Source organism: Rhopalosiphum maidis, chromosome 1 (assembly GCF_003676215.2).
Source record: "Rhopalosiphum maidis isolate BTI-1 chromosome 1, ASM367621v3, whole genome shotgun sequence".
Lineage (NCBI taxonomy): Eukaryota > Metazoa > Arthropoda > Insecta > Hemiptera > Aphididae > Rhopalosiphum > Rhopalosiphum maidis.
Window position 1 is genome coordinate 82,386,360 of NC_040877.1, and position 72,089 is coordinate 82,458,448.

The 72,089-nt window shown below is 29.7% G+C and overlaps 4 protein-coding genes across 5 annotated transcripts; 2 read left to right on the forward strand and 2 right to left on the reverse strand.

The window, feature by feature from the left end:
- Nucleotides 1–843: 843 nt before the first annotated feature.
- LOC113555605 (solute carrier organic anion transporter family member 3A1) lies at nucleotides 844–38,666 on the forward strand. Of its 2 annotated transcripts, XM_026960059.2 has the most exons (9): nucleotides 844–1,489; nucleotides 29,138–30,563; nucleotides 31,695–31,820; nucleotides 31,886–31,952; nucleotides 32,498–32,657; nucleotides 33,336–33,561; nucleotides 34,580–34,708; nucleotides 35,394–35,559; nucleotides 37,874–38,666. In XM_026960059.2, the coding sequence occupies exons 2-8, from the start codon at nucleotides 29,255–29,257 to the stop codon at nucleotides 35,552–35,554; spliced, it is 2,178 nt and encodes a 725-aa protein (XP_026815860.1). In that variant the 5' UTR covers nucleotides 844–1,489; nucleotides 29,138–29,254; the 3' UTR covers nucleotides 35,555–35,559; nucleotides 37,874–38,666. The 2 variants fall into 2 exon arrangements, with proteins under 2 accessions (XP_026815860.1, XP_026815861.1); XM_026960060.2 differs by lacking the exon at nucleotides 844–1,489 and having other exon boundaries at nucleotides 28,899–30,563.
- A 6,731-nt stretch (nucleotides 38,667–45,397) lies between these two features.
- Nucleotides 45,398–46,423, reverse strand: LOC113557485. Its single transcript, XM_026963032.2, has 2 exons — nucleotides 45,989–46,423; nucleotides 45,398–45,781 (listed from the first exon to the last, which is right to left on the reverse strand). The coding sequence occupies exons 1-2, from the start codon at nucleotides 46,182–46,184 to the stop codon at nucleotides 45,627–45,629; spliced, it is 351 nt and encodes a 116-aa protein (XP_026818833.1). The 5' UTR covers nucleotides 46,185–46,423; the 3' UTR covers nucleotides 45,398–45,626.
- A 10,027-nt stretch (nucleotides 46,424–56,450) lies between these two features.
- On the forward strand, nucleotides 56,451–60,876 carry LOC113556709 (RNA-binding protein FUS-like). The gene is made up of 3 exons (XM_026961819.1): nucleotides 56,451–56,691; nucleotides 57,171–57,593; nucleotides 60,268–60,876. The coding sequence occupies exons 1-3, from the start codon at nucleotides 56,598–56,600 to the stop codon at nucleotides 60,561–60,563; spliced, it is 813 nt and encodes a 270-aa protein (XP_026817620.1). The 5' UTR covers nucleotides 56,451–56,597; the 3' UTR covers nucleotides 60,564–60,876.
- Nucleotides 60,877–66,658: 5,782 nt separating this feature from the next.
- LOC113556652 (soluble calcium-activated nucleotidase 1-like) lies at nucleotides 66,659–71,869 on the reverse strand. The gene is made up of 4 exons (XM_026961737.1): nucleotides 71,742–71,869; nucleotides 69,176–69,683; nucleotides 68,342–68,706; nucleotides 66,659–66,939 (listed from the first exon to the last, which is right to left on the reverse strand). The coding sequence occupies exons 1-4, from the start codon at nucleotides 71,742–71,744 to the stop codon at nucleotides 66,727–66,729; spliced, it is 1,089 nt and encodes a 362-aa protein (XP_026817538.1). The 5' UTR covers nucleotides 71,745–71,869; the 3' UTR covers nucleotides 66,659–66,726.
- Nucleotides 71,870–72,089: the final 220 nt, after the last annotated feature.

A 72,089-nucleotide genomic window follows, 5' to 3' on the forward strand; every position in this document is an offset into this window, starting at 1 on the left:
ATAATAATTGCGATTCGGTGGATATAGAAAGTCACCATCGACCACGACACGTATACACATTATACACACACACACACACACACACACACACCGGTCAATTATTATATTATGTAGGTATGCAGTTCCTACGCGCCGTGCAGCGAGACTGCAGCGTATATGATATTATTATTATTATTATTATTATAACGATCGGTTGTTCTTCGGAGTGGAAAGTGTGTATACGAAGAAAAGTGCAGTGGGCAGCAGAAGGTAAGGCATGAAAACAAAAACAATTGTAATCTTGAAAACTTTGAAACGTGACGTCACGCTGCGGTAACGACGGTACAGAGAAAGACACTGACGGAGAGAGAGAGAGAGAGAGACACACACACAGCGAGAGAGAGAGTGATTGAGAGAGAGAGAGAGAGAGAGAGCGAGTGAAAGAGAAGAGAGAAAACACCAAAGTCGCGAGACGACGTATGCCTTGGACATAAGCCCACACGAGCTACCAGTGAGAGTGGAAAATTACAATAATATTATATACCATTACGGCGGCGGCGGGGCGGGTGGCGGTGTAGAGAGGGGTATGAGGAGGCGACGGAGCGCCGGTCACAGTAAACTATAGCGGACAGGATGTGAAAAAAGCGGCGGCGGTGGAGGCAACTTGGGCGGCGACGGCGGCCGAGGATATTTTGTATCTCGTCACGTGGCAACGCCGCGGTCGTCGCCGAGCGGCGCACCAACACCATCTGGATCGAAGCCGGCCAAGCACGAAGGTCGTCTGTGGGTCGCGCGGCGGCGGCGGCGGCGGTGGCGGCGGCTCGGCTTCGCCGGCAAACCGACACTGTACCGAGCGAGCGCGGCGCCGCCGATCGCAGTAGCAGTGCTCCGGTCGTCCAGACCTCCCGACACACGCGCGCGCATGCTCTTCCAATCCACCGCCGCCGCCGTCCGGTGCGAATGATAATAATAATAATAATAATAATAATACAAAAAATCACAACAACAACATTTACACACATAATACACGTCGCGCCGAGAGCACATTTCACGCTTTCATTCATTCTCCCGGCCAGCTCACCGGTAGTAATAATATAATATAACAGGATATATACCCGAAAGTTAGGTATAGTCATTATTGTATTGTATCCACTTATAATATCTAACACGGCCATAAGAAAAACCTCTCGAGCCGCGATTTCGCCGGTCCGACGGTTTGTCGCGAGTGCAGAAGTTTGTGCTAATCGCGGCGCGACATCAAACTATAAAACACATATCATATCGGATAAACAAATAATCACATCGATAAGCGCAGGCCGCAGACGCGCGCGCGGTCGGCTCGGGGGAGAACGTCGCGAGAGGGATCGGTCGTGAACCGCGACGAGGAGCGGAACAGTAGCAGCAGCACCAGCACCACCAGCACCAGCACCAGCAGCACCAGCATCAGCCAAAGTTCTAACCGCGTGCTGCCGACGCCGTGGACGGTCAGCGGACCCCACTATGACCACAGGTTAGTCAAAATCAGCGGTCCTTATATTATTCGCGGGCGTCCTTTAATCGGCACGTTTTGTTGTAACGGACGTCCTTATAGTTTATGTGTAGATCGCTCCATTAGTCTGAAATCCGGTATTTTACATTGTTGCGGGTTGCGAGCGATGTACGCGCAGACCGCGTCTGGGCAATGTTGTTGCATAAACAAACGCATTATAATACGAAACAGAGCCGTGTTGACGACCACCCCTAAAGGTGCTGCAAGTCGAAGTCGGCAATAATGTTATAAATTGTTAACAAATATTGTACTTTTAAACGTAAAAAAACTGGAATAGAATAAAAAATAAAAATAATATAGCCGGCGTATTATTCCACGTGGGAGACGCTATACATATATATATATATATATTTACATATAAATGTATACGTATACGCATCGGCTCTGTGTACGTTTTTTCAAGGTTTTCGAAGTGCGCGCGCGCCGGCCACCGTATCGCCGGCGTTAACAGTCGCACGCCGGCGTCACATTATTTTGTATACCCGGTGTGCGGTAACCCTTGGCAACGCGGTCGTAAACGTTGCGTCGCGTTCTGCCATCCTACGACGGCACGCATCAACACTAAAAAAAAAGAAAAGAAAATAATAATATTATAAAGTACACGGGGACATCACGAACGCCATGTCGACGTATTATGATGATAGCAATACGGTTTTATAGCGCCAAAAAACAGTATTAAACCTCGATACCATATTTGCATAATGATCGTGCTCTGAGCGATGGGAGGGAGGGGAAATAAAACGAAAACACGGCGTGTTATCGCCGCCACGACGCACGCGCGTTTTTCCCGCGTGCCCTCGCCAAAAGCCTGCGGGAGTAATAACCCCGCGCGGTGGCGAGACCACCGTTGGTGCGCGCGTGTAGGACTACCCTGGTCGGTAACGGATTTATTGTCATTATTTGTATAGGTACACGGTCAACGCGAAGGGTTAAACCTGTACATGCGTCACTCCGGACAGACCTCGCATAATGTACGTGCGGTAAACGTTGTTTTTTTGTTTTTGTATGCAAATTTTGATAGGAAATACTTATTATGGACATGGTAAACACCTTTTGCGTGGCACCTTTTACTATATTTTTAACGGAAACCTAGTGATATTATTTATGCGTATTACAGCATTGGGGGCGGGGATTAAGTTAAAACGATTTTTTATGATTTGCTTGTTTTTGACCTCGATGAAATTTTGAGAACTGCTCGACATTTTTGACTCTAGTGACACTTGGATTATTTATTTGTGATAAAATAAACAATTTGAAATAAATAGTGTGTTAAACCTGATGGAAAATATTTAATGTTACCGCACTATATACGCTATAAAATGTATAGACCTTTAGTTATGATATACGTAAGCAAATGCGATATGCGTAACATTTATGATCAAGTTTTTTCATTATTTATATAACATTGTTTTTCATCTCTATTAATTAGTGGAATTATTTGTTGACTCTCGTTTAAAAATATTTTTTGAAACATAATTAAACATTATTATGTGTTACATAAACCAATATCTGGTAAAACGTTTTTGTTATGTTATTTAATTTGTAAAAAATAAAATCATATCAAACTTTAACAATAATTATTGTTAGTTACATCATCCACCAAATGTTTTATATTAATTATCTAAAAATATTACGTTACGTTTTGTGCACATGTGTTATTTGACACTCACACCATTATTATAATTTATATTTTATAGTGTAAATAAGTAATCGTAAAAATAATTGTATATTAATAATTATATTATATTAATTATAATATATTATAAAATATAAGTACCTTATAATATTTTATTTACATCAAGGATTAATATTTAAAAATATTTGATTCTGCTCACTTAAGTCAACTGTACTTATTGACTGAATGATTTTTTTAAACTAATTGTATAAATTAAATTATGCAATTTTTTACTTTTTTTTTTTTTAATTTCGTTTACAATGTTAAAAAAATGTGTGTTGTGTTTTTAAATTTTTATTTATTTTTCTATAAAATCGTCTAAGTTATTTATCACATAACAAATATAATATAAAATTATTTTGTTTACATTTATATGATATATAATGGTTTTATACAGAAAATTAACTATTCATTTATGAATCGTTAACTCGGACTCATCTGTTTTATTATAAACACTAATATACGTATTAAGTGTAAAATTAAGCTATACTAATAAATAATAAAAAAAATCAAACTATTGTGATTATAAGACTACATGTCGATAAAAAAATAATCATTAATACATATTTTTAATCTAGTAAATATAGACCATAATTAATTCATTATTATTATTTTTTTAATATTAATAATACATAATATTCGCGTAATAACAATTTAAAACAATTGTATTTTGAATTATTTTCACTATGAAACTATATTTAAATACTTGATTGTTTTTTTAAGTTCAAATTGATTTATAGAGACAGTAACACGAACAAATTTAAATAATTGTTTATATTATTAAAAAAAAAAAAAGTTGAATGAAAGACAATAAAAAAAAATGTGAATTTGGTTTATTTTAAGATGTTTAACATTTAATACAATGACTTTAAGGTCAGACAAAAGTGATAAAAGTTGTCTTGAGAAGAAATAAAATATTCTTTTATTGTTTTCAAGACACATATATGCTTTAAATCACATATTAAAAAACTATGCTAACAACATTCTAAGTTATATATATTTTTTTTATATTATTGTCCAGATTGTCCTTGAAAAGAGAAAAACCATCAATTCAATCTACAATATTTTTTATCCATAATCTATAAAGCATAATATATGAATAGTGTATAAGTTTTCCGTGTATAGTTTAGATAAGGAAATAAAAATTATCAAGTTTAAATATGCACAGGTGAAGAGAACATTGCATTCATGTGGAACATAGAAACAATATAAAATACAATTTAAACAATTTTGTTAAATAATTGACTATAGTTAAAAAAAATGTAATATGCTTAAAATATCTAAAATGATTAAACATAGTAAATTATTTCATGCTATAATAATTATAGGTTTTGATCATTCTTCCAAAAACTTGATCTATATAGCTTTAACTGTATGTGTTAAATAATTAACTAAATTATTTTTCTTAAATATATTCTGCTAATATCAAAATTCACGGTATAAGTTGTAAGTTCAAAGTGTTTTATTGTTTATTTACGTTTAATATTCCCTCGTGTCAGCGAAGAATAAATCTGATAGAATAGATGTATTAAACAGGTACTTTTTTTTTAGATAAGATAACTTTCTTGAATAAATTATTATTGGGTGTCATTAAGAAGATTGGTTGAAAATCCAAGGGTATAAAATATAAGACAATAAACTATGCATACAAAAGTGTTAAAATACACAATATTATGTAGAGAGAAAAAATAATAATTACAAATTCAATTTATCATTTAACTATAAAAAACACTTATTATATTAAAATACTCTTATATTATACATACTTATAAAATATGTAGACCATTTATTATTTAACAAGTGAAAATAAATTAAAGTTAAAGTGTGCACCTATTTTGAACATTATAGATTCTAAAACAAGTAGTTCTAGAGTCCATAAATATTATTTATTATAACAATGGTAGGTGTAACTTAACTTATCATTAATAATAATTAGGTTGGTTTTTCGATGTAAAAGGTAATCGAGTAGTTGTTTTGTGATGATGCGTTTACATTTAGTTACAAATAATAAAATTAAGATAATAGGCACATATTACATAACGTGTTAATGTATTCTGAATTGAGTACGTTATTGTTTAATCTATTTAATCAATTACATTTATTATACCGTTTAAATTTTGTGATTAAAAATATAAGATATCGTATGTAGTGTCTAAAGTAATTAAAATTTATTCATTTATTAAAACTTAAAAATCATTATGATTAAAATAATAAAAACAAAATTTTCTTTGAAAATATAATGTGCCGTTACAACTGACAAATAATAATTCACATTGAAGACATTTTTTATGATACTAAATAGTTTAAATATTGATTGTATATTCTGTAAATGAACTAAATTTCTTGATTTAAATAAGTAATAGGTTACTCTAGAATTGAAATTAAATTCGAATTTTCATTATGAAAATAAGCGGTTTATTAAAGAAAAGTAATTTTAAATTTAATGATTCTTGCTTAAGCAGTAAGTCAATTTCTCAGAATGTGCCATAGGCTGATACTATATATAACTCTATAAGTGTAATTATACTGTTCCAGATTTTTTTCTCCTGGAAGTCGTTTTCAATAAAATTAGTTAGCGTTAACACTGGTTCATATAATTTTCTAAACAATTCTAAAAACAGTTTGTGTCACTATAAATGATTTTACTATTAGAGGCTAAATTCGTTTCAAGAGAATCATTTCGAAGATCTGTTAACGATTGACAGAAACGATATAAACCTAAAATTATAGATTCCTCATGTCATTATTTGTACTCCTAAAATTATTTGGTTTTAGTATAGCAACAATCTTTGTTTCTCGTAATGAATACTGAATAATTTTGAAACATAAGACTAGACGGAGTTTGTCCATTGAAATAATTTTAATAAATATAAATGTTTGGCATACACAACGTTAAATATGTATTTTCATATATCAGAATTAATTCTAACTTATACTAAGTCAGTTTCATGTGTTAGTTACTTAGTACATAAACATAAAAACTACATTAAATAAATGTTAAATAACATTAAATAACACATTAAAAAAAACCACTCTAAAGAAAAATTTCTAAAATATTTTAAATTAATACAAAATGTAACAATTTTTAAAAAAAGTTTGTAATACAAGTCTTTTCCTTTTAATGTTTAATCTAATTTGATAAAGATAAAATAAGATAAATTAACTAAATATATATATTTATTTTATATATATGAATCAAAACTGTGTTTTAATTATGTATATTATATCGTACATGTACATTTTAAAATATAAGTTAATTATTCACTTTGTTCTATAATATTGTAAATCTGTTTTCTCTATTATTTGCTGTGATAAATAAATAATTCTGATATTTTAATATACATAATATATTATGTATTATATTTTCATAGTGTGTATACTATGGTTGAAAATGCACAATTAAGTTAACTAGTCGTCTGATTTTTACAAATTGAAACTTTAATTTAACCGTAGTTTTGTGATCGTCAGTTTAAAAGAGAATTTCAAAATAAATCTCTATTTTTCCAAGAATATAAAACATTTTTTTGATAAAATAAAACAACGTTATATTCCTGATATTTTATTTAAACCATCTTAAATGTTTATTCTGTGGAGCAGTTACATAATTGTATTCTGTATATACACAAATCGATCAAACTTCAATGTTTTTAATGTTATATGAATTATGAAAAAATATTTAATTATCTTTATAATACTAAGAATAAACTTAATAATTTACCACTTACAATTATAGCTCTAAAAATTAAATACATATAAATATTAGGTAATATTAAAATATAATATACACATAAACTAGATTTGTGTGTTGTTGTAAACATTGTTCTTATTTCTATGTATATATTATATCTTTGTAATAATTGACTAGTTTGATTTAATAATGTAACAAAATCGTATTAAATTCACTGCTGTAAAATTAATAACCATTAAAAACTAGATTTTTATTTCAGAATATTTTCTATTCATAAATAGGAATTGTAAATTTTTTCATTGATTATTTAATATTTATAAATTGAGGATTGGATGTAATTGATGTACATATTCAAGTGACCTTGTCATAAAATATGATTTTTCTTAAGTATATTATAATTTATAATTAACAAAAAAGTAATACGCAAATCAATTCAATCGGTTTATTATTTTAATTAAAGAATACTCAATTTTCAATTGTATTTAAAAAGCGTTCTTAAAAAAATGAAATTGTTGTAATGTAATACAGTCTATAATATATTCATAAATTATTTTTTTTTAGTTTTAGTGTTGAATAACATGTTTACAACTTATTTATTTGCCATAACACAAAAAAAGTTTGATTTTAATATTTAATTACGTCAAATCGAATGTAAGTATGCAACATAAAAATGCATACAAGACATGGGTTTCGATATAATATCTCTTACATTATTAAATTTCACGAGCAGAATAATAAAGTCAGATTAACAAAATAGGTGCATAAATATTGTGCTGAGCATGATTGAGAATATAATTATTAAATCTCTTCAAACAATTCTCACGTTATAGTTTACACTCTAAGACACCGTTTATTTTAATTTAATTTTAATGAGTTCTCGTAAGATAAAACATGTAAGTGGACATTACAACGATTGTTATTTGTAAGTACGTATGTATACTGAAATACATTAGGTACATAATAAAAATTATTTGAATTTGAGTTCGCAAACGTTAATTCAAAGCAAAAAACTTATGGGCACATTTTTATATTGTTCACATATTTTAAATAAGCGTTTTTCACCTCATCATCAATGGTTGTAACGTTTTTTATTTTATATCATACACTAATTTATTCAAAAAATATTTATGCAATATATAAAATATATGTGTAGTTATTAATAGTCACCCTCCGCACTCCACTTACCGCATGGTCATAGGTAGGCCCTTGTTTTTGATTTTAGATATATTAATTGCTATTAATTATTATTGTTTGAAGTGCTTAAAGCTTAATAGGCTCGTGTTGTACTAAATAAATTATAAATATAAATATAATAATCACGGGCACATACATGGCAAACATAAAGAATTATAATACTATTAATATAGTAATATTATGCGAATGTAACTATTTGTAAACGAATAAAAAATTCAAATTTATACATTAGTTTTAAGTGTTTTAACAATGATTACACGCATAGAGTTTGTTGGTTACACGGGATCTGCATTTTTAGACAACGGACGCGACGTACGAAAACGCCGAAATAGAAATCGGATAAAAGTGGCCGAGAACAAACCAATACAACGATCGTGACAAACGAGAACGTAATAATAATAATAATAATATCTACATGAATAAAATATTATTGAAACGCATATTATAGTTGTACATTGTAAGTTATAACATCTCGCGTATAATGTGCATTAATCAAGTTATCAACAGCAGCAGCTGCTGGTTTGACTATAACCCGAGTGCGTTTGCATTTGAATACACAAATGTGCGTATAATATTGTAAGTAGGTACCTCTCTATATTACCTTCCGACTTGCTTGCTCTCTAAAACAGCTATAATATGATATTTATTGTATTATTTCGTATGAATAAATCAAATCAAAATTTTGAACTGAAATGTATGTCGAGATGAAATGTCTTATGAAATGTTGTACGTGAGAGCGACAGTTCACAAATACTTATAATAGTAAAGTTAATGACCACCGGTGACTGACTCTAATTGAGCGCGTACGCCTATTTAAAGCTGCATCGTATAAATAATATTATTTAATCACCATTCATAAATCAGTACAATTAACACACTTGTTTATTATTATTATTATTATTATTACCAGATAATCAATTAGATGAAACATTTTTGTAAACCAATATTTTGGAAAATATTCAAACTTAACTATCATTTCTATTCAGAAATACGAAAAATAATATGGGAAATATTTTACTATTTTAACTAAACACACAACAAAAAAAAAAAAAAAAAAGAAAAAGAAAATATGTATCCAAATATGTATATTAAAATCAGAAAGTATTTCCTGAATGTAATTAGCTGTAAAGTTTTGATCTCAAGTTATGAAAATGCTCTTTGTCCATGATTTATGATCGTATCAACACACTTGTTTTATAATGTAACCAACCGTATACTGTAGTTTTTCTGATATAAGAGGCCTTTATACTGCACCTACTCAATCTGTGTAAAATGAAAAGTACAGTGTGGGGAATAACTTGAACAATAATAGTAATATAAAACAGGAAGACCGTTAAACACAGACCGTTAAAGTCCAAATATAGATACGCATCAAAAACGAAAAAAACACACACATTACACATGCTCATATTCTACATAGTTTTATACAACGTTTAATGACCTGCGAAATTCTCTTCCTGAGACGATGACATAGTCCTTGTGCTCGTGTCTACTATATGCATAAACATTATATATATTTATTATTTATATGTATTTATGCAGTTAATACCGAGTGATTCGTCGCCGCCACTGTCAAACCAATTTATTATTGTTACGAATGCGAGTTATAAGGCACGATGGGTCTATTAAAAACACATCAATTTTGGTAAAACGAAATCGCCACTCTCGTCATAAACGGGGAACAGCTCACTCACAGTATATATACATGAATATTATACAGCACGACGTACTAAAATAATATATTGTTCATGTGTTATGAATTACGGCAATAGTGATGAACGACACGCGTTAAACACTTTGCCCGCGCAAAAATGTCTTGTAATTTGTATTTGTCTTAATTCACAGAGATGCGAGATAATTTCGTCAGTTGTATTATTAAACAATAAAAGCTTCTTAGCGGCGAATGAAGCACGCTGTGTGTGAATTGGTGTGGGAAGTGGTAATGGGGTAGTAATGCTACGTTTTTAGATGCATCACAACCTCTTCGGTCAACAATTTGATAGGACATTTTGCACCGTAGATTATAGACGGTTTAGATTTTTTATGAATTTGATTTATTACGTTCATTTTCACTTAAGTGTATAGATGATTTCTTTTGTTTAATGTCCATCAGCTATCAATCATATTATTACCGTCGCAGGAATACTCTGAAATCGGGTACCGATCGAACGGAAAATGGTCATCATTCATCGATTATTGAGAACAAGAATACTTTGACATCTTTATAGATTTATCTATGTCAGATATTACTCTGGTAAAAACATGTAATATTTTCTAAAATTATTTGTGTAGCTCTAATTTGGGAAATGCTTATGCTTACCTATTACTAACCTAACCTATGGGAAATCGAACAAATTTACATTATAGTCTTCCGCATTCGTGTACACTTTTCATAATATAAACCGCCGTAACTATTAATTATTAACCAGCACAATAAAGTGAAAATGAATATAAAAATAAAACGGCTTTTTTTAAACGGACATTATTATACGCAGTCATATGTCATGTAATATAAGTGCCATTCTGTACCTGGGGGCTGGCAGCACCGAGTTTCACGTTATGGCAGTTGCTACCATTATTATAGCCACCTGCTGAATTATGTATATTAGTATAAATGCGCGAATAATATTACAGTCGAGGCTTTTCTTTACCATCGTCCGAATAATCACGTGCGTAATGTTACGTAACAGTCGCTAATCGTGCTGACGACTGAGACCGCAGTGCGCATTGTTTCCATTTTTTTTAGCTACGCCGAACACTTTAACCTATTACAACCGTACGATATTATCCATTATGTTCAATCGTTTTGCGTATATTATCGTGCTATAAGTACTATGTATTTAGGGTAAATTCGTATAGATTGTCACAAAGAATATAATTTCAGTTTAAAAAAAAAAAAAAAAAGAACAATATGATGGTTGGATGCGGTGTTTGCGCGTACCACCTTATAATTTAATACAATATTATGCCTTACCTAAAAATAATAAAATATTACACGCGCAGACGAAAAACCGTTATCGATTTCGTATAAATTATTACTACAATACTGTAATGATAAATATACGCGCAGCAGTATTTGTACCACGTATATATTGAGCGCGGCATTCTGATTCCTGGCATCCTGTTGTCGCATATCAGCGCAGACGAGAACGTGTAATTGAAAATTTCAAAAAAAGAAAAGAAAAATACATAAGTTACGTGAGAGAAATACAATTCTCTGAGACGATAACGCAGTGTGTAGACCCTTTTTTTCATTACATAATTATATCGTATACGACTATAATGTGGTGCTGTCCAGGGTGATGGAACGAGGAGGGGGAAGGGGCAGGCGGTAATAGAGAGAAAAAAAGGTCAACCACACATTCTATTCCAGTGCGTTTTTACTACGCAGTGCTATGTAATTTTTTAATACCATCGTCCTCGCCGTCGTCGTCGTTGACTTGTTGCCAATTATCGTCAGTCGTGCGTGCGTGCGTGGGTATCCATACTATTATACCGGAAGTGTGTATTGGAGTTAGAAATGTCTCGAAAAGAAATTGCACATGTTATTGTGAATACGTAACATTGAGCTGGCGGCGACATTATGCATTATTAACGGATGATGTGTATTGTGATTAGTTTATCTGATCTGGATATATATATATATGTATGTGTGTGTGTGTGCGTGTGTATACCTATACTGCAGCCCAAGTTCCCCCAGTTAGGTTATGCATATATATATAGTAAATGCCAGGCCAGACAATGACGTTCGTCCGATTCGTAAAAAAAAAAAAAAAAAATTAAAAACGTATGGTGGTGAAGTCTTTTTTACACGTTGCCGTATGGTATATATATATATATATATTAGACACACACACACAAACACACACACACATATGCGATAATGACATATTATAAATCGCATCAGTATTCACTACTACTTTTGAACGCGATGTGTTGTGCGCGTATTATATACATGTATTGTATACATTTGTACACTGCAGTGTGCAGTGTACATAATGTACGCGTGTGTATAATAGACACGCATAATATATGACTAAGTGACGGGCACGTCGGCAAACAACGGGCGTCGGAGTATATAAAAATGATTGCTCGATAAAGTTCATTGCTACAAGACGCGTGTATATTCGTCGCAACACAATATACTGCTAAGGCCTACGTCGAGTATAATATTATTATGAAAAAAAAAAAACTGTACATGCAATATATGCATATGGGTGCACTGGAAACGTTTATCCAGAGTTGAGGATAATAATTTTACATTTTTTCGACGTTGGTATAAACTGCTACGGTGTTTTGGAAGATTTCCACCTACACACAGGTAGGTAGGCACTTCCTTGAATTCGTAATAAGCAGGTAACGTTCCCATATATTATTATTGTTTGTGAACAGAAATGGAAAAGTAAAAATCCAATCGAATAAGTTCTGAAACCGTAATTGTCTAAGTTTTTAATGGTGGACAAATTATAATTGCCATTTACGTATTATAATATTCATGAGTTTGAATAGCTGCGTAAATGTTGGCGTCAGCTCTTTGACGCATCACGTATGGCTATAATTATTTGTTTACTAATGTCTTGCAAATTTAAGTATCAAATATGTAATAATACGACGAAAATTGCAATTGAAAGTTAAAACGTCCATAGACAGGTCAAAAAACAAAATGAAAATAAACTCGTGCGTAATGTGTTATGTTCACAGATACTTAATATACATATATATATATATATATATATATACAATACACGTTAGCGAATAGCGTAAAATTATTGCCGAGTTAAGTTCATTAGTGCCACAAAACGAATATTGATCATATAGTTCCAAAAAAATTGATAACACGTATAACACTTATAGTGATAACACTTATACTCGTTGTTGTTAACTGTATTCTGGACAAAATCATAATGATTCAAATTCAAAGAAATTTTTAATTTTGTATGATGATAATAGGTTTTTCTTAACAATCGGTGATTTATTTAATTAAGACTTTAATAGCAAAACTATATAGTGCAAATATTTAGATTTCGGTTTATATTTTACATCGACTATTGATTGACCGATTTCAAAATGAAACATTTTTAGAGAGATGTCGAACTTAACATAACAAAACACTCGGTTGTGACGTAAATCTTTTGTTAAGAATTCCAATAATTAGGATGAGAAAAGTTACACGAAAGTGGCCCTTGTAATGTGCGTTTGCACTCTACAATATTATGTACATTGGGTCACGATTCATTAGTAGCTTTATTTTTTATCTTAAAAATCAAACGTTTAATAATAATTTGTTATGCACTCAAACGTATTATACCTTCAGACCCAATAACATTAATGTCTAAATCGTATTACATAATATTTTACAAGAGTTATTACAGTGTATTGTTCCCACACTCCCACTCAAACACGCACATTGTATTTATACTATTGTCGGTCAGACTTAAAAAATCTTCATTGATGGGTACACTGTACGCAAGCACGAATACTCGTAAACTGCTCTTGACCTTCACCGCACGAGTGTATTAGACTGTTAAGTGTTTAAAAATCATTAAGTTATTGTAAAATTTTCTGAGTATGGACTGAATAGAGCGTTTAAAAAGCGTACCAAAGAATATTTTATTAATATTAATGTGTATACATTAATTCTAGTTAAAAATTAGTAATTATGTGGTACTTTAATGCATTAATGTATACTATTATAATAAGAACGTAGTATAATTCGCCTTGAGAATAAACACAATTTTTGAATAACTGGATGTACAAAATAATTAATATTTTCACGCTTTCATTCGGATATGCGCCAATTCGATTTGATTATAATATTATAACTCAAACCAATCAAATAAATGGAGTAATTGATAATTATTACTAATTCAATACAACGTTTTTAAAAATATTCATTCAATTATTACTATTGTGAAATAGCGAATTATTTAAATAATGAAATTCATAGATTTTTTTGAGATTTATGCAATAGTATCTATCAATGATTATTTAACAGATAATTTTAATAAAAGTAAGAAATAAGAAAATGAACATGTCCAAACTATTAACTACAGGGTTAATTAAGAAAAATATAAATTGTCATACTTGATATAACACCATCAGGGTGATTTTCAACATCTTATGACATTATAATAAAGCTAGTACCTAAAATATATACCTATTTATTGAGTAATATATTGTCGTATACTCATTATGTGGTGGTTTGTTTATGTACGTTTATAAACACTGGTATTATTCCATTGAAATTTATTATCTAATGTTTATAGATAATTAGACTTATTATGCTTAACTTTTACGGGTATTTCATAGGCTTTATATTCGTTTTGTTAATGTGTTGATGATAATATTCTTGTGAAAACATGTAATTTTTGACAATAAATTAATCAAAAAAGAGATGCACAGTTTTATATATATAAAACTTGTAAATAATTTTAGTTTTAATAAAATAACTAAGTCAAATTTAAGTCATCGACGCAAAGAAATAACTAAGTTATTTTTTAACATTTCGTTTGCTTGACTGATTAAGTTAAAAGTTATCAAAATAATTAATTTATAACTAAACTTTTATCCTTTTTACTTGTTCCTTATCAGATTTGTGCATACTATAGAGTTTATAAAAGCTATGTTAATATCTGAGAATTTTTTTTCAAAGCATTGTTCTATGAGATTATTTATTTAAATACGAAACAAATAATTTAGAATATTATATAATATATATTACAGTGTATTTATAGATAACTGTAATAATATATGGTTTTTAATATTTTGTTTATTATTTATAAATTATTTTTTTCTTAAATATTCTTGAAATAAATAGATTTATATAGATAAAAAACATAATAAAAAAATATTTAACTATTAATGTATAATACTGACATAAACAATTATAATGTGCATTAAAGTGTATTAAATAAAAACATGTACCTATGTCCTAAATATCTATTATTTTCTGATAAAAAGTTATCGTGAAGTTATCGCTGTTTTAAATGTTTGATAAATTACGAATTACGTATGTTGTGCAATTTTTCAGAAAATGTTCAGTAAAATTCCTTTCTATTACATATTATTACACTGCCTATATGAAATTATTGTTATACCGGCAATTGTATAAAAAATACATTAATGACATGTGACACAAATCAGAACTTTTCAAACCTCGTTATTACCATTAAGGACATATAGAATAATGGAACGCAGCCAACCGGATAATTAAAACATAATACTTTGTATCACGTGAAATTCCTAAACTCGCATAAAATTATAAAAAAATAAAAAATATATAAGCAGAGACTATAGACAGGATGTTGAGCACTTGTCTCGTTTCGCTCACACCTATTACCTTTTTCGTATATTATTAGTAAAGGTTAAAGTGTTAAAGTTATATATATTAAAAAAATAGGAGCTTAATTTCGTTTAGGTTATTAGAATGGTAAAGTGTACTTCATAGGCGATTTTTAATGCGAGAATATCTAGTAAATATTTTTTATGTGCCTACTGTTAGCGTTTTACTATTTTTCCTATGAAAATATCAAGGAAGGAGGACTAAACAGATCTTCGTTCAGAGTCTTGTCTAGTTAAGGTTTTTGATCTTTGATGAATATCGACATTTAGCGATAAGACATGATACGTTGTGTAATTAATTACGTTGTACCTATACCATTAAATTGTCAAATTAAATTTTTTTTTTTTATTACTTCCAATATATAATATACAACTACTAACAAATAAAATACGTTATGATGTACAAACAATGTATGTATAACACCGAATAAAGTGCAGCATGTATATTTATATGGTAGAAGCGATGTATATTGATACTACTATAAAATATTAACTTTATAGGCTAATTTTATTAAAATTTATTTCCAAACATAACAATAGATATTATGTAGTCAATGAATTATAACTCAACGAGGATGGTTGTCAAGAATAACATCTGAAGTAGTTACTTTAAAAATCAATAAAGTCTAAGGACTCTGAATTTCAATATTTGATTTGATTCATATTTTGTTTTTAAGTTTTCTTCAAAGCCATACTGGAAAATTAAAAAAAATATATGTCGCACACACGTCACAGTAAAATCAATAATTTCCTTAGTAGAAATTGTTTATGTTATCTTAAAACGTTAATAAATGTTTTATTTTCTGGTCAGTACCACACATTATACACGAACAAATCGATTAAAATATGGTTCGGTCAACTACTATAATATTATATCGTTACTATTTATTCTTTAATAACCAATGTCAAGGGGGCCGGGAACGTTAGTTAACATATGTGATAATAAATTAAACGGACGACAGTAAAAAATCTTTACGAGCATAGTTTTACAGAGCTTGTATAAGCTATAAATGTTATTATAATTTAACAAAATCTCAATATTATAATGAATATTAAATAATGCTATTATAATTATTTAAATAATTTAACTCTAATGGTAATATTGGAATCATTTTTATCACCAGTTGCAGTGTTGCATATTTTATAATTTATTGTATAATACTACTACAGTGGTAGGTACCGACGCACGGTGGAGACAATATACTAATAAATAACATTAAATTATTCGATTGTTTTATACACTAAGAAGTTGGCATTTATTTTGTTTTTTAAAAAATCGTTTCAAACAGAATTTTTTGCGATCATTATTATTATTTTTTTTCCCTTTCATTTCGAGTTGTCCAGACATGACCGAAATAATCGCCGTTCCATCTTGTCGGGCGCCTGCTGGTGCAATAAAAATGCAGTTGAGCATTATTGCTGCAAAGAAACAATAATATTATTATATACAAGAAGAAAGAAAACAAAAAACCACTTGTGCATTAAAACTTTTTTTTTCTTTTTTTTCTCTTAAAAAACCAATCCGAGACAACACGTCATTAGTCAATCTATTATTAATGCACATCGAAACTCGTTCCCAGAGAGAGCCTTTTGCTTATAACCGAGCCGAGACACCGGCGTATTCACACGCACACACAGTATGCACGTTCAGCTTACGACTTCCATGGAGTGTGCGCACGTGATCCCGATATAGGAATTCTTTCTCCCTCTTGGGTTGAAGGTGCATACTTGACGTTTGTGTGTACGAGAGTCTATTGCCTGTGGTCTGAGGGGGACAAAATATAATCTATTTCGAGCGACGGTCATTAGAAAATAAAAAACAAAACAATTACAAATTACAAACAGACAAACAAAAAACAGTCGTACAACACCGTATTCCGTCTACTGTGGCGCCGGATACTACCTTTATAAATATAATAATATTATATTATACATATATTACCCAAAACTAAATGCGTGTTCAAAATGACTCACTCCTAAGCAATTACCGCGGTACATGTATAATATACACGACATTATGTAGAGTAGAGAGTAGATACAGAAAACAACGACTATCGTTCGATATAATGAACGATGTGCAGTGAATATTATTATATTATTTATATTACATTTCACGAGGATAAAAAATAAAAATTTTAAGAGACATAGTTGTATGTAATAGAATATATTGTCGAATTCTGATGTACCTATATAAGTGAGATTGACGCAATGAGATTGGTAAATAAATAATATTACAACCGTCGTTAGTTTCAGTCACAAAGAGTGACAAAAAGAAATTTGGGTTGAATAGCTGGATAGCTGACTAAGCTGCAGTGATGGTTTATATAATAATATACATTGTTATTAAACAGAGCCATTCACCAAGAATGTTCACCCCTATATTTTCATTTAATAATGAATTTATTTAAATTCTGATTTTAAGAATTTTCAATTGTACAATACATTTTTAAATACGTAGTTATATCTATGAAGTTTCCTGTAGTGACAGCATTTATTTTTTTTAAATGAGAACCGCCATTTTTAATGTATGCAAATTATTAAATATAAAACTGTTTTAAAAATGTTGACTTTTAATCAAAAATCAAACGAGTAGCTTTTTAGTTATTTAAATTTATTTTTAAACAAGTTCATGATAATAAGTTAGGAATATATTGGGGATGATCATTTTAAAATTGATAGTTAATATTACCTTATTTATTAACATTTAATAACTATAAAGCATTGATTTGAAAAGAATTTTTTACTAAAGAAAATACTGGTGAGAATAATTGGTAAATCACACTATATAATCATAGAACTGAATTCAATTAATGTATGTATATTGTATAGTACAGTATGTCAAAAACGTGACGTGAACACACAATTTACCACTGTGGCTCCGAAGTTTTTTTTACGTTATTTCCTTAGTTTACGACCAGATTTGAATAAAGTTTATTGCGATTCCAGATTTGATACAAGTGAACGCTGTTTAAACCAGAAAATATTGCACCTGGTCACCATAACTATTAGGCAAACTATACTAGAATGCTTGAAAAATGACTTTCTTAAAATATCCTGTACAAGCCAAGTTTGAAGAGGGGATGTTGCAACATTTTGAAATTACCCTTGTTTACCATAAAAGTGTTCAAAGGAATAATCGTAATTTGAAACAGATGTCCGTGTAATTGTTGTAAGACCAGTACATTTATCATCTGGATCAAAATTTAATTGTATATTGAACAATGTTATTTAGAAGAAAACAAAAAGGATATCACTAGCTACTATGCATATAGTAATTATCATTAAACCGCGTTATTTTATCGTTACGGCTATATGTTATGAATAATTATAAAAACATATTTTGATAACAACTATTGACATTAATTAAAATCCGTCGACCCATCCACAGTACTAGAAAAAAACAATATATTATGTACTTAATATTATGTTTGTTGTATAATAATATATTTTATCATTAATTATTGTTTCAATGAGGTAAGCGTACATACAGTTTATAATGAAAAAATACACTTTACTATTATATGCATATATATATATATATATATATTTATTTATGTATATAGCACAAATAGGTATAAATGTTATTGTATTTATTTTATGTTGTGGTATATTGTACGTACACATAAATTGTTATTTTTTACCATACAGATATCGTTCAAATGCAAGTATAGTCGCTTATATTACGTACTATCGATATAATTATACTATGTATTAAATGAATCTTCAATGAGAAAACAATTGAGTTAACTAATAAAAATAAAAAATAAAATCGTTTATCGAACAATTACAACAACTGCATAATATTATAAGAAAACGTATGTAAATCTTCAATTAATATTTTACTTGCACATCTCGATAACTTGAGTATTCAGTTTAAATGTTACGTTCTTAGTGTCAGTTATTTTGTTATTGATCTGTTTGTTAACAAATGAACATTCGTATGCAACTATGCATATAACTACATGATAATAACAGCTAGCTTGATTAGTAGTTAAATAGACGGCGGCATTCCTCTAAACTGCATTATGCATTTCTGTAATAATTAAACACACTTGTCAGTATAATAATAGTAATTGCACCGCCAATTAATATAATTGTTATTTTTTATGAATCATTTTAATTTGATTAAAATGCATTAAAGTGTATTTTTGTTGTTTACATTTAAATTAGACCGTCTAGACTGCATCGTCATATAATTTGTCTCTCCAGCATTCATCAATAATGATTAGTATAAGTCTAATATATAATATTAACAATTGAAACTATATAATAACTCTACACTGTTCAATTTAGAGCAGATAAAACAGACATATTAGTGATTCTTCGATAAAATGTATTGGAGTAATATTTTGTTTTCTTTTCATCGCTAGCATTAATTTTACGACCGTTAGACCGTTGGACACTGAATCCAATACAATGTACAATGACTAATTTCTTTTAAATTATCATTCATATATTTTTTTTAATAATCGTTAAGCATTTGTGCGGTGGTAGTCCATACGTATTTTTAAAATAATTAATGGAAGAAAAACAACAACAAATCCCGAACCAACCTGTCACTAACAGTATAGAGTAATTATTTACGTAATGCGATGTTGACGATGGCGTACTATAATACATCATGATAGGTACCCATAAATTAGTAATTAAACATTATACATACGCCACGTAAATATGTGGGTTTTTTGTCAATAACAAGTAAAACAACGACGCAAAAATGATATAGCATAATATTATAATAGGAAACCGAATTTCACAGTACCTACAAAACGTATTATTACAATTATATTATATTGTTCATAAGTCATGATGAGGTTAAAAATTAATATTATGGCTCTGCAGTTATCAACAGCTAAGAAAATAATTATAAAAAACATTTGGGTATTTGAAACAAATATGTAGTGTAAATTATATAGTGTTGCGAGTTCGTGACCAGTGAATATTAATAAACACAAAAACTGGACACGTAAAATACGCAATAATATCGGTTTCCAGTTAATACCTAATTTGATCAATTTGGAGAAAAATATTTATTACATATTATTGTTGGGGTATCGTGTGATGATGATTGTTTTTGTAAGGATTTTACATTGTATTTTATGATTTTTGAAACATTTATCGATCATATAAAATATTTACGTACAAAATACATCCACATTGAATTGATGAAAATCATAATAGCCGTACTCTAACAGCGTAATCAATAAAATATAATAACATTATTATAAAATAAATTCATTTGTTGGGTATGTCATACCTGAAATCTTAAACATATAATTGAAATAAATATTCAATGTCCTTCGTATTTATTGTACAACTGACGATAGATGCGTTTAAATGTTGACTTCTCATCCCTTTATTTCAATGACTGTAGTAATTTAAATGTTGGTTTATTAATTATTTATTTTTAGAAACAGAGTGAAATATAAAACTCCCCACCATAATAATAAAAACCTCAAAAATCGAATTAAAAGTTGTACCATTTAATATTTATTTCAATCAATTAATTTCAATTTGGGTTTTTTAAATATAAAAGTAAGGTGTCGGTTACAGTTTTGGTAAATACAGCTTTATTAACCTGTTATTCCAACTTAATTTTTCTATAACTTGGGAACAAAATAGATACATAAAATTAGTATAATATTTAAATATTACTCTACGCTAACGTTCAGTCCTTTTCTAAAGTTAATACTTAATCTCAACATCTTTCTATACATTGTACATTTATTTTGGTCGTAAAAATAAAATGTATTTTATTATCAGTTAATTAGATTAAAACGATGTAAATTGTCGTTTAATGTTAATTTCATAACAAGAAGTGACCGTAGTAAAATTAATTTATTTTAAAATATGAGATAGATAATTTAAAAATTAAAATAATTTAATAAAATTAAAAAAAAAAATCGAAATCATGTCTGATTTAAAAAAGAAACGAAGTTTTCAGCTTCCCATATGGCGTATACTAATATTGGTTTTGGTTTTTTTCTGTTCTATTCCAATCCTCATTTATTGTAGTTCATATTATATAATTATGTAAATGTATGTTCTTTTAAAGCAAAATCAACCAACTTTGACAAGTGTAAAATTAGTTTTAAACGATTCACAAGAAAATGAGCTTATTTTTACTTAAAATATTTTGTCATATATAATATATTTTTGGATTAAATCAATATTTTCCATTGTATTTTAAATTTGGATTATTAAATTTTTACAAATGTTCATCTTAAATTTTTAAGACTGTGTTGTGAAGTGTTTTGCGGCCAATCATGGTTAAGTTTAGTAAAATATTATTGTAAAAACTTTCAAATAATAAAAGAAGTTATGTTAACACGACGTTTGGTTTTACTTCAATAGTTCTTAAAAATCGAAAAAGTATTAAGTAAAGATGATTCAATATTTATGTACCTTAAGATTTTTTAAGTACAAAATAAAACAAATAAAAATACGAAAATTTGCCTAGGTTTAAAGTTTAGAATGTTTAGATATTATAGAAGAAGTCTTAGAATGTTAAATATTGAAATTTTCATTTTAATATTACAATTATATGATGGATAATTGTAATTTTAAAAAGAAAATTAAGGTAACATTAAGTGTTATAGTAATATATAATATTATGTTATCTTATTTCCATTAATTAAATATTTAGTAATTTAATTTACATTTGTGAATTTATGTGTTTTGTTTATTTCAATTGATGCATATAAAATTATAAACCAAAGCATTAACTTTAACCGCGGGTAGGTATATTATTTTATGCTTGCACGTTGTGTTGGCATAGAACGCAATTTAGATTGATAAATAATTGAAGGTTTATCTATTTCAAACGGACAAACACGTGTGAATTTGTACGCACACATAAATATCTAGGACACGAGGCCCGATACCTATACAATAAGATATATTATTAGGGGGCCCGAATGGAGAATATATAATAATATCGAACGGCGGTAGTTATTGCTCCGCGTTCATTATAACAACGTTTCGTCGTCGTGGAAATAAAACTTAATAATGGCGTATAGTGCACGTATTATTATTATATAATACTATTATACCATATGTGATGCCGTGAAAACTCAAAAAACACGACGTCGGGCTGCGATAATACCTATAATTATACTGTGCGATTGTTATATTCAAATCGCAAAAACTACAAATTGTTTAATTATTCGATTGTTATTATTATTATTATTATAGCGGTGAGGGATGATAAATATTTTTTAAAAACACTATAATGATGCTGTCGGCGCGTATTGCGTGTGGTGTTAGGATTCATAGACACACCAATAATCCACTATATAATATTGTTTTCCTTATATATACTTAAAACGTGCGTATGTGTACACGTTGCCGTATCGCGTATAGTGTATGACTTGTTCTTTGACAAAAATCAATAAAATGTTCACATAACATAATATATTAGGTATAGCGTGTAGGTACATTTTATGTAAATCTTCCGCGTGACAGCCAAAATGTTGTTTGAAATCGCGAGTAAGTGAAATTGACCGTAAAAACTCGTTTTGTACGATGTACTATAATATTATTTGATGCGCTACGCACAAATATCACAAACACAAACGAATGACCAGGATATACGCGAGTGTGTGCGTGTTGTACAAATTTAATTTTTGTTAATGGATGACGCGCAGGACGTAGGTACATGTGAAACTGTATATACCAATACAATTTAGCATATCTCCGTGTATAATATATATATAAAAAAAAAAGCAAAAAACAATATTTTAAAAATATCTTGAAAGTACTTCGTGTTTACAAATGCATATATATTTGAAATGTATTTGTGAATTCTCGTGTCGCTTTTGAATATATTAAAGACGATTATCAATAAAGATATTATTATACACAGCAGCCGGGTGCGTGTATTATTCGTAACCCGCAGTGCACTCTTCTTGATTCGCTTAACTCCACATGCCGGCATAGCGTGGCGTTTTCGGTCATTTGGTGGCGTCGAAGTGGAAGGGTAGATGGGTTCGACGAGAGCGATTTTAGAATAAAACGAAAATAATAATAATAATAATAAAAAAAAAAAACATAGAATTTTAATATGTATGAGTATCGCTTCTATATTTACCGTACGCTCGGCGTAATCGATATACGAGATTAAAAAAATTATAATAATATTATACATAATACAATGTTTATTTTATCATATTATCATTGAAATACGCGTGTAATCGTGTCTAAATAATACGAGAATATGGGACATCGATCGGGACGGTAATCAATTATACATAACGAACTCGGGTTTCGGGCGTAAACAATAAATCAATCGTTAAAAACGCGGGACAGATATTTTACATATATTATAATGTTATTATGCTATTAGCGTGATGCATATAACATAGAATGTTAATAATAAGATACGACTGTCCTGATTTTGAAGCACAACACAAAATATTTTTAACTCACGAGTCCACACGGTTGCAGTAGTCAAACATGATAATACGTTGTACATCATACATTATTATACTACAAATAAGATTAGAGTTTTCCAGAGAACAAAAAAATAGGAGTGCCTTTCCGATTGACTAGTCAAACAATAAAATTTGATGCGAGGAAACCATAGTGTTGTGTATAATGTATATGTTTATCTATATTATACTATGATTTATGTGCGTTAACATAGAATAAGGTACATATTTTTATCTCGCTCGTCTTTCAAAAATAAAATTCCGATTAATTGTAAAATTTACATACCGACATGTTGTATTTATCTTTTTATTCTTTCGTGTTTCGATGAAAACCACGCCAAACACGGCAATAACATGATAAGATAACCTATAATCTGATATAGTTATTTTTAGATTCCTCATGAGTTGTGACCATCAGATCTTAAAGTGAAATACGGTCTTTGTTATAAATCAAGCACTGGGATTCAATGTGTACTTCGATTAAAGTTCTGAAATGTATTTTTGATTCAACACAACGGGATGCGAACGAGCATATTTTAATTTAATTTTTGATTGTATTAGAACATAGTGTTTAAAAAAATTGAAAATTTTAATAATTTATACATGTAGGTATTTATAAAATAAAAAGCGTGTAATAATAATTTTTAAAATTGTTTCAATATTCTAAAAATTCAAAGTTTTCCTAAGTGTTTATTAGCCATTATATAGAGCTGTATGTTATTGGAATTAGCAATGGTCGAATTGGAGAAGGTTCGTTGAGCTCTTCTACTATTTTTATGTTTTTTTTGCGTACCCCAACCATATTTTTTCACTGGACGGGGATGGAACAAACTTATGTACAAACAATCTTTAATAAAATGTGAATTAAAATTTATGTCAATAATATAATACATTTTATCGATTTTTAATATAAAAACAATAATTATTAATTTTTTATCTATTATTTAGTATATAGAATAAATTATGTATGTTGATTATTATTATTATTTTTATTTTGTACTTAACATGTTAGTATTACTATTAAAATATATTATACTAGGAATTTCAATGTCTGTGTAGTTGAAAAGTGGTATTCAAAATGTAAGTATGGTTGGTCAGCGGGGTGTGTGAGGTAAAAGCCCCCCACGGGGCTGTGTTGAGTAATTGTACACTTGGAACACAATTTCAAAATCGTTGGATTGAGCTCCTCTAACCTAACTCTTCTTAATTTTTCCCAATTCGAGTACTGGGAATTAGAAACATTCTTTGTAGTTTAAAATTTGATTAAAATTATACGTTTCAGTCGTTTCACAGCATTATTCTTGAATTATATTATACTATATTTTCACTTATCTTTCAATCATGTACATATTCAGTCATGGTTACTGAAAACACATAAATTATTGAAAAATATAACCTATAAAAGGATAAAAAAAAAAAATAATGTTTGTTTAAGAAATGGGTATGAAACTTTTTCTAAACTTGAACTTACACACAAAATACAGGTGCTCGGTTTTATTTATTTATCGCATAAAGCATACACGGGCTCGATGAGATTAATTATTTAAAAATCAATTTATAAAATGTCCATCGTTTTTAAGATCTAGAAAGATTTCCTCGTTATATTTAGCAGTAAAAATATTTTATTTGATATTGCAACAACAGTTTTCCTGAATTTTCGTACGTGTATACCAATATTATCGGAGACAAATGTAAATAAAATAAGTTATAACGTACGCAGTTGTACGTAATACGAGTGCACGCGTTTAAAATCCCGACGGTGGCTTTGTACTCTGCTAACTGTATACCAGAAATTCGTGCGTATATTTTAATACCGCGTCTAAAGAATTATGTTCAACGTTCGTTAATACAATAATAATATGATAACCCACACGTATAATTTATCTATACATTTGTATAATAATGTATACATATGCTGCGGCAACGGCCGGACGGCTTTTGAAATTGCGTTCCACGTGTAAACGAGACGGATCTCGGTCATCCGATTGTTACAGAAAACCCGTTATAAGTTATAACAGTGTCGTTACTCCAAGTGACTCGACTTAATATTCTGTATCTTATTGTTGTCATCACACATGGTTAAGTTTGTCAATTACATTGAATAGAGCGATTTGATATTGTTATACGTAAGGTGACGTGACCGACGCGATGTACAATAAATGATTGATAAATGTGCACGCGCATTGCATAACATTATCGTTATAATTTATAAGTCTTAAAAATTGCCTCGGTAAAGCGGAATTGATAAATTAATAAACTAAAATAAGTCCTAATAGCCATTCATATATTATTGTATTGAAAATAATAAAATCAATAGATTTGTGAAATTATTGATGTTTCTTAAAATTAATATATAGGTGAACCAAGTCATAAACTTAAGAACCCTCTAAAAATGGTTAAAATAATATGGCACATTATAGCTTATAATATTATACCATTTTTTATTTCATATTGGACGAGGATAAATAGACAATAAAATAATTCGATTTCATTTATATGGTGCTTAATGGCTAATAATTTTGATGCTGTTTGTCGTAACAGCTAAACAAAGATTAAAAGTTTAAAAAAAAAAAAAAAAAAACGCTGAAAAATTGTAATCTGTTTAAACACTTTAAACCAATAGTTTTATTAATAAAGCGATTTTTTGTTTCTTATAAAATACACTTGTTAGCTATTATTCTTATTTCATAGGTATAACCTTGTTAGCGAATATTATTCATAAAAATTAAAATGGAAAATTGTCCATATTATTAATAAATAATATTATATTAGAACAAAATACTTAAAGTATCACGTTTATATTTTAAAAACAATTTCCTCAATTTATTCTACACTCTTCTGTTTATTCTTATTCGTGTATTTCTCACTACAGTACTATACACTGTATCACTTTCATAGATGTATTACACACTTCTTTTTGAAATTTGTTCTATTTTAGTCAGTAGATTACCTTAAAAGTTTATGTCACTCCTTCACATCTATGTTTCATATTTACTATGAAAATATAATTAAGTATTAAGTAAGACACATCCCTCTGTTCCCTGCAGCTGTAGGGGTGGTTCGTCGTATTTCATTGGCTATTAAATTATCTTCAACAATTCTTCACGCAATTTTCGCTTTACAGTTTAGCATACAGTTGTGACTAGTATAACATGCTGCAGTACGCTAAAGGTAACTCTTAATACGAATAACTATAATAATGTAGCCAATGTATAATATAATCGTAGACAATTTTAACTTTACTCGTAAGTTCTTTTCTTAAAGTCGAGCATTAATGTGTATTGTATTCGTATACGTACATTTTTTTATTGTTTTATACATGGAAACGAACGAAAAAATTACCCGTCGAAATTCGGTCGATCGATCGTGTAGCAAATGCGGTTTTTTATTTTTTTTTACAAACTCGTACGCAGACCTCGCCGAGATGCACGGGCGATAGGTACACGTAACGTATTGTACATATATAAATGCAGCTGCTATGTTATAAATATTTTAATAATAATGAACGACCGTGATATTGTTGCAACGTCGTATTATAATATATAATATGGGCAATATATAATATTATTATGTCGACGAGTGTAGTTCGTCAGAGCATTTGACGAGCACAAAAGAATAACGCTCGTACATCATAATATTATACACCGAGATGGCACGTTGGGGTGTGGGGAAAATCGATAATCAAAATCTTTTTTCCTCTGTTTCTTTTTCTAAAAGAATAATAATACGATTAAAACACATTCGTCTCGACGGCGCGCTTCTATATTATATATTATTATAATACAACGTAACGCGCGCATTCAATATAGATCTCGCCTATTATGCATAGTGATGGGTAAATTCGATACTTTCTCAGTTTTAATTACAAGAGGATCCTCTAAAATATTACTTGGGCGGGCAACACGGTATTATTGTATAGCCGATAAAAATATATCGTATTATACAACACGAAGTATTTTGTATCGCCATTATGTAAGTATGAACAGCGTGTGTACTAAATCACTCGACGTCATGATTTCGCAAAGTGTAAAAAGGATAACAATAAATCATATTATAAACACTTTGAACTTTAATACGAAACAACGGGTAAATGAACGATAAACGTGCTATGTTGTGGTCGTCGTGCTGACGAAGAACGGCTTTGAATAAATCAAACTGCTATAATATTGTTGTATGTCGTGAATACGGCAGATTTACAAGTTTGCATATTTCCGGCCAAGTATTCGTGTGGTATGACATCGCGTTTAACGACAACGACAAAAAAAACAACAACTATATATTAAGAGTATTCACGTAGAACATTTCTGTCGGGTAAACGCCCGAAACGTTTAACCGACCGACCGACCGGGTTTTCACCCTCCACACACATTGCGATGTGACCGTTGTAGTACGGCGAGACTGTCGCCGATCACCGTACCCAACGCGTCCGCAATCGCATCGTCGTGTACAATATTATCGTGATTGTAAACGCGGCGGCGGCGGCGCTCGTTTGCGAATCGTTCGTCGTCGATCTCGACCTGTTGCTGTCTCGCGCGCGCCCAGTCCGTCACCCTCTTTTTTTTTGTCCGCGCGCACGCCAAGGTCGAGCTCGCGTCACACGCGCGTATTTGTCGTCTCTCTCTCTCTCTCGCGCGCGCGTGTGTTACGCGAGCTCGCGCACGCTTAACCGACACGATAATAATAATAATAATAATAATAATAGAAATAATATAATTTCTCGGGAGATAATGTTATATTGTAGCGCGCATCATCATTGTGTGTCGCTTTCGGCAGCGCGCGCGCGTTCACTTTTGGCCGCGTCCGCCGTGACGTTTAATTGCCATCGACCTTGCCCCGCACAGGCCATCACAATATCGCGGCGCGCGCGTGCGCGTCAGTGTGTGCGGCGAACCTTGGGGCGTAATAATAATAATAATAATAATAATAATACGTTGCGCGCACAATAAACCTACCTACGACGTCCGAAAGGGAGAGTCGTCGTCGTCCGTCGCCTGTTCGTCCGTTCGTCCGCGCACCGGTGCGAACGAGCGTGGACCATACGCGCAGCACGCGCACGCACATACACGCGCGTCGCCCGGCGAATACGACCGCTGTCGTCGCATACGATATGCGCACTGCGGCGACGTGTGAATCGCGTTCGCCGACCCGCGGCGAATAACATGTCCTCACAACGACGATGACCGTTTCTCCCGCTGTACTATAACACCGCTGTTACCGCGGTATTGTGCTCGGTAACCGGGATCCGACCGGAAGATTTATATTGTTTTCTTCGTTTTCCGCAGACACGACCGGCCGGAGCAGCAGTGCGCAGTGAGCGGTACGAGTCGACCACGACGACCACTACGACGGTGCAGTAGTCGCGGTTCAGAACAGTGACGCGCGCGCAGACGGTACCCGAGATGGCCGCGTTCAAGGGCCGGACCGGGACGGCGGCCGACGAAAAGGAGGCGGCGGACGCCATGCTGGCCACCACGGCCGTGATCGGAGACGGCTATCGCAACGTCGGCGGTGCCGCTGCCGCCGCCGCCGCCGCCGCCGGAGACGACGACGACGACGACGAAGACGTGCAGTGCGGCATCGGGCCGTGTCGGTCCAAGTGGATGCAGGTGTTCGCGTCCAAGCAAGTGTTCTTGGCCACGTTCTGTTTCAGCTGGGTGTTGCAGGGCATGTTCTCCACGTATTTCGTGAGCGTGATCACCACGCTGGAGAAGCTGTTCCAGTTGCAGAGCAAGACCATGGGATTGGTGCTCAGCGCCACCGAAATCGGGCAGATCGGCTCGTCGCTGTTGCTCACGTATTACGGTGGCCAGGGACACCGGCCCAGGTGGATAGCGTCCAGCATGGTGCTGTTCGGGGTGGCCACGTTCGCGTGCTCGTCGCCGCACTTCCTGTTCGGCCACCACCAGTACTCGCCGGCGTCGGCGGCGATGGCCGGCAGCGGGTTCGCCGGGCCGGCGGGTAACGCGACCACCGCGGCCGACTATTACCCGTCCAACGTGTGCGTGCCGCCGGACGTCACCGCCGGACAGACCAGTCCTCAGCCGCAGGTGCAGCACGAGATGTGCGAACAGAACGAACTGTCCGAACAGCTGGAACAGTCCAGGAACACGCAAATCGTAGTGGCCATATTCTTCACCAGCCTGCTGGGCGTGGGCATCGGTCAGACGGCCGTCTACACGCTGGGCATACCGTTCATTGACGACAACGTGGCCAGCCGCGAGTCGCCGCTGTACTTCTCCATCACCATCGGCGTCCGCATACTCGGCCCGTCCTTTGGCTTCCTGTTGGGCGCGCTGTGCACCAGCCTTTACGCGGACCTCAGCAACGAGCCCAACATGGACACCAACAACCCGCGGTGGGTGGGCGCGTGGTGGCTGGGCTTGGTGGGCATTTCGGCCACGCTGCTGTTGACGTCCATCCCCATGTTCGCGTTCCCCAAGCGGTTGCCCAGCCCGTCGTCGGCCTGCAACGGCGCCTTGAAAAAGCAGCATCCGCCCCCGTACGACGGCCTGCCGGCCGTGCCCAAAGCGCCCAAGCTCAAAGACTTTCCTACTGCCGTCAAGAGGCTGCTGAAGAACGACATGCTCATGTACAGGACCGCGAGCAGCGTGTTCCACCTGTTGCCGCTGGCCGGCATCTACACGTTCCTACCGAAATACTTCGAATCACAGTTCCACTTCCCCACGCACACCGCCAACATGGTCACAGGTATGAAAACACAAACAAGCCGTTTATAATACACGATGTAGTCCTATGGGCGTGTTTAACGCAGTAGATGGGTAAACACTAATAATAATATTACAATATTATTGCAGTCTTATTTGGATAGAAATACAGATGCCTAAAGTCGTGTTGCTAACTGCCTAATACTATATACCTTAAGTCCGAAATCGGTATCGCACGCGTGCACCTCGGTGTTTCAAAGACCATTAGATAAATATTTACGCACGCGTGTGACTGAGTTTCAATTGAGTTTATTCGCGGTGAACGAGGCGGGATACAAATTAAACCACGCATGACCTGATCCCGCATCGCTTCAATTTTCGTACAAGACAATCTTATTTAGACGAATAAAAAAATATACGTCATAATATAAGTTTTGATTTTTTTGTTTTCGGTTTCGAATTGACATTTTTTTCTTCTATAAAAACGATACGTTGTGCTAATGTTTAATTATAAACAATATTATTATTCCATCTGCAATCGCTTTTGAAACGAGGAAGTGGTATGTACCACATTTTTAATAGGTATGAAACTTTATTTTATTTTTTAAAGAAAACAACTTATACCAGTAAATGTCTATTACAGTTTTAATAATAATTCCATTAGTCATTAACGTCATTAGATACCATCGTCCGCATCTATAAATTAAGCGTAGGTAAATAATTATAACGATGGTTCAATGACTAATGGCCGAACAAATAACGACATTTTTTTACTTAACTTTTATAGGTTATTCAAAATACAAAATTATAAATCAATACATATGTTTACGACCATATTCAATTGAGCCAATTTTCATTACACAAATAAATAAAAAATATAAATAATATTGGAGTAAAAAAGAAAAAAGAAAAATTTTCCTATTAACAAATGGCGGTGTCCATTTTCATTTAGGTTTCAAAGGAAATTGAAAAAGGGCTTAGACTCTTTAGGGTAATGTTTTGGATCCAATATCTTCTAAAGGTTCAGTTTCGAATACCAGTATTTTTAATTTTGGTTTTAAACCCTGCAGGTATACACGGGTATTTTATCGTGTACATTACGGTAATCAGACACAGGATTATCGTGATAAAAGATTTCACAGTTCTTTTTGCTAATCTTTTTTTTTTGTTTTAGGCATTTACGGAATCATGGTTATGGGCATTGGAATCATAATATCGGGTATATTCATACTGAAGAAAAATCCCAATGCTAGAGCAGTTGCCGCGTGGATCGCGTTTACGGCCCTGGCTTATGCCATCGGTAAAACGAGTATAATTTGTTACGTCTCAGAACATAAAGGTAATGACGGGAATTTTAATTTACAGGTATGTGCATTTTAATGTTTTTCGGATGTCCTACCACGAATATCACAGGACTGCGATACGACGAACTGTGAGTATTATGCAACGTGATTGTTTTAATAGATATAATTATTTGGAAAGTCGATAAAGTACGGTTTTATATTTGGTAATGTTCAAATACACACGATTGGATTGATATTGCTTTTTATACGATTTTAACGTCAAGATTCTTGGCGAAGCAAGAATTTAAAATCCAATATAGTCGATGGGTAATCATTATTTTTTTTATTTTTTTTTTTGTACAAACAACTAAGGGAAAATGTTAAGTTGTAGAAATGAAGAAATTGAAGCAATAATTATCATTAAGAGTGTTAAGTCCGATGAGCTCCACATAAAATTTTTTTTCTCAAATTTATTTTAAAAAATAAATAAAATCACAACAGCAACAATTATTCACTATAGTTATTGAACCGACTGTTTTATCAATGTAATGTAATGTATTAAGATATTTTTTTGAACAACATAATATTATGTAATATGCGTTTTGAAGTTTCGCATGAAAAACCCTTTGTACGCTACCACGACGCTTTATCGGAACGATTTTCTCATTGTCTTTTTCGCGGTTGTTTTTCACAGGGACCAGCCCAAGTTTGTGTCGCCATGCTCGGACCATTGCGTGTGTGACGAGGAGATGTTCAGTCCGATATGCGGCGTGGATGGGATAACGTACTTCTCAGCGTGCCACGCCGGATGCCGGAATCAGACGTTCGGAAATGAGTACAGTGCCGGCTACAAGGTATCTAATATATATATATATATATATATATATACTCACAACAATAGGTCACATCAATGACGTCGTCGACTTGTGTTCGTCACGATCGATACCACGATCAATTATATTTTCACCAGCTGCTCTCCATATTTTTTTTTTTTTAACGGACCAATTGACTGTATTATACTATATGACTACGAGGCTGGACATTAACGAGTTAAGAATTAAGATTCAATAAAAACGTTTACATAACGAGTCAATCGTTTTTTGTCGTTCAGTTTTAACTTTACGATTTACATTTTCTGCACTGTTAAGTTATTATTAATTTCTAGTTTAATTTGTATTTATGCAATTATATAGGCATCTTAATTAATGGTTACCTTGAGATATTTTATTTTATTTTCTTCGGTTTAACGCATAAATATAAATACAATTCTACTAATATTGAATTCTGCTATTATATACTACACACGAGTAGTACAGTAGTGCATACTGTCATTTATTGTTATAATGAAAAAAAAAACCCGCCAATTTATAACGATATTCTTGTGTATATCTTGTAACGATATTACGATCAGGTTGACCACTGCACAAATCGTCTAATATAGTATCATAAAATGTCCACTACCCATCATATACTGTACTCTGGCCTCTGATCATGAGTTTAGACAAATTGTTAATTTTTACATTATTTTGTAGTTCACGGACTGCCAGTGCATGAACAATAACGTTACGGAAGCGTATCCGGGCTCATGTAAAGACGATTGCGAGGATTCGGGCTTTTGGTACATAGCTTTATTTTCCTTGTTCGTGTTCATTCATTCCACTTCCGAAGTGGGCAGCATGCTACTCATACTTCGGTGCGTACATCCTCAGGACAAAGCCATGGCTCTCGGGCTCATACAGTTTGCCATAGGCCTATTTGGTAAGTTCAATGCTGCCGATGCACAATCTGTTTGTAAACAACGTTTTTAACAAGACAATAAAAATCTGAATGAGTGACTTAAGATCAAGACTCACAATAAACTTTAAAAACATAGATTATAAAAAAATATAACAAACTTAAAAATATTTTTTTTGGTTTGTCTTTATTATCACATTAACTAGTTTACGATTATTAAATTGATGTTTAATGACATTAAAATTAATAAATACAACAATTTACGAGTTTTTTGATCATATATTAAGAAATTATGTAAAATAATAAAGTATAATTTTAACATACATTTGAGAAAATCTTACGTGTAAATTAAAATAAACGACCTATCATCAAAAACCATTTCACAATAAGTTTATATTAAATTTTATTCCGTGCACTCCAATACTTTTATTTCATTTTTAATTTAAAAATTTTCAAAAAAAATAAAAAACATAAAAATTAATAAATTTTAACAAAATTAATTTATAGATAATTATTCATAAAAAATATTTGTTTTAAATGTTTACATTATTTATTGTAATTTATACAATATATTATAAATAAATAAATAAATATATATGTGTTGTATTAACTATATTAATCAAGACTAGTTATTTATAATTTACTATAATTTAGCCCAATAATATAGTTACATAATACAATATTACTTTTATTTTAATATTAAAATTACATATATATAATGTAATAAAACATAATCATAATCATAAAATAAAAAAATTCTATGCACTCTACTAAATAAACCAGTACCTAACCAATTAAGACATCTAGAAACCAATTCAAATTTACATACATACAAAGCCACAAAAATATAAAATATTACAAATATACTGTATGTACCTATATTATATTGTATACGCACGTTACGCTCAAGAGTCAAGACTGATAGTTATATTATTGAAATGTTTATTGGTACCTACTACTTTATCGTATCTATTAATATTATTTTTAAAATAATTTTACACACTTGAAATATTATAATAATTATTGTTTTCTTGTCACGCAGGTAACGTTCCTTGCCCCATATTGTACGGAGCGGTCGTCGACTCGGCATGTCTCATATGGGAAATGACGTGCGGGAAACAAGGAGCGTGCTCTCTGTACAACTCGGACTCGTTCCGTATCTTCTACCATGGTAATACCCAATAGCCATATAATGATTAGATTGTCGAACACAATGCACTTTAGTAGTCGTTAATTGCATTAAATGCATTTACGTATCTACCTATGCAATCATCGAATATCGGCGCATTGACCGAGAAGTAGATATTTATATTAAATTTATGCATAGCGTACTTTTAAAAAATTGTAATGAATATAAGTGATTTTTTTAATGGCTTAATAGATTTCATAAATCGATCAAAAAAAAAAAAAATTGGAAAAAAAAAATGCTTTATAAATGTCACAACAATTTACTATATATATTAACTTATTGAGTATTATTTTACGCTGTATTCTGTGATATATTATGGTTAACTGTAGTTTAATATTTTAAAATAAAATCTATAGTCGGTGTTAGGATTTCTGTTACGTTTAAAAATACTTCAAAAACTCTAAACATTATCCAAACTTATAATACGAGATAAAGTCTAAAATAAAAATTATAATTTAATGTCTGTAGTTTTGTAAAATATTTTCCATTTTTGGAGCTATATTTTTAAGCACTAACAATAGATAAAAATTATTGTAAATTTCTAATAATTTGTTATTATTATCGTAAGCACTGATTGATTATAATAAAAATTAAGTCTAGTTATATAAAAGTATAATCTAGGTTATAATTTATTATCAATTAACTATTCATATTTTGTTTAAATTAGGTGTTACTGGGCTGCTAATGATGTGCGCCTTTTTCGTTGATATAATTGTCTGGTACAAAGCGGGGAGTATAAACTTCGAGGACGATCATCAACTGCCGGTTAACGAGGAAGAACTGAGTCAACTGACACCTATCACTGACAAAACCGAAACAACTGTTTGATTATAGTGAGCATTGTTATGGATTTAAATTAATTTTAAATGTGTTATTTTTTAACATATATAATATTTGATTTAAATATATAAAGTTTAAAGCTGGGAATCAAAAATAAAATCTTTAGAGCAAAAGTAAAAATATAATTATTATATTTGTGAAATATACTATATGTATTAAGTATTAGATATAATCTGGCACATACATCCGTTAAAATGGGTTTCATGTTATTGAAATAGGAAGCTAAAAGTAAAAATAAATCAATATAAATATTAATTTTATACATAGTTATAGGTAGGTAACATAACAAATAATAAATTACAATAATATAATTAAGTTAAATCTAAAATAATAATGTTCCGTAAAGTATAAAATGTAAAATATAATCAAGAACAACCTATATAATATTATGAATCTGTTATTTATGATAATATACTTGAGAACCGAAATTATCATATAATTTAATACGAATTTCACAGTATGGTAATAATTTCATAAACATAATATGTAACAGGTTATCTAACATCATTGTACTCAAATAACGGTAAATAGGTCGTATAGGTTGTCTGTTGATTTAAAGTTCAATAACTTCGGCAAATCTGCGTTTCGTTGAATTAGATCAACATTATTTTAGTTGAACTCATACCACACATTTTAACGACTATATAGTATTATAGCATTATTAAATCAATAGACAATAATAACATAATATTATATGAATACAAAAATCCAATGGTTATTTATTTTCTAGTCTAGCTGGACCAAAATTAATTTATTAGGGTCATAGCTTTTTTCTACCATTTAAACGGTTAATTCAAGATTTTTTAAAGTCTAGGTTCTAAACAAAAAAAAAAGTTCGATTCTCGTTTTTGCCATAATATATTATTTTTTTTTACTTTCAAAGACTTTTAAACTAATAATTGTATAGAAACCATGTTTGGAAATGTAAAATTGTAAAGACATAATAATACAAAAATAAAAAAAGATTGCATATGATAATAATTATTAACAAAGACTAATTCTATTAATTATAAATAATAATAATAATAATAATAATAATAATATAATTTTATATCACAGTCGAGTATAATATAAACAAATGTAAAATAAAGTATTATAGTTTTAACAAAAGTGACACATTTTCAAACCAATTTTATTTGACACATATGTTTAATTTAGTTCACAACATTTTACTTGGTACATTATGTGTCGAAAAAAAAAAGGTTAACGTTTAAAGTTTTAAATAATCGGTTCATGACGTTTCTACTTCTCCGGGTTGATACACTGACTCAAATAAATGATATATAAATTAAAACGCATTGATTTTAATTTTTAATTTTTTCCCTAAAAATGCAGGTACTTGTTACAATATGCTACATACATCAAAAATTGGTTCCCAGTTTGTAAATACATTTTGTCAAGTTAAATTGCTTAACTTAAAAATTAATTTCACAAATATTTAAGTATTACTTTTATTTTGAATTTGATTTACAACTGCATACACAGGAAGCATCCAATCGAGGCGATAAGCAATATTATCAATTTATATATATATATTTATAAATTAGTTCAATCTTCTAAACACCTGTATATGATAATTTTATTGAACTAAACACAATTAGCTTATCAATCCTAACTTTGAATGAAACTCATAGTTACACATAAAAATATATGTTGTGTAGATTGCAAACCTACTAAACGAGTAGCATTACATTAAAATTATAAGTAGGTTTGCTTTATTATTCTATTATATACCTATGCATATATCTATAGATAATTATGAAACTGATCGAAATAAATCGACTGTACTTTAACGCGATAAAGTACTTACACGTTATATTATTATATCAACAGCGGCCATTACAAGTTAAATACTTAGTCAAACAGTGCTGATAAAATAATTTTGTGAGCTACTTGAATTTGCGTGTTTTTATATTATTTGTGTTTTGATACCTAACACATATTGTAACGGTCATTAAAAACAAAACTATTAGTCCACTGTTGTATTTGTCCAAACATTATGAAGTATAACAGTTGTATAGCTTGTAAAACCTAAATTATAAATTGGTCCAACTATTTGTCCACATTTTATGATACACCTTTTGAAATATGTATTTGTGAAAGTTTAGGGTCACGTCATGAATTTCTATTTTCTGTAGTTTTTTTTGTAAAAATTTTCTGCTAGTTTTCTCATAAATTAATTACTTATTTTCATTTAAAATATTTAACTATGATAGTATATTGTATATTATTAATTGGTAAAATTTTTTCAACTAACAAAACAGCTTTAAAAAAATGATATTTTATTAATTATTTTTTGTTTTACAGATAGGTGGTACTAAAAACATCAACATAAACACGATTTGTCATGTTCCTTATTCATAACCTCGGAGAGATCTGTTTAATTTTTATTGAATTTTGTACGGATTTAATTTAATACTTTTTTCATTTATAACTTATGTAAATATATTATACAATAAATTTTTTCAATACTTTTACGAACGTCAAAACATGACAAATTTATATTATTATAATCACCACACGGTGCTTTCAGTTTATATAAAAAAAGTAGCATCACTCTTACAGTTTATATAGGTAGAATAATTCGTTTCGTTCTTTACTAGTACAACAATAAATTTTAAGTAACGACAAATTATCAACAGATTTTTTTTATATGTTTTTTATTAGATATATTTTTATAAACGATTATTCATTGTGTATAATATGCATATTTTATTGTTGATTGGAAATTTGTTATTTTAAGTGAAACTTTTTTTCATAATTTAAAGTCAATTACTTTTGCTACAAACAATCTTTTTTTTTTGTAATTTTTATTGTATTAAGCTTACAGTATACATCACTTTATAATAAACAATTTGATAATTATATACAATGTAAAATCGACTTATCTCACGTTTTTGAATTATAATAATATTATAGTATGTTGTTTTTGTAATCTCAAACCACGGAAACCCAACAAATTTAAACGATTAAAAGGCTGCATTCTTTTTATTATAAAACAATAATAATTTATTTTCATTTTACAAATTAAAATCGATTTTTATTCGTTAATTTATTATTTTTCTAATTGAATATTTTCTAGGTTTTTTTTAGTTTTACGCGTCACGTAATATATTAAGTTATCTTTTTTATCCAGATAAAAATGAATTAATTAAAATTTTATTAGTATATGAAAAATATACTATTTTAGTTATAATTAAAATAGCTTAATTATTTAAATAACTAGTGAATTATTTTTGTTGTTTGACTAAATTTTAGAAGGAAAAATATTATAGGTAATTATTACTCAAACATCAAATATTTTGTTTTAAATCAATTATATGCGTGTGCTATGTTGTTTTTTTATTGTTAATTTATGTTTATTATTATAATTTATAATGATTATTTATTTGTATTTTTATTGAAAAATTATAGTAGTAATAATTGGTTTTAGATAAGATTATTTATCCGACTTTGTGAACGACTCTATTTAAAGTTGTATATCACTTTTTAACATTTCAAAACATTTTTTCATATATTATATTCTTTTTAAACTATCTATCTGTTTTTTAAAACTGTTTGTTTGGTTGGTTAGATTAATTGATGAAACAATACATCAAAATCGACTGACTTATTTAGAAATAATGTTATTTTTAAATTTATTGTACAATGAATAATAGCGTATTTTTATATTGCATTTAAAACACGGTTTCGTTTAAAATAAAACATGTTTTTAATAATTGAAAATGCATTGTTATTATTAATTTGTTTAAAAATAATGATTGGTATGAAAAATAAAAATACAGCATAACAATATTTGTAGTCGTGATCTACCATTCCATTACTTTATTATAAAATAAAAAATTATGAAATACAATTTTTTTTTTTATATATATTTCATTTTATTAAAATATAACTGACAGTGTGATATTAGTCTGGGAAATATATAATATTATGTATGTTTAATGTCTATGTTGTATTAAATGTACGAAAATTTCAAAGAACTGGAGAAAATATATTCAAATATGCATTAAATGCGTAGGTACAGATAAAGAATCTGGACGAAAAAAAAGAGAAAGTGGAAGACGAGAAAAAAGAAGAAGAAAAACAGGTTCAACACTACAAATAAGTAGTGTTACAGATGTTATAAAGTTTATTAAAATAGTATTTGATCAAGAAATTTTTTAAGTATATATATATTATATTATAATAATATATATGTTACTGCGAATGTCCGCAATTGGCGAGTGCTGACAGTCACCGGTTAATGTCCTCATACACCAAAGTCATAGCTGAATGTTGGCATACTGATTAAATTTGTATTGTTTGTAAACATTTACTAGCAAATTTCGACATTTATTATTTATATAACGATATTGGTGAATGTTGCAGGTAATGCCGATATTATTTAATCTGATCTTATCTGAAATTTTACTACCTACCTATACACGATGTAATTGTAAAACAAATTGCACCTAACAAAAAAGTGTGATTGTAAAAATGTTGGCATTTTATGCAGTTCAAAATGTCATGTTGCAATAAGTAGAACAATTTTTACCGTTGTTTTGAAATAATAATTTTTGTAAGGCAAAATAATTATAATGTAAATTAATAATACATGTATAATATTGTTCAATAATATTAATCATAATTAATAAAAGTAATTGTTAATATTTATAACTAAACATATAATTTCTATTTTATATTATTGTCTATATCTATAGTACTATACCATAATATTATGTGCGAATACGTACCCTATGTAAACATTAACAAAAAACCGTGTTGTGTTTTCATCATTCACCAATTTAGTAGGTGTATGTTGACATTCACTAGGTGATTGTCAGCACTCACCAATTGCGGACATTCACAGTAGCATATACAACGTACACATATTCGGATTTAATACAGAAAGAAATACGTTTTTATTAAATACCATGTATCGTATATAATACACGCGTACTGTAATGTACATAAAAATATTGAAATAAATAAATATGAAATGATCAATGTATAACGAATGTAATATTCTTAGTTACGTTTAGGCTCTATAGGCATACAATTAAATGTGTTATTAATATTGTAAAAAATTACTTTGTAATATTCTCTTTGGATGGCTGAGAGTAACAGTGGTCAACAGCTTAAGTAATAGCTAATGAGCTTTGGTGATCATTGCGTTGCAGCCTCTAAATAAAAAATAAATAGTAATATGATTATTGGTTAGGCCTGCAAAAAACAGCAGAGCAGAGACTACTCTGTATTTTTGAGCAACACAATTGAAGTAAAATGTAGCAAAGTCCTAATTAAATATAATATTTTAAGTAAAATAAAGCGGTTAAATAAAATACGAAAATCATTGTACATGAGATTTCTACCAATGAGTCTATCGTATTGTGATTTATCAGGTTTAAAATAAATTAAAAAAATATATATATTAATACATATTAATTAATAAATATATATATATTTATTTTATTGTAGTTAATTAATTAATTAGTTTTGTTTTTGAAGCTGTACTGTCAGATAATCCATTTATTTATGAACATTAATCTACACTATTGACTAATTTATATAAGAAATTGACCAAATTTCGTTAAAAACGTATGCGACATTTATGCTTACTATTTTTTTGTTACTTACCTATCTTATGTAATTGTCTGTATAGTTATCCTCTGAGGAATTAAATAAATTAATAATTATACATTATGGGCTTTAACGTTATTTTACTGTCTAAAACATAATATACAATGGAATCTGTTAAACAAAGCAATGCTAAAACAAATCAAAACTAAAAAATGTAGACATAAACGGGTTGTTTACGTTTATATGGTAGTTATCACTTAAACACAAATTATTATTCATAGTTATATAGATGATATATTGCCTACAACACTAGTTTTGCATTTTATAATTTACATACAATAAAAGCCTTTTTTAAACAATACGTTAATTAAAACCATTTGTTCTACATATTATCTTTTAGTAATATATAAATAATTTATTTTCATGGTATACTGTTATTTTACTGAGTTTTTGAAAACAATAAGAATATAATAATATTATTTCAGATTTTTTTTTTAATATTTGATCAGTTAAAATCATTATATTTTGATTGTGAATATATTTATAAAACTTATTATTGTTTACAAACCACTGTTACGATGTTGTTATATTATGTGTATATATTGTTGCTGCTTACAAAACATACGTGAAAAATGTCAGACATCAAGGTCGTGACAATTTCCATGTTCCTTATTATACGTTATATGTACATATAACCATCGGATAGTATACACTGTTATACGAGTGTCTAAAGAGTTTTCCTGCGTTTTCTTATACAGTATGTACCGCGTCCTATATGTACAATTATCTTCTTTTGGTATTTTAGTAATTTGTATTTCTTCTTATTGTTATACATTTCATATACAACGGACATCTATAATATTTTTAGAAACATAACACTATAATATAATTGACTTAAGATGTAAATAATCACCTTATAAGGATCACTATGATTAATCTCACGTATGTATACATATGTAACGTAATGAGTTAGCTATATTTTATATTCCCCTGTATACCATTTCATTTTCACTGCAGTAGAAGAAGTCATTGAATTCAAGAAAACTGTAGGCTTTGTACTTTAAATGCATTATTACCAACACATACACGTAAATCGTATATAATTACTATTTGTAAGCTCAAAAATGTCATTGTAATGTGTTTGTTATTACTCGTTTTGAACTAAATCTTACGTAAAATTATTTACATAGCAATAGTTATATATTATACACATACATTACACAACCTACTATATAGTTTTGTCGGAAGTTTGTTGTATAATTTTGTCATTAGTTATTCTTACCATATTATTTTATGACTAACTTAATGATGAAAAGGTTAAAAAATATCATACTATATTATTCACCTGTGAAATTGTTACATATTAGTATGCGTGCACTGTAAAAGATTCCACATATAAATCTGAAAATATCACTAATACAATTGAGTATACATAATTTATGTTTTACTGTAATACCAGCTATACTAAAATTTAAAACAGTACATTATTTAAAATGTTTACTTTTACTTTTAAAACGATGGATTACATAGTTGTTAAAAAATACTTGATGTTAAACTTATTGAAGTAACACTTATAAAGAATTAGCGGTATTAGTTAAACAAGTACCTACATTTTCTTGTATAAATCAAAAACTATTTAGTTTCATAACTTTACTTTTCACTAAGATTTTTAAACGTTGAATACTTACGAGTGCATGCAAATTATTAAACAAAACTTGATATTTTTGAAACACTCGTACATACATATATATATATGAAAAATGTATTAACGTATGAAAAATAACACATATTATTTATGTGATAAGCATCATAGAATGCTTAAAAATCACATTTACGACAAAAATAACACACAATTGACAATTAAATTACACTCAAACTCAACGTTATTATTAAATATTTCTGCAATATTTTTACATTCAATAACAACGCAAATATAATAATACATGCCTACAATTTGTATCCCAATAAAAATATACAAATTTAATATTTTTATACAAATAACAACCTTAAAGTCATTTTTTGTTGGTATTTAAGAAAAAAAAACATTATTTAAATTATAAGTTATGTAAACATTTTACTGCACTACAAAGATAGTATATTAGACGACTTTTTTTAAAAAAATGGTGGTATATTGCATTATAATCTATATTTATATGAATTGATTATTCGAATTACTTCACGGTCCACATACATTAAATATACCAGAAGAGGAAAACATTTCAAGGTTTTCCCGTGAAACTATGGAAAATTCAGTTTATAAAATATGTTTTAAAAAAATGAGTTATTTTTTATAGCGGAAGCATTAAAGCAATAAACCCACAAAGCATTAGAGAAATATTTTTTTCATTAAGGTTTAAGATTTGTTTAGAAATTCCATGTCATAATCTTAACTTACACAGGCAAAATTGTTTTCCTCATATTTGTTTCAAAATATCGATACATACTAAATATCAATATTGTTTTTACCATGAATTAATATTTTATTTATTTATTTATATTTTACTAATTGTTTACACCAGTTTACATCATTATTAAGTGTTATGATCATCTTCAATTTAATATACCTAACTGACATTAATTATCAATATTATACAATGTTTCGCTAGTCAAATTATGAATATACTAATAAATAAATTATTATTTCACAACGCGACTTGAAATCATACACGATTCACACTGTCAGCAACTACGCACGTAAGTGTAGTCAAAAATACGTAATATTATTTGTAGCTACACAGTTACACAGTCTCTTATGGTATAAAAGTTATACTCTGACTATACACTTGAAAAGTGTTTGCTATTTTTATATTTCTCTATTTCAACGTAATCGTTTTTCGTTTGTCGAGTTACTACAATAATACTTATGTACTGGCTATATGGTTTGTACATTATGAGTATGCGATAGGTATTACACTCGTGTGGTTGTAAATTATAATATATCATGCAGTGTGATTTATTATTATTTGTTTTACCGCGATCACTATATTAGAAGAGAACCACAATTAGACACAGCTTTTCAGTACAGGGTAAAGTAGACGATGATAATAAAAACAAATTACAAATAAGTGAACAATTATGGTGAATCTCTGCGTTCGCTTGTTTTTGTTTTTTTTAATTCACCAATTTAGAATACACTTGTGTATATGGTGGTACAATTAATCTGTGGATAAGTTACAGTATTACTTGGACCGTTTTACTCTGTCCGTCAAAATACTTCTCAAATACCTATAAGTGTAGTTACATAACAACGTTTAATGGTCCTAATATTGTTTAATCACGGAAGTAATAATCCTTTAAGTACGTTTTATTATGTTTTAATGAACATTTCAAGTGTGGAGTTAATGTATTTGAACTATTTATACAATACGTTGTTAATAGCTAAAGTATACCGTGGTACCCAACGGGTGAACGATATTCATATTAAAACATATAACATACACGTTTTAAACGTATCGTATATGTATAACAGTTTAGGTATATCAAATTAATTACAAACAGTTATAATATGACTCTTAAGGGTATAACCATTACAACACTCAAGAAAATATGAAATTAGGACAATTTATTAGTTATTATTACAGCTGATGGTTAGAAGCAAAACTCTTAAATTGAAAGTTTTGGACTTATGACTACATTTGAAGTGTATAAACTAAACTAATAATTTATTAATTATTAAATTGTATTTATATTTATGAGAAATTGAGGGTTTTATATGAGTACAAATAAGTAAATAAATAAATAAAAAAAACGATTTAAATATAATTTAAATTAACATTATATTAAGTAACTGAAACAAGTATACAGTGTAAAAAAAAGTGTTGAATAACTTAAAAGTTTCTTAAGACTCGGCTTATTATGTATTATATTTTTTTTTCTTATTAAATACAAACACAAAATAATAGTTATAATCTGGATTAACTGTAGTTCTTGGAAACATATTATAATATAATTTAGATTATTCATTGAAAATGTTTTAATATTGTTTCAATAATGTGCAAATGCAAACCAAAAACTTTTTTAATCTTATCGTAAATTGTTATTTATATAATATATTTATAGGTGATGAAAAAAAACAACAACAAAGATCTCAGAGAAACCTACGAAGGAAGAAAACTAGTAGTGAAAGCATATTATTTTATACAAATGTCAATTTTTTTAAATTTTAGTTTCGATAAACAATCATACAAATTATACTCTTTACACGCATAATTATACAACTCGATATTAACTCATGTTTGTATTTTATACGAAACTCATAAATGAATATAATATATTAAATTATATTATTTTATTATTGCAAACATGTTCGGTGCATTAATTGTTGAACGTAACGTAGATCGAAACGCGATGCGTTTTGAATAAAAATACATTATCCGGGTTAAAACATTGTGCGTGGCTTATGTTAAATAATATTAAGACAGGTATAGGTACATTATGTTATTATATATCTGTGTTTAATGTTTATATAGTTTTAGTTGTAAATACGTCGGCGCACGCGTCACACCAATAACGATCTGGCCGATTTGCTGGTTTGCATCGAAGTAGCCGTCGAGTTAGAAGGCAGCATGATTTTTGATTTGTTTTTAGATCCAGCTCGGTTGTGCACTTGTAAGTTTGACTCGACGACGATCTCGTCGAAACCCATGTTCAACACTGTCAGAAAATCAATTAAATTATTAAAAAATGACTGTGACGTAAAATTCAATATCAATTCAATATCCAAATAGGTCATATCACTGTAGGTACTTGCCAACTAGGTACTACATGTTACGAGCTATTTATTTATAGTGATAAGGTCGAGGGGTGGGAGATAATCGAAAAACCATTTTTGTTTTCGAAACCATTTCGTTTCGTATTTACCTTGTGAGGGCTTCTGAAGTCTGTCCATCCGGTTGGACGGAATCGTCGGCCCGGTCACACTTTCCAGCGGTTTGGCTCCACCCGGGACGGATTCCTTTAATGATTTACTATTGGAATCCTGTGGTCTGCAAAGGCATCCGGTTATTAGGAGTGACATTACTATTAGCGCGCTGACTGAAAATCGAGTGGTCTTCATTTTTAACTGGTGAAATACTACGATATTATGTGATAATATTTAGGACTAGGTGAATACGGAATGATATCAACAATAATAATAATAATAATAGTAGACGTAGAAATAGTTATATTCGGTCAACGGAGGCGATGGTTCGTGCGCGGATGTTGATTCAATACTGTAGCCACCGCCACCGTCATCCGCATGCCCGCTCGCCCGTAGCTGTAGTCGCCGATATCGTCAGTACAACAGCGGTCACACTCCAATCTCGCTGGTAGAAGCTATGATATTGTATGTTATATTATACGTATACGAGAGAGTATTTATCAATATATTATGTGCGTGTATGTGTAATAACTGTATTATACACGCACACATGTATATATGACGTAGTATATTACATATGACCGTATAACTATATATAGTAACGCTGTTGAGACTCAGTGAAAGTATATCGTACTGAAATTCGTATCATATTATTATTGCCATTTAAAGTGTTCCGTACAGATAACGTTTGCTGAGTATTTGTGAGGAGTTCGATACCCGCAAGTTAAATTGTACGGAAATCGATTTTAGAGCACTACGTAATATAATATCTAAGTAATATACGAGTGTTAAAATACTAAATTATACAACCTACTTTATGTTTACAAAAGTGCAAGACCATTGCGTCGAAACGAGAGCTTGTACAAAAATTAATTATTAATATTCGACTAAAGGTTATCACGAGTATTTAAAATCTATCATTGTAACTCCGGTGAATATCGCTGTTTTCGCTCGTATACGGTGTTTCAGTTAATGAGTAAAATAAAAAAATGTATGCAATCGTAGTTGAAGTGCCAGTCCACTACGAACCAAACGGATTTAGCCGCTCGCCCCTCCAATGCAAAATTAATAATATAATATTATAACTTATATTAAGAACAAAAATTATTGTCTTAAATTAAAAAAATGCCTTAACATTATGATGATAATTTAAAAATTTGTTTTTAAATACTATAGTAATAATATAGTATGTAGTACTAAGTATGTTAAAAGAAATAGATTGCTTATAAATAATTATTGTAACATCTATTTTTTTTTTTGGGATAGTTTAAATTCTGCAACCCTTATAAACGTTTCCTTTGCAGCTCAATTAACGCGGAACTGTATACATCATATCCGTCGATAAGACATTTTGTACATTTGTACAGGTACAAATATTGCGTATATACCACCAGACATGTTTCGTAATAAAACATACTCGGGTGCATATTTTCAACCCGGGGTGGGAATGCACAAGAAACCAGTTTCGGTGAACGTCGTCTGGTCAACGATATAAACCATGATATATTATAAATGCGGTTGTTGACTTCGTCTCCGCCGGTCTTAATACCTCGGTAGAAAAAAATATTGAGAAAAATGTATACACAATATTATAAGCACCTATGTTTAATATCACGTGAATGGCTGATAGTAGACGAATAATATACCATATTATTGAGTATTATATATCGACGATATGTTTTAAATATTAGTGGTTGCGTAGTAGTCGTTCAAAACAGAGTCTAGACCATATTCTACAAACTTAGAGTTTGTCTCTTGGTGGTGAACTCTGGATAATACTACGATGGGTTCACAAAGAATAATTTACATACATAATTGTGCGTAAGTATGAGTTTACAAAAAAATGTTAATTGTTTGAACTTATAAAAGAGAAAGGGAAACATCGTTTTTGAGTGAAAAATGGTAAAATCATCATGAACAGACTATATTGATATTCAGTACCTAACTAATACCTATATACAACATATTTCCACCAAATTGCATTTAGTTGAACCATAACCGAGGTGTACGAACCGAACGGATATTTTATTATATTTTCAATCGGCGTTACAATGATTTGAGTTTTGGAGTTTTTATTCTAAATACTTTTTACATCTCTACAACTACCATTGTTTTAGATCCATCGGATTCGAGTGTATAATTATTTTTATATTTTTATATGATATTACAATACTTATTATTGATTTCAAACAGAAACAATGAACTTATACACACTGACGAACACTTGTCACATAATTAATATTTATAAAACTATAGAGAATTAAATACTAAAATTTATTATTAATAATTTCATAGTGAAATTAATACAAACGCATAATATTGGTTCATCGTATTCAATTAAAAATCATGTTGTATACTGTAATAATTGCTTTTGTAAAAATACATTATTCATGATATGGGTCTTCGCATAAAACGTTGAAATATGTTGAACAACTTGTATTTCTTTTACGTGCCTTATAGTGATCAGATTGTTCAAATTAAAAATTCTACCGCCGTTTCAGTTTATTTTCCTCTTTGTGGATTCTTTAAATAATATATTTATAAGCCTATAGAGACCAATATACAACAAATAATACACTATTGTTCAGCAAACACTTAATCTAGTAAAATAAAAAACAGATATTATTTTATATTTCGCTATATTTGATTTTATAGCTAATCAGCTAATTGTATTATCACATCAATATCTGTAGAAAAAAAATATTATAACATTATTATCATAAATATAAATAAATATTAAAAAATTTAAATTTTATTACATTAAAGAAAACACGATCAGGGAAATTTGTTTGTTTTATATTAGGTGTTGACTGTTCCATGTCATTGAAAAGGTAACTTTAATAGATATGTTAAATTTGTTTAATTCGATCATTGTATACTATATGAACATTATTCATCTATCGATTCTGAGTAGAGATAATTTGTTATTAAATATTTCTAATCTTTTTTTTTTTTTTTTTTGATTAATTATTTATTATTAGTATTTTGTTTCTATTGTTTATTGCAGTTGGTAGAATTAATTATAGACAAAAACAAATAGCACGAACTAAATAGTATATATAAAATAACATGTCCTGACTCATTGATTCATTATCGCTTAGCCAAAACCGTTGACGTTTTGAGAATACAATTTGATCAGTAGTTTCATTTTATTATGTAGAGAGAGAGCCCCTCTAAGATAGGATGTTTCAAAATTCATTCACTAATAAGGGGTCAAAAGATGTAAAAAGGGGTAAAAGTGGAAAGCATAATTTCTTGGATGGATTTTTTTTTAAGCTTAACTTCAATATCTTGTAATATAAATAATAAAATAGCTTTTACCTTAAAAATATGTGCAGTTTATATTAAATGTAATTCAAGGAAGGGTAAAACCGTAGGCATTTAATATTTGTCATTGACAAAAGTGCAAAATCAGTTAGTTATTTTGTATGGATATTATAAAAATTAGTAATGATATCCATTAACTTATAAGTCAATACCGACAAACTTTGGAACGGTGTGAATTTGTTTTTGTGTTCTAAATAACTTTAAATTAATTCAAATTTTATAATAATTTAATTGTGGTTAATATTAAAAAATACTATAAATAGTCTCCAAATGTTTTAAATCCCGATATATTTGATTTAAGACAAAATAATAAAAATTTATTATTTTTTGTTTGGATATCGAATTACGACTAAAGATGGGTATGAAACCCGAGTATCCGAGTTATTTGAATATCATTGATCAGCGGAATTGAGTTGTGTGATCCAAATTATTCGGATTATCCGCGAAATTTGGATTTGACCACCACTAATTACGACAAAATGTAAATTTTAAATGTCTATAAAAAACATTTATATAGAACTATTTTTAAAATTTTACAGTTAACGTAAATATATAGTTTATGAACAACCATGGATTTAATTTTAAAGCACAAGCTAGTAAACCTGAATATTTTATTAATTTTTAACTACCTATCAATAATAATTTGCAAGTCATCGCAAAATTGACGGACTTTGTCAAAATTGGATTTCCAAATTTGTACAAAAAAAATACGTATATGTATTTTAAATATATTTGAATTAGTTTAAGAATAACTTATAAGAAATTATATGGCTTATTTTTCAGTAAAAAGCATTAAAACAATTTTTGGTAAAAATACTTAAAAAATAAATTTCAAATTTCTAAAAACGTCACAAAATAAGTTAAACTATTTTGAAATAATTTGATTTTTATAGACTTGTATTATAGCATGTTTAGTGATTGTTAATATGAACATTTAGTTATAATTTCATGTGTCTATTGTAATTTATTTTTGAAAAACAACAATAAAAAACAATTTTAAGTTTTGTCAAACCTGGTCTTGCGTAAAAAAATATATTTATTTTCCCTTCAATTATTTTGAAAACTACATGGCATTTTCATCTTTGACGCCCAAAATTACCAACTAAAATTTGATGATTTAATCATTTTTACCACTCTAAAAGTAGGTGTCAAACACAAAAAAAAACACTCATACTTCATTGTAAAATAAATACATACATGGCTCCGCTCAGAATCTAAAACATATTGGCATAGAATATAACACATGATTTGAATAATTAAAAAAAATAATGGTGATACTTTAGTTGGCTGGTGCGATTGTTTTTGTATTAGAATTTTTTAAAGTGACAATACATCATTGAATTTAAAAAAAAACAATTCTACTACATTGTCTACCCAAATATATTTTTAAGATTTTGTTATTAGTGATTTAATAACTTACTATACTTGTTTTAAATAATTTATCTATTTTCATAGATAAAAAATCTATTGGTGGTGTATTTAAAAACCAATATAATTCATATTAATTCAAAAGGATGTTTTAAAATATATGAGGATGTTTTGTTTAATAATTGTTTTATGATTATTTTTTACTTAGTTGATCTAATAGTTATCTTTCTATATTTTATTGTATACATTAAATAATGTTTATTATATCATATATGTATTTCGGATAAAATTTAAACGTTTTTGACATGCAATATAGTCTTATAATCCGGAGCACAGTTATGTCTAAGTACGACTAAACATTTTTTATAACTAGGAAACGGATTTAAATTTTTTTTTAAAACAAGAAAAATGCCTTAAAAAAATACAACTTAATGTACTTCTAACAGAATTTATTTTAAAATGTTCACTAAAAAATGCTCTTAAATTTTTTTTTAACATTGAAAAAATTTGTTTAATTATATACATTTATATTTTTAGGTATTAATCATTATTATTATTATTATTATTCGTATAATTTTCATCATTTTCTTTTATTTCTAAAATGTTTTCCAAAAAATGAATATACAACTTAGAGTTTAGATAGATACATTCGTTATACTTTTACTTTGTGTTATTATACGATAAATAATATTTTTATTTTATTATTTTTTTTAAATTAATTTTTATCGAATTTTATCCATTCATAAAAATAACTTAAAAACATCAAAAATGCACTAAAAACGTCAAAAAATGCAAAATAAAAGGTAATTTTTTTAGTTTCTTGATGTACGAAATGAACTTTGTGTTTGGAAAGCAATTTTTTTGGATATTCAGAAAAAAATGCATTTTGTATTTAAATCCGTTCCTTAATCATAACCTATGTACTTATATTATAAAAATGTATACAATAATAATTAATAATGTATATAAATTTAGCTAAATACACAAATTTAAACACTTAATCGAATTGTCCGTATGTAGATGTAAATAAATTTTGAAAAAAATAAGACGTATGGCACTATTGGTACTAATTTGTTTTGGACTCGAAAACGTGGGTAAAATATTTTTGGACATAATATTGTAGACTTAATAGCTATTCGACAACATAAATTGAACAAATGCTAATACCACGCTTAAAGTTCATATAAAAACCTAAAATAATGTATTTTGAATTGGTTTTATACTGAAGTAGTTATATTAAAGCTTTTAATTTTGACCCAGTAAGGAAAATACTTTACATTAAAAATGTCTCCCTAAATTAGTTATGCTCTAAAAATTCAGGAAACAAACTCAGATACATAGGTATATATTATGCGATATTGTAATTCCTATAGTATATTATAATATATACTTTTACAATATTTTTCAGAAGTAAAGCAAAGTATATATAAGTTTATATATATATGTGTGTGTGTGTGTGTGTGCAAAGACCGAAGCTTTAGCTTTGAAAAGAAGGCAAATGAGGTACAACAGTTGTTATCTTTATCACGCGCACTTTATAGCTACAAAAACACGAACCAGCAGATCGGTCTTAAATGATTAAGTAATAATTTTAAAACTAATAATAATATTACGAACCACGTAAAATTCATAAAGAAAAATACGGCGTCGTTTCCTAAGGGATCGTGTTGATAATTTAGTTTATTTTATATGCATATAAACCTACAGAGATTATTATATAGTTTTTAGGTTTTAGCTCTCAAATCGTTATACGATTATTTAAAGACGGCGTCCGTTCGGCGTCACAGCGATCAGATTACAAACGTTCGTGTGACATCCATTGAACCGAACGGACGGCATTAATATTATGTGGTACTTTGGCGATAGAGCTGGTCAATTATATTTTATTATTATATTTACGCACACGCACACGCACATAAAATGATGTATAATGTTTATTCCCACGGCGGCCGGCCTGTTCTTTGGCTACGAAAACCCGTATAAGATATTCACGGCTCAGCGTGCACTACGAGACTAGAGTTGGGCGAGTACGTGACGCGCGTTTTGCTAATGTGTATAATTTTTTAAAAAAATTGTCTGAAATTTTATTTTTTTATTTTTACGTGCCTATTGTTTGACGCGCGCGCGACCGTGTGTGTGTGCGTGCCGTGAAAACCGTCAACGGAGCGACTGCATGTACAATGCGAAAGATGAATAAAAGGAAAAAAATGTATTGGCAACCGAACGCAAACTCGTGTGCCGACCGTACGCCGTGTGCTGTGTGCCTGCGTGTGGGTGTGCGTGTGTGTCATTCACGACGTGTCCGTCGTTCCGAGATAACCGACGCGGTGTCTCGTGCAGACGAGGTCCTCCTTCGAGCCGGACTTGTGTCCTGCCGCTGCGCCCAGGTGCTCGGCTCGCGTTGCGTCACACGGTGTCGTTCATCAATAATGAATGAGCGTCGCCTCTACACTAATAATAATAATGATATAATATTGCTGCTAATAATAATAATAATAATGATAATGATATATGAATCGTACAGAGCTGCAGCAGCGATTACTGTCGAGAGATACGAATAATAGTGTGACACATCTCGCCCGGAAAAACGAGCTTGTGCATCATTGCGTATTCGCGACCATTCGCCGACAGACATCGGCGGGCTCCTACTGTAGTCGGCCGTTGACGTAATAGTGTTACGATAATAATATTATATAGACAACAATGGGCAGATAACATATCTGCCTCGGGACTGACGAAGACGTGCATGTTGAGCCTAGTTTGTATACTGCACTCGGTAGCTGCTATTATTGTTGCGATTGAAAAAAAAATTGTTTAAAAAACTGCATTACAATGTTATGTACTTCGCGAATCAAATATATTACGACGATATATCACTCAAGCATAATATTATATTGTATTTACGATGTATGCATTTTGCATTTTTATTAGCGTGTATTTAATATTTGTCTATATATATATATATATATAATATTCAAATGATAATAATTATAATATAGAATATTCAACCGTAGCAAATTGTGTTTATACGATAGTCTCAGAAGTTACAAAATAATTTTTTTTATGAACTCATAATTTTCTTTATATTTCTAGAATTAAATCCAAATTAGGTATTTACAAATAAATTAACTGATTTTATTTGCATTGTATTATGAATAATATAAATATAAAAGTATCATGTACACTCAACAAGTTATTATCTGAGAAACCTTTTAACCTTTGTGATTTTTAAGATTTAAAACCCAATGTAATATAATTTTCAATTTACTTTTTAATATTGCTGATGAATTTTGTTATTGTTATAATTTAAGTATGTCAAAGAAGATTAAAACTAAAACTAAAACTAAAAGTGGTATAGTGGTTTACCACAGGTTATATAGCTGTTTTAAATCAGTAACTCAAATGCTATATTATGACTTATTTTGTACAATAGATGATATTCTTTTTTTAAATTAAAATCATTAAGAAAATATTTTAATACTTATTTATAATTTTATATATAACTAATATAAAAAAATAGGCATCTTATAAGGACCTTGGACAAATAGTTAGAAGGATGCTGCACCTTCGTCTTACAAGTGCGTAACATAGCAAATCTACTCAGCAGTTTATGTTTAGTTTTGTTAGCTTTAATAGCAGAGTGAATCGACATACAGTGGATTCTTAATGTGGGCACGTTGAGACCAGCTCTGTTTGCCCATATTAACTTAATTGTAATAATTTAATCTGTGTTCTTATGTTATATTTTAAGATAATTCAATTTGAATTATGTGCATTTTTTAAGTATTTTATGTATGTAAAATTCGATAAAAAATTGAATTATCGTAAAAAACGAAAATAAATAACGTTCTTACTATTAAATTTCATTTGATGAATTCGCTCTAATATTAAATCCAATCGTTGTTAAATGTAAGCTCGTAAGTGTAGATTTGCTTTGCACGATTTAGAGTCTACATTGTTGACAAAAAATACAAATAGCATCCTTTGAAGTGTATTAATCATAACATTAAGTTATAATAATACAGATTATTGTTGTAATGCATTAAAAAATAAAATATTCTTCAACTCGCTTCATATCTTTATTTGATACAAATACCTACCCTTTTAACAGGTTTTATTTTTAGAAAATAATATGATTATTACACAAGTTAAAAGAAATTTTAATTTCGAATTAAGTGATCTATAGATTCTGGCGTATATCCGATATAATTTGTATCAAAAATTAAAGTATGCGATATACATGATATATAGTATAGATAAAATATAGAGATGTAACGTTACAAATATCAATAGCTCAACGGAATTCTAAACGTGAATACAAAAGTGAAAAACAAAATAGACGTTTACCTAAAATCTAACAAAACAATCTTTATTGCAGTAGTGAAAATAGGTCGGATGCATATTATTTTAATATAATCACCATAATATACCTTGCGCAACACGACCACACCGTCATTGGCTAAAAAACAACGCATTAATATACATATACTATTATAAACACTTTTGTTTCAAATAATCAGGTGTTCTATGCTGGGTAACGCGTGCAGAGACAATCATTTCTACAACAGTGGAATATAAATATGAATTTAATACCGAAAAATCCATAAGAGTTCATTGACACGTAAGACACCGAGGAACCGACGTATTTTGTAAATTCGACTTTCAAAAATATCGCGCTTACAGCGCCCGCACATCGTGTGCACGTTCCGAATCCTTTCAGACATGTTCCAACCAACGATCCCCGCGAAAATAATTATCTTTTTTTCCGGGAGAGTAGGCACAATAAAGTTTTACGGGAGGATAATAATAATTTGAGAAAACCGTTTCGAATCTTTTAAACGGTATCCACCGGACAACGAGCAGCGCCGCCACACATCACGAGAGATATTAAGGGCCAGTTGTACCATCTCTGATCGAAGTTAATCACAGTGTAATCGGCTGAATTAGGCCGGTTGTAGTGCCTGTTATCAGTGATTAAGCGTAATCGGAGTTTAATCGGACACGGTACAACTGGCCCTACGGCGATCACATTTGTCTGGGCCATAACCATTAGGCATTTCAGTCAAACCGCAAAGAACCCGTAGCCGATCATCGCACACGGTTTTGCAATTCTTACGGACGAACCGTTTTTTTTTTTTTTCCTCTTCGCGATATTAATATCATCGCGGGTATTGTGCCAATAATATACTGACCGAACGGGAATACAACACACAATATTATCATAATAATAATAATCGTTTGTTTTAAGTATAGTCGGGTGTATACCTACGTGCGTATTGTCATGGGTATCGACCGACTGGTTCTGTACGTCATTTCGACACGATAATATTATAACCGCAGTCCGCGCACACGCATTGTTAATGGGCTTCGCGCGGCATTTTGGCAACTGCGGACTCGCCTATCTCGCGCGAACCCGGACACGGCCGACCGTCGGGCGGGCGGCGCATATCAATAATGCACGCGGCGACGATGGTTTTATTATAATTTTGTTTTTTTCAACTATCGCATTATTATTGTATTGGCGATGGCGACCGTTGAAATTCGCGGAAAACGGGCGGCGGCGAATTTGTAAATCGCGCGCGCGCGCCTAATTCAGCCCGATTACGCGTCCAGACCACGTATCAGGTGTACCCGGAGGACTCTCGGCGGATACCCCTCCCCACCGTCTTGCAATGGCGAATCGGCGCTCCCCCTCCCAACCGCTGACAACCCCGTGGACGACTCCCCGGGCGACTATATCTACGGGATCGCAATCGGTCACTCGTCCCATTCCACTGACGGTCGCCGAGCAGCCCACTACACTCGCCGTTCTGCCCTGCAAGTGTGACGCTAGACCGGAACCTCCCCCTCAACACCGCCCGCACACAAGTCCAGTTCAAGTCTACGCGTACTCTGTAGTAGATATCTTACGAAATGGCTAACCGTTCCGTCTCTGTCGCCGCTGTGCTGGCCGTCATCGCCACCGCCGCCGTCTTCCAAGCCACGTCCGCTTACGTGGTGCCCGAAGGTAAGTCTTCTCTAAATCTAAAAACGGTTGATTGGCGCGCAATTATCTATTAAGTTACGAATGACAAATTCTTCTTACCTCTCCGCCGTCTCCACCCAATCGAAGTCGAGAGCGTGTTTTTCGATTATCAATAATCTCTCCTGTCGTACGTACTTTGTACTCATATATATATACTATATAAAATAAAAATCGTGCGTTAAACAGAATATTTTTTAAGAGAACCGATCAGTCATCAGCATGAAAATCACCAAAAAACCAGATAATTTTAAAATGCCTCATGTTTGCTTTTATCGATGTACAATCGACCGTGTACAAGTCGTCGGCGAACGCGAAACACGTCACGTTTTTGTTGTCCTTATACGGACACTTTTTCGTATTATATTTCCATAAAAACGGGTCATCGGCTTTTCTCTAATCATATCGGAGCGGAAGAAAACGTGCCGAACGGTTTAAATTGTACGTTTTAACTTTTTTCGCAGTGGTCTTGATGAGGGTGAAACGCAACCCAGAACCCATGCGCTCGTTTTCGTACAGCGGTTTCAATCCCAACGGGCAGATGTCCGCGTTCACAGGCCTGGCCGAGTATCCGATGTTCGGCGGCAGCTACGGACAGGCCAGTCCGTACGGTTACGGGCCGCAGCCGGCCGCACAAGACTCTTACGGATCGCCGGCGGCCACTCAAGACTCCTACGGGCCACCGCCGTCGGGCGTCGCTGGACAGCAAACGCCGGCCGCCGCGGACCCGACCAACAAACAACAGCAACAGTATGGCGGCGCATTGGCTTCGGGCAGCCAACAGCAACCGCAGGAGTACGGACCACCGAAATCGGGCGTGCCAGCCGATTCCAAGGAACAGAGCAACAACAGCGTGGAACAGGGTGACAACAAGAAACAGTACAGAGGTAAGCACGCGCGTTGACAACGACAGTAACAACAGTGATTCGGCGTCGACGCCGGTCGCTCGCGTGTATGCGACGTTAATTTAACATGTACTATTATTATGTGCGTAGTGCGCACCTGTGAATTCTCCGAGCGCGCTTATTTTGTATCAATAATGTATTTATTCGAAATTACGGGATTTTTTTTTATTTACATTTTTAGATTTTTAGGTATAGAGGTGATTAAATAGGAGATTTTTCAAAAAAATGTACATTTGTTATGTCGTTTAAGGGTTGTCCTGTGTCGATACAGACTTGGTTTTTCCAAACATTCTTTTTACCACACATTTTTAAGCGAATCGTTTTTTTTTTTCAATATACGGCTTCTACGATGATTTTAACTAATATTAATGCATTAGCGTTTTATTTTTGTAAAAGTTGTCTGATTAAAATAAGTATAGGTACTAGACTATAATACCTCTTACATATATTTTATATTTTATGAAAATCGTTACAAAAACAATGTTATTCTCAATGTATACAGTGCAATAACTCAAAAACTACATGTTCTAGTTTTGATTAAAATGTATTCCTATTTTAAAAAATAACCCATGTTCTTAAAAATGTACGCTAATAAAATGGGTTTCAATGTATAAAAAATAAGTTTGTATTGCCATATGACACTTCTAAAATGGTATTAACAATTTAAGAATCTGTAAATATCAACTTTAAATATACTTACAAATTCCTAAATACAGAACTGGCTGGATAAATTACCCTATTTGTACAGGGTATCTGATAAAGTTAACGACTGATATGAATATATAATACTGATCAATATTAATACAGTAGCTACGGTGGTTTAAGGCGTACGTAATAATTTATTAAATATAATTCGTAATATTTTTTTTTACATTTACGATCTCCCGGCTGGATATAAAAAAAATGTATTTCAAGTATTCAAGTTCCTTTAAATTTATAGAGCCATTGAAATATTTATGTAAATATTTAAAAAGTAGAATTACTGATTTCCATTAAATAGGTATTAAATAAAACGGTTTTATAACTCTTACAGTCTTGAAAGAAGAAGGATGATAACAAGAATTCATATTTAGTATTTAAGTATTAGGCGGGCGAGTGCTACTGATAACAAACGCGGGATGTCAAACACAGAAGTGTATTTAAAGTAAAATACCAAGTATAATAGTTTTATCCGATATGATAATATTACTATTCTTATAATTGTTCACCTAAGCACGTCGTTGAGGTCATTGCCGTTAGTATACCATAATGTGTGCACTGGGTATTTTAATAATATTATAGCTACTATATAGAACATAGCTGTATAGTATATACGAGAACACTATACATTATACCTAGTCCTATATTATTCTAATTGTCCAGTTCAATATTTTTTCTAAAATGAAACGGTTTTCTGTAAAAGAATTTATTAAAACTTTACTAAAGATTCTCTACGTAATTTAGATATGTATTGTTTTATCGATAAAAATATGTTTTCAAATAATCCATTATCAGATTATCAGTTTAAAATATGCGTTCATAAAATATATACGGAGAACAGTCCATTTATCAGAGACAAATAATAACAATATACGCAGTATAATACTTATCGTTTTAACAAATAGATAGTTTATAATATTTGATTCATAATATTTTATAAAAACCGTTTGAACGAGTTCCGGAATACGGAACATTTTTATTTCACTAATTTATTTCCAGACTTTGATTAAAATAATCGTTTGCTAATGGAATTTCTTTTTCCCTTTTCGGCAGTTATACAATAGGTCTAAGATGAATAAAGCATATTTTACTTAATTAAAGTTTATTTAATCAACTTTATTGTATGATACGTGAGTATAAATTCGATATGGAAATATTGCACTAAAATAATACCAACATAATATTATTATTATTATATATTATTTTTATTTTTATATTTCTTAACAGATACGGTTTACTTTTCTAAATTTATTATATGGATATATTAGTATAGCAATATACTCACAGCTATAACTTTACAAGACGTCTCTCTCTCCATATCTTCTTATGAATACTTATACTAGACCTGGCGGAATTTTTGACTAAATAAATACATTTTGAAGGAAATAAAATATATTATTATATGCAATTTTTATTTAGTACGGTTATATGTACTAATTACCAAATACATATAGCTATTCGAATTATGGTATTATTAATATTTCTTTTTATGAAAATATTTTGTGTACAATAATATATAGGTTTTGGTTTTACTGTAGGTACATCCATAAAATTTCCAGTACCCACACATCAAACTAGGGCGTTTATTAATAGATTAGATAAAATAATATGTGAATCGCCACAAATTAACAGTGGCTTTATACCTATTATTACTGTAAATATTTACACCTGAAATCCGTCAAATAATTTATAACTATGATTTTGTCGCTCTATAAATTAGGTGATCGTCACAATATTAGATTATATGAAATTGATATGATTTTTTTTTTTTTTTTGACTTGTTAATTCGAAGTTTGTTTTTAGAGGATAAAATTGCGTTTATAATCGAAACAAATCAGTCGCGCTCGGTGTGCCTACTTTAATACTACAATGTCATCGTGTGTAGTATAACTGTATAATATAACGTGTACCTATAGCAATAATAATAATGAGTTACATTTAACGTGGTGGTCTGCAGGTCGCGATGGTCCGAGCAGCAACGCGGAAGCTTCGTTCAATGCTTGGTTTCCCATAATGTTCGGCGTATTCCCCAACGGCGCCGGTAGCGGCAACGGTCAATCGGGTAACCCGATCAATCGCGGTAACAACAACCAAGGACAGGGCCAGGGTCAGGACCAAGGTAACTCGTACGGGGGCAACGGTTACGAGAGGTCATCGGGCACGACGGTGATCGCAAACAGCGTGAGCAACGGCAGACACGGTGTGGCCACCAGTCACGCGATCGCTTACGGCAATCCCAGGTCGTCGCAATAATGAACGTGACAAAACGCTATTGTTGGAATTAGAAAGGCCACCAGTTAACGATTTTGTATAGAATTAAAAAGCCTTTCTAGTTTATTGCGATATATACATATATATATATATATATATATATTACGATGTTAGATACCGTTAAATAGGTTGACCGCATACCTATATGTAAACCTATACTTACAAGATATTTTCAAATTATAATTTATATAATTTTTTTTTTTTGCTTATAAAAATCGCGTGTATTATATTTTAAGTGGTATTTTGTAACAATTGACACAATAAACCGATCAAATATGAACGTATACACTTGAAATCATTTTTTTCATTTATGTCTTTTAGATATTACAATAATCTTCTGTATTACATGCGTTGTTAGTGTCTTGAACAATGTAGTCCTGAAACTTGCATACCCCGTATTACTATTTATCCTCTCACAAACAGCATCATTATTACCAGACTTCATTAAAATACATATAGTTATTACAATATAATAAATTTGCATTTATTTATTATCAAACGAGTGTTTCTAAAATAAAATATTAGTTTTATTCTGGGCCGCCATAGATATTATGATTTATTATTTGTTGTTTGAAATTTTGATGAGGCAAATAAATTATATTTATATTTTATTTAATATTTTAACTTAGGTTTTATTAAATGAATAAAAGTAATATTCAAAAAAAATAATATCGTTATTAGTTGTATAAAGGTTTGGTTATGTTTACCAATTCATTTGTAGAACATTTAACTAATTTACATAACACTTTAACTATTATGCACAATTATATAAAATTATGTTGCCATAAGAGTAATAATTATATTTATATATTACATCTTGTTTTTGCACAGAGAAATAGGAACGTATATTTATTATTCTATTATAAATAGTTATAGTTTTTGTATTAAGTACTACAGCTTTTCGGGGGCCAAATGAAAATGTTTGATCACGATAATAACCGGGGTCTACTTCAACTACACTCTTAGCAACAAACATCACATTTTTACTGTACGTGAGCAATCATATTTTGTACACTAAGTTAACATACAAAAATGATAATAGATACCACATTAAATAATATAATATAACTAATAATATTATAATACCATTATGTTAACTATTTAAAATTAATTCACTTGAAACACATTTATTAAAAATTATATAACTGATATAGAATATTCATCTGATAGATAATATTTTAATAATATTAAGTAGTTCGTATAAAATGTTTTAACGATCAAAATATTCATATAATTTTAAGCGTTCTGTATATTTTGTCTTCTATCTAAAAATCTGATGGATACTATCGTATCGACTAAAATGACATTATTTCAGTAAAACGACGCGAATAAAATAATTAAGGAGCTTAATGTGAAGATTGAAAATAAATGGAATACACAAAAAGAGTGCTTAGTTATGAATGGGTTTCATTTAATTCTTATTTTTTTATATAATAGTTAAATGTCAAAGATCAGATTTTTATTGTTGCTAATATAATTTAATTCACGTGCAAATTGGAATCATATTTTCTTTTATACAACTCATTGCATACATAATTGGAAATATAATTCAAAATTACGTTATACAATACTCTTTACTTAAATAAGGTGGTGTTGAATTGTATAAATATTTGTATATTCACACAGACAAGTTTAAGAGTGATATATATTTATATTATAATATATTCATACGATCAAGTCTATAACTTTCTGAAGGCGAAAAAATAAATAAATAAACAAAATATAATTTCTTTTATTTCTTGCAGTTAAGCTGCGCTTACTCAAAAGCAACCGATTTCAAAAACGACTTTTATGTCACACCAACACTTAAGTTCAAGTCAATTCATCATAGCACATAATACTCTCTTTCGTTTTATAATAGTAGTAATAATAATAATAATAAGACGTTTTGATTTTTTCGAGAAAGAAGAAAATAACATTGGCCCAGCAGCATTAAGCACACAAAAGCGACACAAGCCCTTTTAACTTCTGAGATGCTTTTGTCAGGTATCTCTCGGTACGCTAAGCCCCGCGAAAGAAGAAGAGAGTGAGACAGATGTATATACATACATAAAGGTGCTCTTAATAGACAGATCGAGTCCCTTTAAGCTCCGAGACCTTTTTAAATTATGATCTGCCATCGCCGCCGCGACAGCAGGTATATATATTGAGGAGGAGATGACGCGGTGGCGGAGTCACGCGCTTCTAATTATGAATGCGCGGCCGAGAGAACGGGTGGGAAGAAAAACGTCCTGGTGAGAAGAGGATATAGGTGGGAGGGAGTAAAGAAAAGAGACGTGGGTTTAGAGCTTTTGTGATGGAAAACGGCGGAAAATATTAACAAGTAAAAGATTTGAACAGACGATGCACAGGAGAGGCGCCGAAGGGATCAATTATGAAGTAGGATTACTACTATACTAGAGGATGGGGTTGATGATGAAGAATGTCGTTTAAATTTCATTAATGTCAGTCTCCATTTTTATATTATATACATAATAACAATATGATGCGAGTGAACGGGACGAGGGGAAAAGGCTACAGCAGAGTTTTTTCTTCCGTGCCACACCGTCAGCCCCTCGAGATTCTTTTTGTGCGCAATATAAGAATTTAAGTCAGCCCCAAGCGACAACAACGATATATTAACGACCACGGATCTTTATTGGCCATTACGGAAATAAGCCACGTCGCGGTCGTAGCCAGCCAAAAAAAAATTATTATTTTTTTTTTTTTTTTTTTTAAGTGAGCGCGTTACAACAATACGACACCCCACAGCACAATACGCTTACCGAAAAAATGAATTTAATATATTTAATTTGTTAAGATATAGATGTCAAAAAAGTAGTTTCTTTTATGATGTGCGGTAGTGGTGCGAAGGAGTATTAACGATTAAGGTTTTTAAAATAAAGTCATCGATGAAATTCAATTTTAAGACTACAAACGTATAATATATTTTATACTAACAAGTTATTATTATTTAATATTAGTATTAGTATATATTTTGTAATCGTTGTACATGGCTATAAATAGGAAATGGCATTATATTATCATAAAATATTGTTAAATATACTAAATAATAGATTATATCTTTTAAAATAAACGAAATTTCATATATTTTTTTCTAATTCGATTTACCAATATTCCATGGTTGCTAAACATTTGTTTGTCGAATGTTATAATATTATATTATGTACAAATTTATTACGTTTGTATTCATTTGGTTCATTGTTTTAATTTATTTGAATATTAGCTTTAACACAATATTGTTATTAAAATAGACGAAAACTTAGATCACTTAAGTTTTTATTTATGTAACTTGTTTGATGACTTATTATTTCATTATTATTATAACACAATAGTGATTATCTATTAATCTAATTATACTACCGTGATAATACTTTTATCTACTAAAATAATTTGTTTGAGACTAATATTATGCAACTATATCATCTATATAATAAGTAAACAGTAACAGAACTTCTTATTAATACAAAATACAATATTAAGGTTGACTTCGGTACGATTAGCTCATAACAATTTATGTCTTGTAAGTTTATAAATATTCTAATGTTGAGGTTCTAGAAGAATAATTTATCTGCAATTTTTTTGATACAATTCTATATCAGAATATTTTCTATGTTTATTTGATTTAAGTTGCATTCAAAATAGAGTTAAAGTTAATCGGTATTGATCTTGATTTAATATCTATAGCTACTACTATATATATATTTATACATGATGATATTTGATTTTCCTAAATATATATATTTAAAACGTACAAAGTTACTAATGTTACAATATAGAGTCAAATGCAGGCACAGTGCCAGAATTTATTTCATAGTAGACTGACATGAGTAAAGTATATTACTTAGAAAGAAAAATTAAATTTTTTAACTTTTTAACTTTTTAAAGCCAAATTTATATATTCTGTACGATATATATAATATACATTACCAGTTTTGATTGATGAATATAAATTTACTGAATATATTGTATAGTAATTATCAGCAAGACATTATACAATGTACCTAAGTAAAATATGTCAGTATACCTATTTGATAATTTAATAGAATAAAAAAAATATGTAATTGCTTTGCTCTCAAACTATCGGTTTACTTGAAGTTTAATACAAATTGAGATGTACAAAATAAATATTATAATGTCGAATGATAGGGAGAAGTAGGAGGGTAAAAATCTTAGTCTTAGGGACAAATGTCAACAAAGGTTTTTTTTATTTAAACATTAATTATTGCTAAAGATAATTAAATTTTAATTATATGGAAATATATAATGTAGGCATCAGTTGTACATTTACTTGTAGCTATCAATAAACATTACGAGTAAAATAAAGTGCAAGCTGCACTACACTAATATTATATATTTGTTTATGGCGATGAAAATATTTTTATTGGGACCAGAAATAAACTTATATTCAGAGTTCCATTAATTAAAATTATTTTTGATCATATTTACGTGTATTTGCATATCTACTGTGGGTTTTCTAGTTATTAAATAAACAATTTAAAATTATAAATGTACTTATAAATATAATTCACAGCTGTTCTACATTGTGTTTTTTTCTCAGTATTTATAGTATTATATTATAAATAATTATAAAAGTATAAATACTTTTTTGAATTTAAATATGCAATAATAATAATAATAATAATAATAGCTATAAATTTTAACGAGAACTTGCATCGCTTTACTCATAATCTAATACACATAAATTAATTTAAGTGCATCAGGTATTAGGTTGCTGGGTGGTGTCGGTGTATCTTTTAATAGTTAGGTTTTTTTATTTTTCCATATATAAACGAATTCAATACGTCAATTATGCAGTTTTATTCTAGATATTAATCATGAAATGCATAGTAAATTCCATTACAGTGGAGGATGAATTTAAGACTGGACGTTAAAAGCCGACCAAGAGCAGGTAATCGAGTCAGACCCTTTGAATATGGTACCAAAGAACGAACGAAGAAAGCACGGATATATAATGAAATCACTGTGCGTGTTCTCAGACAAAGGTTAATTGACTGCAGAGTGAAACTTTAGGATTTCATTATTAGTTAAACGAATTATACATGTTCGATATGTATATATTCTTATAACGCATATGCATATTATCACGAAGAATCTATAATTCTGTAAGTTAAGAAAAATCTTTTTTGAAAAATATTATTTTCCAAGAGTTTATTTTTAATAATCGCATAATATTATCTTCTAATTAATAATATACACATTTTAGATTCTGAGTGAATCGATAAATATATTGATACAATATATTTTTTACAATGATATTTTTTTTTTTTTTTTTTTTGTGTGTGTCGTATAGACGATAAATTTGAAAATTGATTTTGAATTTGAGGGTAGTTTCTGATAGAAAATTTAATTTAACTGGTACTTTTTAAAAGAGTAAGATTAAAAATTCTAAGTTTCTTGCTAATTTATTGGGAAAAATAAATAAACAAGGAAAAAAGGGAATTTTTATGAAAAACTAGTTTTCAATAAAATTGTTTTTTTTTTTTATTTTGTTATAATTTAAAATCTAATGACTGTGGGTACTTGAAATTTTAATTATATATCTTAAAATTTAAAATTAATATATTTCAGTAACTTAATGTTAAGATACACTCAACGCTTAATGCACAGTAGAGTTGTTACCTATTGCTATTTTTCATTGTTGAAAATATGATACTGTTACCCTGTTTCATTCTTAAATAATTAAAATGCTTAGTTTTTATTTAAACTAATACGTGAATAATATTATAGAATAGCCTATTTATAGTATATACTGTATAGCGTAGCATTAATTAGTGAAGTAAACTTGCCAGTTATATTATTTAAATTTAATATTTTGATATTTGGTACTTTGATAGTCTCGCTACCTTTATATTATAATAAAATCTGCACTGATAATGAAACACATTTAAATAAAGACTAAGCGTATTCGTAGATTTCCTATCATATAATTATATCAATCCCCTGATATAAAAATACAACATAAATAAGGTAGTACAATACGACTACTTTACTATGAAATTTTTACAGCAGATATTAAATATTTTTAGGTATCTATAATATTATGTACAATGTAATTGTGTATTCATATAAATTGTATATTTCAAAAACAAATGTAATTGATTAATATTATATAAAAATAAATTTATATAAATTCGAATCCTTCAAATTTAAGATCAGAAACTTTGGTTTCCGGGAAAATAATCTGTCCATCGATGGTGAACACGGTTATAAATGTGGCTGTGGTGTCGCCTTCTTCTAGTGTACTGATGGCGGCAATCACGCTGTGATTAGTTCCAGGAATAAATTTAAAACTTGCGTAACCGTGGTTATGTACCAGTTGGCCAATGCGTACCACCTATAAACACAAAATAGAAGAATAAAATATGATAAAGTATCGCTCTAAAAGAATAGTGTATAGCTGGTTGGTATACCTACAAAGTGTGTATAAGATGATACCAAGATTCTTAAAGAAGAACTTTTTATGTTATCGGTAATATTATTATACAAAAATAAAGTCATTATCTCAAACCAGTCATTGACTGTGCAGGCTGCAAATTAGATAGTTTTTGTTTTAACGATGAATAATACCACGAACTTGCGCGTGTGTATTTAATTTTGTTTAAAAATGCTACTGAGATTTTTAAATTGATTAAATTGGCTTTCGGAGAAATTTCACTATGAAATTGTTTCATTTTTGACTAGCTCAAACGTTTTAAAAAGGTCAAATTTCAAAGTATGAACTATGATTAAATTTTAGTTTATTAGATGTACATAAATTGCGTCCAAATGACAATTTTGCTTGTAAAGCTGCGTCTTTAGGTATGATAGAAAGGCATAATGTAAACTGCGTTCTTCAATGTTACGGTGTACTATTTTTAAGCTCAGAAAGTGTATCTGAATATTTTAAAATTATTTAATGACATAAAAGTTTAGCGACGAAAGAGTGACACGATTTGTAGATTATTTAATGTATATATATATAAGTAAAGAAGCTCAATGTCCAACCGAAATATGAGCTGACACTTCAACAAAGCCAACGTAAACCACGAATACATACAAGTTATTTCATTCTCATTTTAATTCTAACTTTTATATAACTCATCCAAATATCTTAATGTTTTCAGAAAACTTAATAAAAATTCAAATAAAAATATATAATAAATTAAAAAGTATAAATAAACCCTAAAATGTCAAAATTATAACAAAAAAAAAATTGATTTGTTACTAAGTTTAATTAATAAATATAATAGTGGTGAAACTCCAATTGATGAATATATTATATCAAATATATATTATTATTTGTCCTAATATTATAATTTTTAAAATATTATATATTTTTTTAATTTTTAATTTTCGTTAAATATCGTTGACTTTGTATCGATTCCGCCAGCTATAATTAATTCCGCTCTTTATTATTTATAATATCTACACATCGATTCCGCCCGAAATTGTTCATCCCCCCCCTTGTATATATATTTTACAATATATAGTTCTATATATTAATAAAATGTATAAAATGATAATAATTGCATACTTCAAAATTAAAACGTATGAATGTATCTACTTTTGGTAATCCAAGTATTATTACATGTTTTAAATAAGTGAACTTACATTTTTACTCAAAGTTAAAATGTATATCACGTAATTATTTAATTTATAGTTTCTATATTGAAAAAAAATAGGTAATAATTAATAATATATGCGACTTATATCGTAATTTTGAAAATTGTAGTACAATTGTATGTTATTGCCTTTACCTTAATGTCATCAAAAGCCGGTGTGGCGGACAACAGTACGTTTGTTGCCTTTTGTTCATCAGTCGACTGGTCGAATGGATCTATAGAAGCCTTTCTTGGCAAAAAGAACCAGCGTTGATGGATGTCACTCCAAACAACTGCCTCGTGAGTCATGTACCCTGGGAAGTGTATATCGATAGCCGCCCGGACTTTGACGAAGTTTTCCGTCCAGTTTAAGTGCTGTACACCACCAGCCTTGTCGATGATCTTCACCCACATTAATCCACGATCGGTGACTGTCAGTCCATCGGATGACACCATTTCTTTTCCATGCGAGCCCACGTAGAGTTTCGAGTCCTTGACTGTAGCCCATTCGTTCTTCATTACTACAGTATTGTCGAAATATTAAACAATATCAAATTGAATTTATTGATAAAACGCGCAATTAGAGAGTTCTTCTCTCTTTATTTTTTTTTAAATTTAAAAGCTGTTTGTTATGTAAGTAAAAAAAAACTATGTCCAATAAACCTAAGTATAGCAATTTTTTAATTTAGTTTTTTGGTTTTAAATATATTCAAACAAATAAAAAAAGTTTATTTATATTAATACATTAAAAACTTTTTTTTTAATGCATTAAATTTAATGTGATACAACCTACAAAAAATAAAATGCAATTCGATGTTTTTTAATGTGAATAAAATGCACGAAATGTATTGAAAAACTTGTTTTATCTTAATATTATTTTAATTTTAAAATAAAATATAATATATTTTATAATTTTTTTATTATTACAGTACTTGTGTGTCTATACAGAAATTTTAATTATAATATAATATATAATATATGCATAATTACCTTTTGTTTTTCGTCCATTGCCATTAACAACCAATACCCAAGGTATCAAAGCATTGTCATCGATTATATAAACCAAACCAGTTTTGTCGTCGAGTGTTATTAAATTACCATTATAGGTAACCAATTCTGATAGCTCTAAGCCTCGTCCACTCGTTGCCAAATTCGATTTGAATTGATGACCGTTATTCGTGGAATCCCATTCAATCAAGACATTTTTGGTGGCTGAATTATAAGTCAAATACCCCTTTTTGAAGTAACTGATCCACGTTAAAGCCATGTTTGGGCTCACCGAGTTGCCATCCAAGTCACTGATAATAGCTATGCGGTATTTGACACTGCCATCAGGCAACACTATTGGGTCAGTCAGTGGGTATTTGCTATCTATGAGTTGTGTTATCAAATTGCATTCAGAATTTGTCTCAGTATTTGTGTCTGAGGGTGTTGGGGCACTGAACACAATATCTGTGGTTATAGCAGCCAAAATCACTAAACTAGTTAACTTAATGGACTGAAACAAACCATTGACAACTTTGTTACGTTGTATTATTAACAAAAAATAGTCCCCAAATACAAATAAATAATTACATAAAATAAAATATGATGTTGAATTAAATATGGTAGTGTAATGCACTAATTCGTATCATAAAGAATCATCCAATCGGCATAATGGCTGATTGGATATTTTTAGTATTGTACGTGGTTATACGTTATTTATTATTAAACGAAAATTATTATTGATTATATAACTCTGAAGGTATACAATAATAAAAAAAAAAAATTGAATATAATTGTAAATATATTATTAAGACTTGAACAGTTATACATTATTATTTTATTATTAAAATAACAATATTATAAGTGTTGTATGAATCTAATTAAAATTTAATCAAAACTCATTTTCTGTAATGATTAATAGAATTTGCATAAATGTTAAAGAAGTATTTGTATGAATAATATGGTCATTATATGAAATAATATAAAAAAAATCAGCATCAGATTACCGTTCTGATGTAAAGTCTATATCAATGTAATCGTTATTGAGTAGGTCAATTTAACTTCAATGATAAATAATTTATTTATTAATACCATTGGTTATAGATAAATTAATAAACTATAATGCATAATCAAATAGTAGATTTAATTATTTCTTGTCAAAACATCACAATTTTATATTATTAATTATTATAATAGTATACATTTATATAATACATTATTCTAAATTACTTATACCTTTTTGAAATAATTTTAAATTGTAATTTAATATTATTTTAAAATATAAGAGGTAATTTATGTAAAAATTTAAGTCCCTGTAAATAACATTTTCAAATTCAGAACAAAACAACTAAATCGAATCGTTATTTTTCATTTCAATAACTAATTTCCTTACCGCGAAAGCCGTATAATAGTTCGAATAGGTCATAAAATTAATAAACATATTTTGAAAATTGCATTGTGTATGGTAAATTTCATAAAATACCTAAACATTTTAAGTCCCATGAATATCTTTTTTTAATTATAATAAAATAAAATAATTCATCGTTAAAAACATACATTTGTTAACATCTATAAATAATAATTGTGTTTGTATATGTTTTAGATTTTTTAGATTCAGTATTAAAAGTACTAATAAAGAAAACTATATTTAATTGTATAAATCTTGACGAAAAAAATTAAAGTTTTATAAACTATTTCTACAAAATTCAAAAAATTAAAATTCATAAATTTGTAATTTGTATTTTTTTTTAGTTGAAATGAAGAATAGCGTAATAAAATTTTAACTAAACAAATGAAAAAATAAAATGCCTTTAAACATTTTTAGCTTTAAAATAATTTTTATATTTTTATAATGTTGATAAATTTTATCAAAAGTTAACTTTAAATGCATAATTAAAAATATTGTTTCTTTAAACTTTCAATATTTTTTAATTAGTAAATGAACATCTTTTAAAAATCATGCATTCAAGAACTTTTACCTTTTAATACATATTTAATCATCAGAATAAGAATAATTAATTGAAATGTTTAATTATTTACAATGTCTATAATTGTAGTTCAAAAGTGTCAAAATAAAACCATAATATGTATAGAGAACAATAGTAGTAACACTTGGTTAAAACAACAAGTTTTTACAATGTTTTTGTTTTTGAATTAAAACAAAATATAGAATTCAATTTTGTTAAAAACTGGTCTAGCGTATAAATTACTGTTTTTCCTTATTTTTTTTTCCTGATGAATAAAAGAAGTACTAATTATTTTTTACTTTGACTCCTAAAATTTCAACTAGATACAATTCTTAATCAGAAATCACCCCCAAAATTGAAAAGCAAAAATACGACAGATAGAAAAAACACACTATTGCAAAATCAATAAAATGCTCCACACAGAATATACAATAATACTACACAATATGATTGTAAAATAAATATATTTTTAATTTATATGCATATTTTTTTTAGATTTAAATTAAATAATATTTTATACAAATTATATTAAGTTTAAATGCACATTGCTAATATACTAAGTTATTAAATTAATTAATAAAAATATGCATCATTTTTATTCTTACCATTTTTGTTTTCCAATAAATTACTGAAGGTATTTTAGGTATAACACAATTTAAAAATGAGAACTTAATTCAAATGAAAATATTGTTAAAGTAGAAGAGGTAGATATAGAATAAATACTACATATATTAATATAAAACAGTTAAAAAAGTGGAAGGATTTCATAAAAACAATTTGATAAAAGAAGTTACAAAGATTATTTTTAATTAACTGTAACTAAATAAATTTAAATTATTATCAATTAAAAATTATTTCGTGCAATTATCTAATTGTGTACTGAAAATTATAAAATAAATATAATAATCTACATTTATTTGGGTTTTATTTAATTAATATATTATATAAATTTG

Excerpts from the sequence above, each read along its gene's own strand:
- LOC113555605 (XM_026960059.2), top strand. The coding sequence starts at position 29,255 with ATGGCCGCGTTCAAGGGCCGGACCGGGACGGCGGCCGACGAAAAGGAG. Across the intron at positions 31,821-31,885 it reads GGCCCTGGCTTATGCCATCG|GTATGTGCATTTTAATGTTT; the intron begins GTAAAACGAGTA and ends TTTAATTTACAG. Across the intron at positions 34,709-35,393 it reads GTTCCGTATCTTCTACCATG|GTGTTACTGGGCTGCTAATG; the intron begins GTAATACCCAAT and ends TGTTTAAATTAG.
- LOC113557485 (XM_026963032.2), bottom strand. The coding sequence starts at position 46,184 with ATGAAGACCACTCGATTTTCAGTCAGCGCGCTAATAGTAATGTCACTC. Across the intron at positions 45,782-45,988 it reads ACTTCAGAAGCCCTCACAAG|TGTTGAACATGGGTTTCGAC; the intron begins GTAAATACGAAA and ends ATTTTCTGACAG.
- LOC113556709 (XM_026961819.1), top strand. The coding sequence starts at position 56,598 with ATGGCTAACCGTTCCGTCTCTGTCGCCGCTGTGCTGGCCGTCATCGCC. Across the intron at positions 56,692-57,170 it reads CGCTTACGTGGTGCCCGAAG|TGGTCTTGATGAGGGTGAAA; the intron begins GTAAGTCTTCTC and ends CTTTTTTCGCAG. Across the intron at positions 57,594-60,267 it reads CAACAAGAAACAGTACAGAG|GTCGCGATGGTCCGAGCAGC; the intron begins GTAAGCACGCGC and ends GGTGGTCTGCAG.
- LOC113556652 (XM_026961737.1), bottom strand. Across the intron at positions 68,707-69,175 it reads CAATGGACGAAAAACAAAAG|TAATGAAGAACGAATGGGCT; the intron begins GTAATTATGCAT and ends ACAATACTGTAG. Across the intron at positions 66,940-68,341 it reads CGGCTTTTGATGACATTAAG|GTGGTACGCATTGGCCAACT; the intron begins GTAAAGGCAATA and ends TTGTGTTTATAG.